The sequence below is a fragment of the Erpetoichthys calabaricus genome, chromosome 11 (assembly GCF_900747795.2).
Source record: "Erpetoichthys calabaricus chromosome 11, fErpCal1.3, whole genome shotgun sequence".
NCBI lineage: Eukaryota > Metazoa > Chordata > Cladistia > Polypteriformes > Polypteridae > Erpetoichthys > Erpetoichthys calabaricus.
Genome location: NC_041404.2, coordinates 121,334,910 through 121,406,998, shown reverse-complemented (window position 1 = coordinate 121,406,998; position 72,089 = coordinate 121,334,910). Strand labels below are relative to the sequence as shown.

Sequence of the window (72,089 nt, the reverse complement as noted above, 5' to 3'; positions counted from 1 at the left end):
GAATTCCTTTCTCACTGTTTTCCGTTCCTATTCTTACACCGCCGTATGCTACGGCGGGTGTCGGCTAGTATAGATATAATATAAAAAGGTGATACCCCTCCCTTAGTGATACAGAGGTAAGAAATCATATACCAGAAATAACTTGGCTTTGTTTAATGACAGTTTACGCTGCATAACAGACGAAGGAAGTCCAATGGCAAGAACCCAGTTCGGGAGTGGGGGCCTGATGTGTAGAGTCTGCTATTTTCGCCATTGCAGTGGAAGGATTTTCAGGATCAGATGACATTATCTCCCATCCGTCCATTGGCTTCAAAGGTGTGTCGGGCAATGTTCCAAGGCTTTATACTCTTTCATCACGTGTAGGCCCCCATTTGAGAATCATGCAATTCCAAACAAGGCAAACGAGGATACAGTTTCATGTTGACTTCGACAGACAAAAAATAGTATACAACAGTCCTCAGTCTGACTGCCCATTTCCCAGTTGTGTCTATCTGTCATGGCTTATAATGCTTGCCTAGCAGTTCTATATGGTGAACCTCTGTGAACCCCTTATTACAAGACTGTTAATAATTTTTATTTATTTTATTTTATTTGTTCTAATGAACCAGGATGCACTGAATTCATAGGACTTTAATTTCAGGTATTGCAAGCATCCTTTCTTGTATATTCTTTTGTACTGTACTGGTAATTTATGTATTTATTCCAGTCAGTTTCTTTCTCAGTTAGTTTTGACCTAGGAATAGGAAATATGTACAGATGCAATGAACCCATTTTAAGTTATTTATAACCCGGGAACGGATGGATGCTGTATGGCTAGAAATTACAAGTTAGTTTACAGCTTGAGAAAGGAAGAAGTATAGAGGTACTTAAAAGATCGAACCCTTCGATCAGAATATTTGTCATCAGTACAATGCATGTGCAATGTGTGAACATAAATATAGCTTGTACAAGAGACAAAAGATGACATTGACAGAAGGGCAACAACACAGGAAGGGATGTCAGACATCAAGAGACGTGAAACCATCTTATTTGGATGATTGAAAACATAACCAATGAAGAACACTGATTGCTAAACCAAAAGCTTCCCAGGACATCATCCACCCCTTGACATTTCCGATTTTCAGTAAGCTTTTCAAAGACTGTTAAGATCCAGATTTTGCTATCTATTTCATTTTCTAATATTTTTTTTCTATTTAGTATTGTCCTATGTTAATAAATGCCATATTGCTTTTATATTTCTATACTTATTTATCTAGATAGACTGAAATGATAGGAGTGTGGCAAGTGTTAGTTAAATTTGCCACTTTTTTGCCCACAGGGTTTATTAAGGCTATTGTGGTCGCTCACTCAATAATTACAGCAACTCCAATAAATATAAGACATTATTTGGTTGGTAAGTGGTTTGTAACCAAAAGAGTTGTGCTCTGATGTGTGTTGCGATGAAACCTGTATAACTGTTTGTGCTGGTAATAGTGAATCCCTATGTAGAGAATATAATTCAGAATATAGCAGATTGACTGTCAATTGGCACAACCAGAGGCTTTGTCTGGACAGGATCTCTGTGTATGTGTATGTATCTGTGTTTGTGTTAATCTTCAAGGTTGGGAGAACATGAATCCAGTAAATGTTCCTGGTAAGTCTCACAAACTTCACAACAATGCAGGTGGAATGGTAATGCAGTGGTTAGTGCTGCCACTTCACAAATATCAGCATCCTTGAATCCTGCATTGCATCTGTCACTGTCTGTGTGGAGTTCTTAAGCTCTAATCATGGCTTTGTGGGTTTTCCTCCTGGTACTCCAATGTCCTTTCCCATCCCCTAAGAAGTGCTGGTTAGGTTAATTGGAGATGCCAAACTGGCCTAAGTATATGTGTCAGTGTGTGTATTAGTGGGTTCAGCAATGACTGATTGCGCCCTAACATCCCAATTGCCACCTATGGAGAGGTGTAAAGTTATGACTCATAAAACTACATCAAAAATATAAAGACTTCTCAATTATAAATTTATTTAAAATCTCTGTTATAGACATTCATATAATTTGGAACATTATCAAAAGAAATGTGCAGCTGCTTCAGGCTTTTGGACTTCAAACCCTGCGGTTGTGGGCTCAGATCCCACCACTGACACTATGTGACAATGAACAAGTCACTTGACCTGCCTGTGCTCCAACAGAAAGACCAAAAGAAAAGTAACCATCATATTTCAAATGTTTTAAATTAGGAAGGAATTCATTACATATTCAGAAAACATTTAACATGATTGGTTACACCTAGTTGCTAACAGGACATGGCAGATATTGATACCTTAGATGACCACAACTTGATTGATAGTCCTGTTTGTTGAGGATGTACATGACTTTTTCAATGTATATTTTTCATTCTTATTTTTATTTTAGGAGATGTATGAACTTCGCCACATACATCTTGTTCTTCAAAAAGTAAAGAACAATGGCCTCGTTAATTTTATGATCCAGCTTTGGTACAAAAAACAGGAAACTTAGTACTATAGAAGATAGTTATGCCATAAATATAACATTTCTCTTAAGAAATTATATAAATAACAAGAAATACATTTTATCATAGTGAATAATAAAATAACAGCGTCAGCTTTTAACCATAAGCTCAGAAGGATATGAGACTCAGACACATGCCAGGTGCACACATAGAGCAGGGTTCAAATGTAACTCTTACAACATGAGCAAATTAAATTATAGGATAATAAAGTTTTCCTTGACTTTGGCTTCAATCTTTGGAATGTTAAACCTGAGTTGGCCCTGATGTCAGTGTGGTTTGCAACTGAATGATAAATCTGATACAAAGCATTTCACCTGTCAGGTTTTTACTTCATGTTTATTGTTTCTCTGTTTCAGTACAGAAGTAGGAAATGGAGGAGATACATGTGGAAAAGAGTAACAAATGATAGATTCTGAGAAAGACAGAAGTGCCAGCAGCCACAGAAAACCAGGAGCCGTCTGTGATGAAAAAAGCAAATGAACACCCTACAAAACATTTTTGTTACACTATAAAGATTTTTCTCTTGTTGAACACTTTATTCTTTTAGGGACTTCAAAGGCAGTTGAATTAATGCCAACAATTACTTTACAAATTCACTAGCATACAAATGCCCATGGTAAAGGATTTAAATATGTTTTAAAAATGCTTGAAAAATAATGCAGTGTGAAACATAACTTCTAACCTTTCCTTTTAGTCACATCTTGATTATTTTCACAATGCTTATTTTTGCTGTTCCAGTTCTCCATTGGGCTCTTTCTCTATTTCCACTAAGTATAATGATGTAAAATGCCTTTTGCATGTCAAGCAGATCCCATGAATGCCTTAGGAAAAGAGAATTAGGCCCTGAACAGACAGCAGCTGTTTCTCTACCGCTGTGCCCTTTCAAACTGGTTTTGCTCCCTTCCTCGGCCCGTAAGACCGCCTTTTTGGGCTGCATTCAGAGGCACCAGATGCAGGACAGATTTGTTTCTGCCCTTTTCGCTCCTGCTGAAATCATTCCTTTCTGCTTAATGAATAGTATGTTGTAACTTCCCCGGAGAGCAAGCAAGTGAGCCCTGAAAAAAGCGCAGTTTGTAGTCTATTTATCAGCAGGCATAGGCGCTGAAAAAGCTCTTCATACTGTAGTGCGATGAAGAGAAATGCAAGTTTGATTTTCTGGAGAACGCAAGTATCCATTTTCGTGGTGTATCATTACACTTGACTAATCTATTTCAGTGGCATGGCATGTTCAACATCTATGAGATGTTAGAGGAAAAGAGAGATCATCGAAGAGAAAGCCACTCATGCATGAGAAGAACGTGGAAATACATACAAACAGCCCCGTGGACACTGGAGATGGGAGGCAGCAGTACTCGCCACTGCGCCACTGTGAGGTGACACTTGTTTACGCAGCATATGCGAGTGCAAATTTTAATCAGCACGAAACACTGAACAGAACTGTGAAGTTTAAGAAGAGGGGAAAAATAATAAGTCTAGTGAATTCAAGAACTGATTTATTGCAATTCATTCGAGTCGAAAATTTCCATTTAATTTTTTTCTAATATCACTAAACGACTCGGAGATCAATTAGCGAATTTGAAAACAAATACTGTATAGCTTAAAATTATACTATACATAATAAACATCAAATATGAATACCGAGCGACACCGAACTGTAAAAAGGATTGTGAACGTTATTGTATGTTAAAATTATGTATAAAATAATGTTTGACTTTCAATGGGTTTTCACTTCCTTTAAGCCTTTATACTTGATAGAAGCGTCTGTCCTTTGTGTCACCGCTTTATACTCCTGGTAGCTATTAAACCAACTGTGCTTTCTTTTTTCACTTCTTACACAAAGTCAACAAGTTCCGTATTACTAGGAAAAATAATAAATAAACAGGGAATATTCAAGATAACAGAATTTAGGAGTTTCAAATACAAATCTCATTACGTGTATAACCAGCAAAGCTCAGTAATTTAATTGAATTTCTTATTACGTACATAACGCAAGCTTTACGATGGACTGGCAGCGGAAAAGATGGGGTTCAGGTCAAGTCAAGTCAAGTCAAGTGGCTTTATTGTCATGCCATACATACACAGCATTGCAGTATACAGTGGCACAAAATAAGTGCAAAACCCAGGTGCAGCATAAATATAAGCACAGGACAAATAAAGTACTGTAATATACTATACTATACTGTACTGTATAGTACTATACTATTCACCTTCATGAAAGGATACATATTTGTGTGTCTGTCTGGGAATCCATCTGGATGCAATGCCTATGTCATTCCAAAAATGGTGCATCACAAACATCATTAGAGATAAAATACAATGCATTTGTCATTCCAACAGATGGCGTATCACAAACATTGACACTGTTTTTATGAATCCCGTACTAAATGGCATATATTAGAGACATATGCATTGCATGGTGCACTGCAAATGTTAATGCTGAGGTCTATATTGATTACTCAGATTTCAACCCATTTTAGATTGGCAAAAATAAATAAGAGGGAAATGAATAGATAGTAATACACTTGAATAGATAGTAATCTATAATAATAAAAGGCAAAGCCCTCACTGACTGACTGACTCACTGACTCACTCATCACTAATTCTCCAACTTCCCGTGTAGGTGGAAGGCTGAAATTTGGCAGGCTCATTCCTTACAGCTTACTTACAAAAGTTAGGCAGGTTTCATTTCGAAATTCAAAGCGTAATGGTCATAACTGGAACATATTTTTTGTCCATACACTGTAATGGAGGAGGCGGAGTCACGTATCGCGTCATCACGCCTCCTACGTAATCACGTGAACTAAAAACAAGGAAGACATTTACAGCACGAGTCACACGCGGGAACGAAGGTAAATTACGTTAATTTTTGACTGTCTTTTAATACTGTGTGAGCATACATATTAACACATGTGCAATTAAACGTGTGCATTTACGGGGTGATTTCTCAGGCTTAAAAGCTCACCTTTTATCAAACGCGGGAAGAAAGGTAACTGACGTTGTTCACTGTCTTTTAATACTGTGTAACCATACATATTAACACATGTCCAATTAAACGTGTGCATTTACGGGGTGATTTCTCAGGCTTAAAAGCTCGCCTTTTACTAAAAAGGTAAATGCAAAACTATTTTCAATCAGTTTATTGAAACGCTCCCGTTAAGGATTGCAATAACATATTCGCGAGATAAAAGAACGAAGTACGGGGAAATGGAGGAACAGCCGCAAACAGCGAAGAGCAAAAAATTAATTAAACAATTGAGAACGGAGCGAGTTAAGCATACAAGCATGTTCATAAGGGAAACAAAGCACGGTGTAAAACGTAACTTTAAATTAAGTTAATAGAAATGCTCCCGCTGCGGATTGCAATAACATATTCGCGAGATAAAAGTTTAATGAGAAGACACGAGGTATAAACGAAGCACACGCCGTGGCGCAACGTTAGGGGCAACAGTTTCAACCATTCTATGATCTGCTTCTCGCAACTGAAAGACGGCACATGGCGGATGTTAGCCGACTTGCTGACCGCAACGTTAGGGGCTTCAACTATGCCGCTGACGCAACATGTCAGTGCCAACACTTTGCAGACTGTACTTAAAAGACACGCCCCTCCTCACTGGACAGTTAAAAACACCAATCAAACTAACGATGACATCAAGTATTACCCAATCAAAAGTAGGAAAGGAGGCATCTTCATAAAATGCGTGTGGGATGATTTGCATGAGACGCTGCTTTAAAAAAAAAATGATAAAAAAAATACGGGATAAATCACGTCCAGTATTGATTCAAAACGGGACGCGCAATTTCATTCTCAAACGCGGCACGATTCCATATTTTAAAGGACGGGTGGCAACCCTACAGTGCCAGGTAACCACCCATACAATCAGATTGTGATTCAGACTAGGAATGCAATGAATGTAATTACCCCGATCTACATACAAGGCGAAAGTCTTGCAACATTCAAAGATGATGGTTTGGGATAATTAGTACTTATTAAGTACAACATTGAACATAAAAGAGCTTATGAAGCCTTGAACCGAAAAAAAGCAAGATCTCAGAGATCGTAAAAAAAAAAAAGGAGGTAATGTCGTTTTACTCGCTGTACATTTTACTCAAACATTACCAGTTATTCCACGAGGGAGACCAGCAGATGAACTCAACGCGTGTTTAAAATCCATGCTTCTCCCACGGTCGGTTATATGTCGCGTGTTCTCGGGTAGGTACACCAAAAAATGTATACATTTAAGCATGTAATGGGCAAAGAAAAAATTAGGTATACCCGAAGGCACTGCAGTAGTACTCAATGTAACTTTACTTCTTAAATGTTAATGTTTTACTGTTTAATAATTTATACGCTTCTTATATATTGTTCAAATTCTTTTATGAAAATACCAGTGACAGCGCAATGCACGATAACATCGAGTGAATACACCATACGCATCTGCCCACGGCCGCCCTGGTGTGCGCAGATAGGAGTTGATTCTAAAATAAAATAAACATAAAAGAGTAATACATTCATCACCCATAAAGCGGATAGCAGACGTGACGTATTATATGTGTACCACATTTCAAGTCAATACGTGAAACGGTTTGCAAGCTACATGTGATTTAAAATCCTGGACAGACCAACGAAAAGCCACGGTAGCAAATTATTGAAGAAGATTTTACTGTTTAATAATTTATATTTATATGAAATGTGCTTCTTATATATTAATTCATATTCTCATATGATAATGATGTTAATGTTGTTTATATTGATTTCTATGTTATTGTAAGTGCATCTATGTGTGTATATGTATGTATGTATGTGTATATATATATATATATATATATATATATATATATATATATATATATATATATAAAAAAATATATATAAAAAATATATGTGTATATGTATATATAATATATCTGTATATGTGTGTATATGTGTGTGTATATGTGTATATGTATATATATATGACAGCAACACTCATAACAATGACAACACAATTACATTGACAATCATGTTACGTTATTTTTAAAATGTTTCCTTTACTTTTTCATTACCTCTTTAATACACTACTTCTCCGCTGCGAAGCGCGGGTATTTTGCTAGTAAATAAATAAATGGCAATTAATAATGAAAACAACAGTAGCAGCATGTGTAACAAATGTACTGTGTAACAGTAGGGGGCGCTAGTGCTCCCTTGAACCCTCAGGTACCACACCAAACACCAGGTAAAAGTATAACTTTTCTTCTTTTTATTATAAATACGTGCACAAAGCACCCTCCACTCCACACTACTCATACAATAAATCAATAATCAATCACCAATACAAAATTCTCTATCCTCCTCTCCCAGACACTTAGCCACCCATCCTCCCAACTCAGCTCAGTGTCTGGGCTTTCCCACAGTCCTTTTATATCCCCTGACCCGGAAGTGATTCCAACTCTGCCATCCATGATTCGCTATCACTTCCGGGTCAGATTAAAAGTCCTTTTCTTCATCCCGGAAGCACATCGTTCCTTCTGGTCATGTGATCATGACATACTTCTGGGTTATAGGGCACGTATAAGTCCTTGAGCCTCTCTGCAGCATCCTCTGGTGGGCCCCACGGTGTCCAGCAGGGTTGGGAATAAAAACTCCATTGTCCATGATTCCCTGCTGGTCTTCAGGGCACTCCCATGCTACAGGGAGGGCTCCATCTAACGGCCTGGGGGTATTGGCCGGGATGAACAGCCGGCCATCTCCCACAACTGCATATACATAAGCTACTAGGAGCAGATCTGAGGGCAGGGGGGTAGCACAGAGTTCAGAGTCTGGATAGCCAGGATGTAGAAGCTGTTAAAGAACCTGGCATAACTGATTTAGATTCTATAGAACCTTCTGCCAGATGGAAAGTGGGAAAAAGGGACGATGGATGCAATGGCTAATGTCTTTAATAGAGAGCAGAGAACACACAGCAGAAAAGATCATTGGGACCTATCTGTTCTAGGACCTTACAGTCAGAGACACTGCAATTCCCAAATCAGACAGTCATATGATCAGAATACTCTTGATGGTGGAACCCAGAATGTCATGAAAATAGGGGGAGGCAGGTTTTCCTCCCTTGGCCACTGAAAAAAAAACTGAGGTGCTTCTTCACCTTCTTGGCTGCCATGTTCACACCAAGGAATTTGTTGCTCTTGACCAATTCCAAATTAAAGCTTATAATGTGTAGTGGATTATGGACCACATGAGCCATGGTGAAGTAACAGTCATCTCTTTAGTCTTGTCTACGTTAAGAGATAGATTGTTGCACCTACACCAGTCTGCCAGTTGTTCCATCTTCATTCTGTTAAGTTGAATCATCACCTTTGTTGATGAGAACCATCAACCTTGTGTCATAAGCAAATTTAAAAATGGTGTTAGAGCTGTACACAATCATACAGTTATGACTCATTAGCGTGAACACAATTGGGCTTAGTACTCAGCCCTGGGGCATGCTAGTGCTTATTATGGCACTGGAGATGGTGTTTACAAAGTGGACTGTCTAGGATCTTTCTGTCAGGAATTTCAGGATCCAGTCATCATGGAGAAGTGTCATAGCCTAGCAGACTCCATTTCTCTACTAGCTTCTGGGGTATGACCATGTTGAATTCTAAACTGAAGTCTATGAACAACATTAAAGTGTAAGTGACTTTTTTGTTCAGATGTGACAGGGCCAGATGAAGAACACATGATGAGGTATCCTCAGTGAAGAAATTTGGTTGGTAGGTTAACTGGAAAGGGTATGTGATATGGGAAGTCCGACTTTCAGTGGGCCCAAAGCTAGCCTCCTGAAGAACTTCATGATAACTGGTTTGAAATCTGTAGGGCGACAGTGATTAAGGTAAGAGACAGAGGACTTCTTCAACACAGGTATGATGGTGGTGGTTATAGATTTCTATAAAGCTGTCTGCAAGCTGGTTTGCACATTTCTTTAGCACTTGGCCAAGTATGTTGTCTGGTCCAACAGTTTTGAGTAAGTTTATATTCAAGAAAGTTCTTCTCACATCAGCAAACCATGACAGAAAGAATAGTGGGAGAGGCAGAATACGCACAGCATTTCTTGGAGTAGTGAAGAAGCAGCACTGACAACAGGATCTTTTCATTTTCACAGATACAATAAATTGCACATATGGCAAGTGTTTTCAGAAGTAGTGGATACTTTTCAGGAATATCAATTTTAAATTAAGTGTACTCTTTACACTTTACAATAATATACCAATAAATCTATAAACTCAACAAAACTGCAAACTAATCACCATTTGCAAACCTGTTTACTCAATTCAGGGTTGTAGGGCTGGGGCCTATCCTGGCAAAAGAGAAAAGGCAGGAAACACCTCTGGGCAGGACGGCAGGTAATTGCAAGGTTTATGCCCACACAATTCAGATCAATTTAGAACATCTGGTTATCTTAACATTTTTGTTGTTAGTAAATTCTTAGAATGCAAGGAGGAGGATCTGCTCAGAAGTGAAGAGAACGTGCAAACTCCACATAGGTAAGAATCCGTCTTAAACACAGGAAGCTGGATCCATGAAGTATGGTGCCACTATGACCTCCCAAACAGAAGCTTTGTACTTGTGTAGCTTTGATATTTGTGTGTAAATACAGTTTATAATGAGCCATAAAAAGTGTTTGGTGGATGAAAATTTGCTTGACGATATGTTTTAGTATGCGTATTTACTAAAATCTGCCAGTTATTATTTTTGGCTTCTAATGTTACAAAAACCAAGCCTTGTTATCTGCATGTGAAAGTATGGTTGGCTTCATGCTCGTGTTTGCCTTTGGGAGCCTCTTGAACCCGCCACCATGGATGGTGTAACCAAGGATGAGCTGGGCAAATGAGGACACACACATAGCAAGGGGTAAGTGCAAAAATAATTAGTGCCTTTATTAAAAATAATTGAAAACAAAGTGTCCAAAACAGGGAATCTTCAAATACAAATAATCCATTAAAAACAGTGAAGGTCCATGAGTTAAAATCAAGAATTAAAACGAGAGTAAAACTAATACAGTCATTGGATCCTTAATGTTCCGTCAGATCCAAGGGGAGCCCAGCACAACTGCCTCTTCGTCTCATCAGATAATCCATTACTTGCTGAGCTGGCAGAGACTCCAGCCACCAAGGTCCTTACCACTCAACCCCTATCTTAGCTGCATCATCCTCAGGGTTGGTGGTCCTCCCGTCATTCTTCATGCTACCCTGTCGCACCTTGGATCCCTGGGGAGGACTCCCACCTCAATTGCACTCACTTCTCTATAAATATCAGTGGGGACAAACTGCCCCTAGAGTGCTAATCTTTCACTCCTTCGTTGGGCCAACACTCACAATGCTTCTCCCACAATGGCTGGTTGGTTCGTCCTGCCTTTCCACCCAATGCTGTCCTCACAGCTCTCTATTTCCAATCTCTCTGTTCTTTTTCTTTTCTTCTTTCTCTATTCTACCCCTCTCTGCCGTGCAGGCTCCTCTTATCTACCCTGTCCAACTTAGTGCAGGTGCAATGAACCACTTCCTCTGAAGCACGATTGAGGTGCCTGACTGATCTGTCCACCTCCGCACATGTATGTGGCACAATCAACCAGTACCTCAATCAAGTACAGAGCGAAACGCACTAGCACACACCCAAGCCAAATTGGAGCCAGCACATTTTGGGGTGCGACTATTATATATATAACATTTGCACAGAGCCACACTCCACTCATCATACACCTCCCTCCACAAGGCTGTCAGTTGCAAGGGAGGGCTCTCCTCTCCTCTCTTAACTCAGTGCAACTGGTGCTCCAGGTCTGTGGCGTGGGCCATCACTGCACTAAAACCAAACCCTTCCATTAAACAAAACCCAAGCCACTTCTAAAAACAGGACATTAAAAGAGTAAGAACTTATAAAGACAATGAAACTTAGCAATGAATAAATGTCCATTAAAAAGCCCAAATTCATAAAATGTCCTCCTCAGGATTGAGTTTGTGGGTTCTTTAAAAGTCTAGCACCATACCCACTTGCTGTTTCTCCTTCACTGTCTCGGCTCATCTCACCGCTACCACCAAATGGGATGAGCCGGGTCAGCTCCACTCTATTTGTTGCATCTGGAAGCCCCTTGAACCCAGATCATCAACAGTCGTAATCAAGATTAGTCGGGCAGATGAGGACACACACAATTACAGCAAGGGGTATGTGCAACAAGTGAACAGTGGTTTTGTTAAAATCCAATAAAGGAAAAACAGTGTCCAAGTGATTCAAAAAGTTCAATAAATAAATAATCCGTAAAAACTAAGGTGATGAAATGGAGGTTAAAAGTCATCCGATCAATATTCCATTAAAATAAAGGTTAAAAATCCCAAAAGACAGATCCTTTTACAAAACACTCATGAGCCCCTATGCTTCCCTTCTAACTTAACGTGTTCTTCACTCATCCTGACCAGACCTTGTAGTAGGAAGAGACGCCCACCAACAGGTTACATCATTTTTTACTGACAGGCCCGGGTCCATGCTGCCTATGTCCCCAGCAGGGTACTGTTAAAAATCTCATACTTCTCCCGCTGCCAGTCCCTCCATATCTGCGGAAACACCTCCAGGTTCAGGTACTTGCTGCCTATGACACCCAGTCGGGTTCCCAGTCCGAGTCCCACACGTCTCCCATTGCTAGTCCCTTGGTAACTGTGGGTGACTGCACGTCAAGCCGCCCCTACTCCCTTGGACATTGCTCAGCAGAAGCGCCCCTTTCTCAGCCTCAGGCTTCCGCAGCCCTGAGGCTCGTTCCTGGCCACCTGTCTCTCTCTCTCTCTCTCTCTCTCTTCCTTCCTTCCTTCTTCTCTGCATTTAATTTCCACTCTCCTTTCTTGTCTTTCTCCACACTTTCTTACTCTTTCCTTTCTCAATCCAATTTCTTTCTTGATTCCCAACTCCCCCTTATATGCCTCCATGGGTGTAGCGCCATGGTCACAAACCACAAAAAGCCAATGAAACAATCAAAACAGACCACACCCTCACATGCAGGTGCACCCCGTCTCAATCACTCCATCAACCTCCAGCAGCCGTTCAAGCATGGACACACATGGAGATCGAGCCGGCTATTTATTATTTATGTATTTAAAAACTGACCACTGATTGCTAAGCCGTACACCCTCTATATCACACTGCCCTGGTATCTACATTGTTAGTTTTTGTCATTGAGATAAAATTAAGAAGCAAACTTCAGAGAAAAAATTGGATGAAAATGACAAAAGAGTTAAGAACTTAAAACTATAGTAAAAATAAAAACATTTCCAAATTTCTTAGAAATGGAAACTGCTCTCTTTCAAATATAGAATAAGAGTAGAAAAGAAAATGACTCACTGATTGTGTAACTATTTAGAACAAAAACCTGCAGCCACTGGGGACCCTGCCACTGGAATCCACCGCTCTACACTTTTAAAAGTTTTGGTTCTTTACTGACACTTTTCTGGTTTGTGTGAATCATTTCATTCCGGGAAGGGTTCTTTGTATATGAAATTTGTTCTTTGGGTGTTGACAAGGTTCCTAATATGTGTACAAAACACAAATCTTTTAATGTGTTGTATACGTAGAAGGATACTAATAGATCAAGAGAACCTGACATCAGCCTGTGTTATTCAAATCAAGATCCCATTGGTATTTCACAAATGTGTTATCATCTATTCATGATTATATATGAAACTTGTAAAGGATCTAAATAAATTTAGGTTTATTTAATACATAATAATAAAGTTTTTTTTCTGAAAATGTAATGTGAAAGGCTCTTTTGAGAATCAAAAATCTTTCCCTTGTGGCATTGCTTTTGAAGAACCACTTTGGCATCTTCTTTAAGAATATAGAGTATCAATATACCTCTCCATACAATCCTGAAACATGCAAACATGGCAGTGACTGCCAACCTTCTGAATTTTTCCTTTGACAAACTCAGACTCATTTTGGCCCATTGTTGCCAGAACAGGTGTTGGTCCCAAGACTATGAGGTGAATTTGATTATAAATGGATAAGGAAAATATGTGGAAAGGTGGATTGTTTTCCCATTTTGTTTCATTTTCTTTTCTGCAGTGCTCGTAATTCTTTTATTTGAAGCCTAAAGTATTTAAAAATATCTTGATGAAAGGAACCTACACTTAGGCATTGTCTGGAGAAACATTAATTGCTGTCACACTGTTCAGAAGGCTGCAGCAGGTCTGATGCAATGCAAGCACAGTCTCTTGGCTCCACACATTGACTTCTATAAAAAGTAGAAATGTCCATAGAGAAAGGCAGGTGACAAGATCACGCATTAGACTGCTTGCTTTTTGTCTCAGATGTACCTAAAGAGAACACTAAAGAACTATGATAGCTGTTATATAAAATACTTACATATTTTAAGATCCTTCTTTCACTCACCCTTTAAATATTCACTTGAATGACTCAAAGAAGGAGATGGCTTTGTCTTAATATGAGCATGTTGCCAATTCACTTGTCAGGACAAATCCTGTAAGCACTGCCATCTTTTACTCTGTTGGCATTGCTAAACATGTTAGCAACTCTCACAAGTGCCGACATTGATCTGTAAGACACAAGTAATGTGTAAAGCAACGGACACAATTCAACCTGTCACTTCCACTGCCACTTTATCTTTGCAGTTAAATTTATTTTAAGTAGCTTGATGCACTAATTAGTGAGTAGGACTGAACATGCAAGCTAATGATGAGAAGACATTCTGTTTTGGCAAACAGCTACATTCAAAATTAATTAAGTGACAGAAATAAATATATACAAGCCAAGAAAAATCAACAAGTCTCTTTCTTTGCACAATGTCTCATTGTTGCAGACAGTGTGAGTACATACACAAACCCAACTGCCTTTGTTCAAAATTATTTTAACAAGATGATTAAAAATCTCTTAAATTAAATCTCAAATAATACATTCTACCAAATGACCCACACATAATGAATGTAATAAATATTTCAGCACACTTTTATATTAGATATCTCTGAAAAACATAAATCAACAATAACAGTTTTAGTGAAAGACACAGAATGATGATATAAAAATCAATCATTGCATACATAACAAAACACTCTTACGTCCTCTTAACTGAATTTAAAATTGAACACAACCTGAAAAGACACAAACATGGCTATTTCAGAACTGCAAATTAACCACATTTGCACATCTTTGGTGTGTGGCTGTAACATTAGAGCACCAAGAAAAAAACCACACAGACACAAAGAGAAAGTGCAAGCCCAGGACGTTGTATCATTGAGGTTGTCCATATTTCATGTAATAAAGGGCAGGTGGTGGGTCTATCTTGTGTGATTGTTCTTGGTACATTAGGTTAGCTTTCCTATTTTATTTCAGTTATGCATCTCTGTAGGTATATTTTCTTCTTTTGCTACAGCAAGAATTACTACAAAAACCAGAAAGTTCAAAAGTTAAATTTAAGCCAATGTCACACTGCACAACTTTTTGTCGTGGAGTATATCAGATTTGCTGATCCCAGTCAATGATCTCATTACTGCACCATGTGAAACTACATGACTAAAAATCTCAGCCCATACCACATTTACCGACTGAGCACTGATCTCTGGTGCCAGTCATGTTCGCCCCTTTTCCTGATAGCTAATAGTGTGCTGCCTGATGGAGCTGGATATGTATGTAGTGTTAACAGATGCAGCGGATTCAGCAGCAATCTCTACCCTTTATTTCCTTTATCCATTCTGTTATCGAGTGTAAAATACAAGACATCAGACAAGCTTCTCTTCTGTTTGCTTTACTGCCTGATAGAGTTGGCACTATGTGAAGGGTTAATAGTTGTGGTGCATTCAGCCACAGTCAAGGCCCCTTTTTTCATTTTGTTTCAGTACATAAAAAAGAGACACACTACTCTTCTGTTTGCAATGTTCAAAACACACGTGTTTCTTATTCCTTGTTGCTACATTTTATGCATTGCACTGCCACTTGGTCTCATCTCTCATACCAAAAGAGCGCATCCCTCTGACTAAAGAGAAAATCAAACCTGTTTGAGATTATCCTAGCCAGCCGCAGACTAGTTGGTCTCAGTCATTAATTATGTCTCATTAAATGACCGGCTTCACTGAAGCGTGTTGCCATAATGAAGGCTACAACTGAAAACCAATGGAAAAGTGGTCTAATGTAATACAGGCTTCAGCGCTGATTTCAAAGTGCCCCTTTTAACATATAAAGCCATTAAATGTTTAAGGCCATGCTGACTTAACTGATTTTTTCATTTTTTACAAAACATTACCCTTCATTAAGTTTGGGATTGTTTATAATTCCAAAAATTAATAAGGTAATAATGGAAGGTTGAACTTTTAGTTACAGGGCCCCTGAAACAGTGGAATGATCTGCCGGCTAATATGAGATCCCCCTTCATCTCAGCTTTTAAATCCAGACTGAAGACTCACTTTAGTCTAGCATACCCTGATTAGAGCTGCTGATTAGTTGTGTATACTGCATTTATGTTTGTTAGTCATTTCTATAAAATGCAAGTAATACAAAAATTGTAAACTATTAGTAACCCTCCTCTACTCTGTTTCTCTTCTCGGAATCTTGACGGTGGTGTCACTGCTCTACTAACAAGCTGCTCTTTTGCCTATGGTAAGGTCATCTCATATAAAGGAGCATTGCCATCATCAGAAGGAAATCATCAGCACAGACTTTACTATAGGATGCCCAGAAGAGGGTGGGAAGCTATTTGGTCAAGGTCTCCAGGACTGTGACTGTGTCTAACTTTTGCCATTTAATTTTTCTCTTACAGTTGACTGTGGACTCTCCAGGGATGCTGCTGACTGGAGTTTTTGTTTTCCTCCCTTCTTTTGTCAACTGGCCATAGTTCAACAATTAATTAATGAACTGATATTGTTGGTTTCCATTTATGTTAAGCAGTTTCCATTAGTTTAATGAATCTGTATCTTTAAGGATTCTAATACTGTATTTAGGAATATGTAAAATCTGTACTTGAAATTTACAAGAAAACTTGCCACAGCACTTTGCATCTGCACTCAGTGGAGGGTGCTATAGAAAACTAAACTGAATTGAATTTAGTGCTGGGCAGCTGTTGACAATTTATCTTTCAATAAACTTATTGATGCACCCATCAGTCATGTGCACGCTGTTAAGATTAAATTAAAAAGATGTTTAGTGCAATCAGATTTTGCTTTTAGGGGCAAAGATTAATTTTCTTATTACTTGACAAAACTGTGCTCTAAAAACAAAGCAGGGGTCATGAACAGAAATTCAAACTGTGCATTGCGGCATCTCTACAAGGAACCTGTTAGGAACTCCAAATCAGAGATTTGCTGGGGTTGGGTCTGAGAATTCAAACAGTAACCCTAACCTTTCAGAATGGCAGGCGGGAGAGATTAAACAGCTACTGACGTTTAGCTAGATGGCCAATGAAGCAAGAACAGAATGATGATTGGCCATCTTCACAAACAAAACAAGACCACAGTTATCTAGTAGTTATTTTGTACTGTTTTATGAGTGCTCACTGAGGTGTTGTTATGGGAAAGCATTTAATTGGGACATGAAAATGAGTTGTATCCCTGGCTAGGAATCTCACAGTTGTGTTTCTTGTCTCCACCAAGGGACTAGTCACACACCTAGTCTAACCCTAAAAAACACACCCGATACATTCTGTCAGAGTCTCAAATGACCCAGGCATTGATCAAAAGGTTGGATAAGCAAAACAGAGACAGAGTCACAGACATACAGACAAAGTGAGACATATAAAGAACTGGAGAAGAGGAACCAGTGGACCTACACTCTTCACTGACATGGCTATATGTCAATCGGAACTTCTGGTGAGATTTACTTGCTCAATAGAGTTCCTGATATTTAATTATTCTTTTGAAATTCATAATAAACTAGGAGGAAAGATGTCTTCTCAAATCTTCAGCAGTCTACAAATAAATTTCTGTCATCCCATAAATTAGACAAAATGTTTCCAATTCCTGTAGTATAAGAAAGTTAAAATTTACAAGCTTGTTATTTTATAACTGTGTAAAGTTAACTTATGTATTTATGATAACACGTTTTAACAATAATTTATTTCAGATAACTAGTGTAGTAACTACTGTCTAATCATAAATCAATAAGCCTTACTTCTATCCCTTAGAAAACTTTACAAACTATAAGTAATAAACTAGAAGATTACTTGTATTTAAATCATATTCTAAAAAACCAACATAAATTTAAAAGAGAAAGATCAGAATAAACCAGTTTGTTGTCTTTTGAACAGAAGCTGTAGGCAAAAGCAAATAATGTGTCATGATTTCCTTACACTTTTAAAATCTAGTACAATTTTGCACCAAAAATTAATTCTGCAGCTGCAGTTTATTGGCATCACAGGTAACGTATGAAACTTGACTCCATGTTTGTTAATTGGATGGGGACACAGTACAGATAAGATGAGAATGGTTCACATGGGTACAGTCATCAGTGCAGTCTCTAAAGGAGACCATTTCTATGCTAGAGAGATACTCTTACTATTTTGTATTAATGACGTTCGTTCTGATATAGTGAATAAATGTGTGAAATTTGCAGTTGATGACAAAAATCAGAAAGATAAGAAATCGGATCAAAATAGATCAAAAATTACCTGAACAATCTTTAAAGCTCAGCAAAGACATGGAAAATGAGAGGTAATGCCGACAAATGAATAGTGCTGTTAAGAGAAGCAGTCCTTCAAATAAAAATACATTGAGGGTGGGTGTTGACCTATAAGAAGCAAACTGTAAGAAATGTTTCAAGGGTAGACAACTATTTCATTACACTTTTTGAACAGTAGATGTCGTTTAAAATCGTTGCTTTAAGAGACAGGAAAGAGAATATTCTGGGACAGTTAAGTTTAAAAGTATATATCAAAAGCACTTCAAAAGTAAGTATGGCGCTTGTTTAACCCACACTAAACAAATTACTTCGTTACGAGTGCTGTACGTAAGCAGGGATGAATTAAAATGACTTTAAAACAGACTTCATAATTCTGAATTATATTAATACCGCTCGCTTTAACCAGTAACAGTTTGGACATCTTATAATTATGTCGTAAATCTGTATATATCACTAGGGATATACATCGTGTCAGTCGTGAAGCGTTTAAATTATGTTACGCATTTTTTTTCCTGGTTTGTGAGAATGAAAATAAATCTGAATTCCAACCAGAAAGTTGGCAGACACTAAAGCTATGCTATCAACAGCGATAAAAAATACGTTACCTTAGTAAGGAAAACAACTGAACTGATCTCTAGGAAATTACTGCAGTTTTTCAACTCGTTTTATTTTCAATGTGATCCTTCACTTACATTCATCGTTAGATTAGACCTTTGTAAATTACTTCAGGCTGGCTTTTAAAGCTGTTTTCTCTATTTAACTGTTCCTGACCCAGGTAACCAAAGGGACAGAGCTTGTAATGAGCATCTTTCAGTATTTATTTGTCTTTCTGTTTCCAATTTTATTATTTACCTTAATGTTCAGTTTTGGCGCCTTCTCGTTTAACTCTTTACTGCATTGTGAAATATGGCCAGGAGGCTTCTATATTAAAGTATAAGACCGCAAATTAGTTGCTGTGCATTACGGAGATAAGTTACTGAACCTGTCAGTGTTGCAGTTATACATGGAAGTGTGTAAATTATTTGATTGTGCACTTGTAAAATATATACCTATAAAAAAAGCCCCTTCATTTCTTAAAATAGTATGACTTATTGTCAATGCAATATCTAACTTTAGCTCTCGTTCAATTCTGATATGCCTTTGTTTAGTGAGAAGGAGTCATTGCTAACTGCTGTTTGTGATCGTTGCTATCATTATGCTGAATGGAAGGCTAACAGTTCCACTTCTTTAGTTATGTAATTTTAGGATTTTTGACTTGAGTTTTATTAAGCTTAAAAATAAAGGTGCCAGTGGTTCTTTAACGCTATTGGGAAACATTTTTGGTTCCCAAAAGACCCATCAACACGAACTTTGTTTAATGAGATCATTAGCAGACTCCATACCGTGAATAACAATCACTGGATAGTAACAGATTTGTGAAACACCAATAACTCATGACTTTAAAAGGACTCTTCCTGCATACAATAACATAGAGTGAACAAAGATAGCTTAATATGTTAGTGTTCTACAGCCTACCATCCATTAAAGATATATCTATATCTATATATATATCTATATCTATCTATATCTATATATCTATATCTATATATATAATCTGTGTGTGTGTGTAGATAGATAGATAGATAGATAGATAGATAGATAGATGCATAGATAGATAGATAGATAGATAGATAGATAGATAGATAGATAGATAGATAGATAGATAGATAGATAGATAGATAGATAGATAGATAGATAGATACTTTATTAATCCCAATGGGAAATTCACAAATAATGTTATTGTTGGTTCTTTATTGGTTTGTGTAGTTCCTCGTAGAGTTATTGCTTAATAAAGCACCATTTTCATTCTAGGAAAGGTCCTAGACATTTGAAGTTGGTTTTTAGCTTTGAAAAGCTGTTATCTATCTATCTATCTATCTATCTATCTATCTATCTATCTATCTATCTATCTATCTATCTATCTATCTATCAATCAAAGGCAATTTCTTCAAAAAGCTCAATAAATATAACAGTAATAAATATTAATACACCCCACCCCACATATAAACCCAACATATTTCTCCAGGTCTTAAAGACTGACTAAATTTTCTCTCTCCATTCATCTTCTCTAATGGCAGTTTTATCTCACCAAGTCTCACCTTCTCTGTTTCCACGTATCCTGGTTCTGTCCCTCCTTCTATACATTACCTGCTCCTTCATTTTCAATTGCACACCTGATGAAGGCTATCAAGCCAAAACCTTCTTTCCTTTTCACTATGGAAATTATTTTTAATCTTTTTTTCCTTTGTTGATTTACCCTGCGCCATTTTCTAAAGTAATGTTAAATGTTAAGTATTAGATATTATATTTGCAGTATCTATGATTATTATCCATTCTTTAAACCAGTCTTCAATCCAGTTTCTGTGCTTCTGTTTCTTCCAGTTCATTCCTCCTTGTGATATGTTTGGCACAGAAATGGAACTGTGATTTTAAAACATAATAGCATTAGTGAACCTCTTAATGAACCTTTCCTCCGTGTTCATTTCTGAATGATTCTGCTTAAATATTTTTCAGCTTCTTCGTAAAGCAGGCCAGAGGAATCTGAGCCCTTGTTTCATGTTGTTTCACAGTTTATTAAATGTAACACAAAAACCGGAGCGAAATGGTGGGTTCCAAAAAATTAATAAAAGACACAAAAATACTCCCAAAGAAGAAATATGAAGAAAAAGAAAATAATGACCAAAAGAATGTGATTCAATTTAAATTCATTAAGCTCACCTCCACTTATGAGCAAAGCTCATTCTGTATTAACTATGTAGATAGTAGGACACAAATGTAACTGAAATATAAATCAATATTGATCCAAAACTGTAAAACTGTCACTTAAGAATGGCTAAGACAAGGTGAATAAAATTAAAAAAAACTGATGAAAAAGTAAAGATAAAATTATAAGTAAAGAGAATCCAAGATAAACAGTGCTTTTAATAAGCTATTATTAGATCAGGTAACTAAATGTACCCTAAGGGATACAGTAAAATGAACACCAATAAAGTTATGCAAAATCACAGAAGTCAACTTAATGTGTGTGATGACAGTAGTCCTCTACAAATACAGAAAATGTTACAATAGTCAAGTAATTGCAAGAAATCAGTATGCTGTATATTTCAACATGAAAGAAACACAATTTCAAAGTGTGATCAGATTACTTCATTATAATCAGTCTTGTTATGACAGTGAGATAATATTAAATATTGCATAAGTAAAAACAGTACGTGGAATGGGAAAGGGTACACATGTAAGCACTTAAGGAAAATCTGCCAACATTTGATGTATTTTAATTCAAAATGTTTTCTCTATACCTTACATACGGCAACGAAACTTTTCGTTCACAAAGAGTTTCAACCATCTTTTTAAAACTGCATATCAAATTATTTTTTGCACTACCTAGAAATAACCAGATACTGTAAACACAGTGTTTGTGCCAAGAAATACTGAAAATGGACGCAGCTGCCTCATTTATTTGTGTAAAACAAACATTGACAATATTAGTCATTTATTCTGATGCTACCACTTCATAATAATTTCCAAGCTGAAAAGTACAATAAAATTATTATTTTTTTAAATTATCAAATTAATTTATGTTTATCATAATGTTAAGCACACATAATTGTCATGGTGTGCTTTGTTAAATTTGTACGATTTTAGGCATTTTCTCGTTTCCGAAAACAATAAGCAAATAGCAATGTATCTGAAAAAGAGAGTGAAAGTTGAGTCTCCAATCAATTGCACATATGGACCTTCATAAAGAGGAAAGAAATCAGGCTGAGATCTAAACATATTGTCCTGCAGATGTAAAGCAGCGGTGTGTACCACTGAGTTATTATAACACTCTCTCGTAAAACACAGAAAAAACAAAAAATCATGTTAATTTAAGTTAGAAGCCCAATAGAAAGTAGCAATTGACCACTGATGGATACATTTGCTAGACCAAAAACCTGCCAACACATTGGAACTCCGGAATCAAATTTTAGAAATTATGGTGCTGATTATGAAATAATAATACTAACAATAATAATAATCATCATCCGAATGAAAAAACATCTTTGAAATAGCATGCCTATAGCCTGTGAATCCACTCTTCATACAGCAGGTGGCAGTAATGCGCGATCGATGACAGTACTGTATATCAGAAGCTCATTCAAACAGCCAACTGCTTCACTTCTGCAGAAATTTGGCAACAGCTTGCCAATGACCCCGGATTCACCCGCACATGACCAAATGATTGTCCTGCTGAATATTCTGTTCCTGTAAAGGTTCCTTACAAAACGTTTCTGATAAACTGTTCTTGTTTACTGGATCATTATAATGTATAAAATGCAAAAGAGTTTGGCAACTTTGTGAGTTTAACTTTTATTGCGAATTTTTTACTCCTAACGTTTTCTACTCTTCAGCCAAAATCTAATATCAGATAAGGTATATCTTTTTACTTATTTGGTCTATCTAATGAACAAAGTCAACCAAATAAAAGCCTGATTAAGTAATATTCCAGTTAAAGGGTTAAATAGAGTTAACTGATTGAACACAGCCAGTCTTGATTACAGCCAGACCTGTTCAATGTAAACCTGACTTATTTTGAGTTGTGCCATCAAAGATAAGTTGCACAAACATTTAACAAGTACCAAATGCCATGATCAAAGGAAATCTATGAAAGAATTAACGGGAAAAAATAGTTGATTTCTATCATTCTTGAAAAGGTTACAAAGCCATTTCTAAGTCTCTGGAACTCCATCAAACCACAGCTAGAGTCATAATCTTCCGACAGAAAACACCGGGAACAGCAGCAAATCTTCCCTGGAGAGGCTGGCTGGCCAAAACTACTCCAAGATTCAGGGGAAAAAAGCATCCAGTAATTCACAGAGAACTAAAAGAAAAAATCTTTGAAACTGCAGTCTTATTTTGCTTGAGCAAAGGTCAGTGTTTCAATTGTGAATCCACAAAATACACAAAATGGAAATACAGCATCTCACAGTAGGAACATCACACAAACCATTGAATATGGCCATAATAATATGGTGGTTAGAGGATACTTTACAGCCTCAGGATCTCTAGTTACTTGTCATTATTGAAGGAACCATTAATCATGTTTTGTATCAGAAAATTCCTAACCAGAATATCTGATTATCCATCCAGGAACTGGAGCCAATGTGTAGATGGATCATGCATCAAAAAATACCAGCCCAGTACAGAATAGCTGAAAAGTGACAAAATGAAAGTTTGGACTTACCTAAAATCCAATAAAGGCCAAAATCCAATAGAGCTTCTCTGTCAAGATTTAAGAATAACAATTCTTGCTTGAAAACCTATCAATATTTATGGATAACAGTAGTTCTGCAAGAAAGAATGGGGTGATATTTGCTCACAGTGTTATGGAAGATTGATACTGAAAGAAGTGTTAGGTTGTAGTTATTCCAGCTAAAGGTGGAGCGAGCCGTTACTAAGCGTAAAAGTTCAGTTATTTCATTTAAATTAGCTAAAGAACAGAAGTGTCATTTGTTCACTTGGGTTCATTTCAGATTTTGGCTAAAGACCAGAATACACTGAGTGTCAAAAATGGGCGGTAACAGAAGACATCAGGAATGGGGCACAGTTCATATTCACATTGACAGGGTCTGCTGACACCATGAGACAGCAGTACTCACTGCTGCACCACTGTGCTGTCCCCTTCTCTCTTTAATCAACAAGATGGACTTCGCAAACAAACACATCATCATATCTTTCCAGATATGGTAACCTGAAGGCAGATTCTTGAAACATTTTCTTACCTTTTCCTATAATCCTTTTGAGAAGAGTTTTGATGTGAGTTAACATTCCACTGTGAAAAGAAATGTAATTGACTATATGAGTAAAAATAAGGATAATAAAATGGAAAGGACTGCAATATGGAATAGTGAAAGAGTCTGAACTTCATTATTAGAGCATTTTGTAATATAAATGTAACATCACACAAGGAAAAAAATAAAATACAACAATGTATTATTGAAATAAGGCGAGTTAAATTTTTGATTCACACAAATGGCACTGTATGTAGGTATTTAGATATAAATTGTTTTATAATTAAAGTGATGTGGAACAAGCAACAAATAAAAACAAAAGAATAACACTTAATATACTAAAATAGAATATGACCCCTGCGGCACATCCTAAATGTTAGAATATAGACATCACCCCCATCCAAGGCCATGATAGACAAGAATGGTCAAAGGCATAAATTAATTTTATTTAAAAGAATACATAAATCAGCTTACCTGACGTTCACTATTCTGGTCTCCATGTGCCCATTTCTTGAAACCTTGTGGGAAACAAACTGAAAAGCTGTACTATTTCTCTCAAATAACAAATAATACCATTTCTACTAATAATAATAAATAAATAACCTTAAAGGTGAATCTATACAGAGTATGACATTTCTGTATTTGTGACAGTTCTCAAAAATTGCAGGCACAGTAACTTCCATTCCTGGTAAATCAAACATGCAGACATGTGAATGTACCAGTAGATTCATTTATGCATTAGAATGTCTTCAAGCTCCACTCTCCCTCTGACATTAACCAGTGCTGTGTGAAATTCACTTCCAAATGGACATCCACTTGAATGGCTGCAAATTTCCTCCAACTCAAATAAAGAAAACTTCATTTTGTTGCATGTTATAATGATAATTATCTACTCTTTCAAGCCACAAGATGGCTTGTTTACTTCCCACCCAGCTCTTTATTTTCTTGTGGCCCAGGATGATTCCACAAGTCTGACCCTTTCTGCCTATAATTAGTTTCTTGACTTCTGTGAATTGCTTGTAAACAGAACTGTCAGTAGCATGGCTTTTGAATTATACATCCCTGTTGCAGTCGAAATTTTATTGTGTCATTGTTGAACAACATTTTTAATTCTATAGCACATTTTCATACAAGGAATGTAGCTCAAAATGTTTATGCAATATAAAAGAAGAATTAAAAGAGAAAAACAAAACAACAAATTAGAAATGGATAATTATACTAAATAAGCAATATATAAAAATAATTCATAATGAATCAATATGTACTTACATAACACAAAAATCCTACATTTCTACAATGGATGCTCAACTGCTGTGCTGTACCTTTATGACCCATTGATTAGACATGTCATTCTAATGAACAGTCTTCCAGCTCAAAGTATCAGCTGGTGGCAACAAATTCAGAACCTACTGCCTGAGTCTCAACCTGAATTGAATGCTGTGACCATTGTGGCCTCCAGGAAGCACACTGAGCCCCAAAACAACAGACACAACTAATATAGACACAGTCCTGGGTTCAAAACCTGTTATTTTATTCATAACAAATGTACCTTTCACAGGTTTCTTCCCCACACTCCCATAAAGGGTTCAAGCACCTGAAAGAACAGCACAGCAATTTCTTCAGTCCTTCCTTTATTTGTTCTGTTCTTCTCTACTCCACTCAGGAGAGTGTTGTGTGTCTCCTCTCTCGACTCCCAGGGCTCTCTTTTAATTTTGAACCTGGAAGTACTTGCGGTGCATAATCTATTGGCTCCAATAAGCACTTCTGGGTCAGAAGTCCTTGTGCCATCAGCATCCAACAGTTCCCCCTGGCAGCCCCCACTGAACCCAAAAGGGCAGACCCTGTAGGTGTTCATACTGGGGCACGCCAGATGGGATGCTGACACCAAGTTTACATGCGGACTCTGTGCTCATAGCAGGCAATTACACTGTCCTGACGTTCCAGATGCCAAAGTCCAACCAGTGTGTCCTAACGTGGTTGCTGGGATAACCACTCCAGTGTAGCATCTTTTTGTGTCTATGTCTTGGTATGGGAGGAAATATTGCCACACCCCTGCCAACCTTTTCTTCCTGTGGCCTCATGGTCAGGTAAGGGAGCAGAATCCACCTTGGCAGGGATTTCCATTGGTCCCTCATACCATATTTCCAGTTTGTTAACATGGCTACATTGACCTCATTTCTGATTTTAAATCATTTTCAGAAATATGCTATTGACTTACAAAAGTGTCTCTTCCACAACTACAGAGCACCAGTCTACAATGCTCACAACATATTAGCCATTCACACATTAGTGACCTTCTGATGATGGGCTTTTTACCATTCCATAACACATTATGCAGTCTTCAGAAAACACACATTATATTCTGGGAATCCAGCTTCATGGAACTTTCTTCCTAATTCATTTCATTCGACTTTGTCTTGACATTGAAATCCAGACTAAAGACTTTTCTGTTCTGTTTATCTTCCTAATTGCCTTTTCATTCACAGGACAATAAGACACTGAGCCTCTCAACTATTCTGCGCAGTGCCTTAAATTTACCAATGTATCCAGTATTGTTATTTTGTCTATCCATTAATACCACTATTGTATATCTTTCTGTTTACTTTTACATTGGTACATTATGTTTGACTTAAATAGTACTTTTTTGAAAAAGTCCTATTTGAAATGACTGTTATCCTTATAGGATCTCCTTCATATTTTTTTTATATTTATAATTGTTGTTGATTATATTATATTAATCAGTTTAAACATTTGTTATTATATTGCAATCTTTTCTACCTTGAATTGTGCAGTTACTTTTTAGGGGTTGGGAGCATGTGCTGAATACAGGTGATGTATTGATTGATTTATTCAGTAATGCCAGGAATGGTTCAAAAAGGTGACAAATGTCAGGCTGTAGTTTTGCAAAAGAGACAAAACATGGGGCATGAACTAAAATTTTAAAAATGTGAAATGATTGGAGTTACACGGCCATATTACACATCCACTGCAAGAGGAGCAAGGGAGCAGGCAGCAGTAATAATGATCATTATTCAGTGCGTCATTTAACAAGCTTTACATTCCAGTAAATAGCTTGGCTATGATATATTCTTTTATTTACAACATACATTATATTATTATTATTATTATATTACTATTACTATGTTACAGTGTTTACTTTTCTGAGTATTATTTAGTATGTCATTCTGGTCTGTGTATTTAATAAGCTTTACATTCATGTAAATAATTAGATTATGAAATATTTAATTTACAATATGCACTATATATTTATATTTCTGATTATTCAAGTTCAAGCACTTTATTGTCATTGTGTAACACAACAAAATTACTTTTTGTGACAGCCCCAAGGTGCATTTAAAGAAAAGTCAAATAATTCCAAATATGTCATATACAGTGTTAAGTGACCCAGTAACCAGAGCAAATTATTATTGCTCAAAGTACAGCAGCATAAATTGTTATTGCACCTGTTAATGAATAGTACATTACGTATTATATATTGTATTACATTAGCATATTGCACATTACCAATATAGCTTATTGCACATGTTCAATTAAAAATGATCTCAGACTGAGGAGATTCAGAGTTCAGAAAGTTTATGGCAGATGGAAAAAAGCTATTTTTTAGTCTGTTTGTGCGTACGTGGATTGGCCTAAAGCGTCTGCCTGACTGGAGGAGCTCAAACAAAGAATTTCTAGGATGAATTTTGTCCTTGAGAATGTTTTTGGCCCTTCTCACACAGCGAATCTTATTATGATTAATCTTATGATTATTACTGTGTTACAGTGTTTGCTTTTCCTTTTTGTTATGAATGTATTGCCTTCGATTTCATTCTTCCACTGCATAAACTCTTGCAAAAGCGTTTCTTGGGGTCAGCTGGGAGAAAGGCTGAAAAAGTTCAGTTTTATTGAAAAAAAGGTTAAAACTCCTAGTTAGTTGGTTTACAATATCAAAACAATATTCTCAAGTTACAAAAGGTGATACCAAACCCTGGAATGTTGATACCCCACAACTGCTGGACACTGCATATGCTGGAGCACCATAGTTGCTGATCTGCGCAGTCCTCAAACTTTTGAATTGTCTCCTCCATAAGCTTCCACACTCCAAACTTCTGAACACTCCAACAACATCTGGAGAAGATAACAGCCAAAGCATTTAGAGCACCTCAGTCGACAGCTGTATTGGGTCTCCCGACAGAACCTGTTTGTGGATTTGTATGCTAGAAGATTCGTTAATAAACTTTCTATTTGTGTCATTTGTGTTGTTGGTGTAGTTATTTTGTCATTGCTGTGGATTTAACTTTACATGGTATGATTCCAAGCACAGAAAATGGTCGGAGGAGCTGGTGCACCCCTCCTGACACAAAGTGTAAAGCTATAATATCACACAAAATTATTAAAAAATGAAATTGTTACTTGTTCTATAAAAATAAATAAATAAACAAACAAAGTTGCCGTAAAAATCATGTTGGAGGAACTGTCATTCCAGAGATCTTTCCAGTTAAGTGTTAATTATAATACTCTCAAAGGCCTAAAATAAAATCAGTTTGGAGGAATGTATTGCACTGGAATACACGTTTGAGAGGACTTTGATACATTTTTCTTTTCGATCTCCAAGCATCACTTTACTAATGGTTGCATGATGAGAGACTCATTAGTTACGTTGTAAAGGTAACACAGATAAGTGCTGTGAAACATAACTGATTAGCACAAATTGCTGCAGAGAGATATAAAATAAATACACAATTTGACTGACCTAGCTAAATGGGTATTGAAAACATTAAATAAAACAAACAAACAAAAAAACTATGCAGTACTAAATAAAATATATGTACTACACAAAAAAATTAAAACTGACAGTTTTTGCAGTTTGGGCTAAGGCTGTTAAATGTGTACAATTCTCAGAAATATAGGTGAAAAAAAAAAACAAAATAAATTATGACACTATACCTATAAATTAGACGTCATTTATTAATTTAGAATATAGTTATACTGTAAGTTTTTATTAATGACCCTGTATCAAGCAATTCCTTCATTTGTTTTGCATTACAGTTGTATAAAGAAACTTTATGGCATACTATAGGGGACAATGTGTTACACAAAGAATTAAAGTGTTCAGATTTATTACAAAGCTCACGGCTCATTTTGATTATCAGAAAATTTGGGATGTTTTTCCTTATTGCAAAATTAGTATCTCCTTTAGCAAGATTCTCTGGCAAGACGTAATTTTACTTTGCATAATTCTTGCTAACAGTGTAACAATGACGTAAGCGGCTCACACATACAGTATATGACTATAGAAAAGGTTAATGTAATACAATCTGAAGGGAGCTTTACAGGCTTTCCCTAAGCAGAATATGTAAATTTTAAAAACTTAAATATAATTTCACCACCCCGGGCTGACTTAAGATTCTCGGATATGTAGTCTTACCATGTTTATGACACAACGGCAAAGATTTCTTCAGATGTTCAGGCCAACTGTAGAAGCAAATGACAGATAAAAAGTGATGCACAATACATTTTACAGGCTGTGACAAAAAGTAAAATAAGATATTGTTTATAACATAGAGTATACAAGTGCCCAGGAGTTACCCTAGAAACGTGAAGTTGACCATTTCATTCTTGCAGCAATACCTCACTTAAAGAAATAAAGTCACAGACCTGAAAATGACAAAGAATTTGACTGTTGGAAAATATGCAACTGTGTTAACTAATATAACTGAAGTTATACATGCAAAATTATCAGCAACATTTATACATTCCCATACAAAAGACAAATAATTAGGGTTACCTTCTGGGAAATCACGTGTATGCTGGCACAACTTGCATGCTTTACGGCGTTTTATATAAACCTGATAACTCTTTAACGCTCTTGTTTACCAGCATTGAGTGATATAATACACTCATCTCATGTGAATGACACACATAAAGTGAAGCAGTGCTGCAACAGAAGCTACCTTATAACAGACGTAAAGGGTTAAATTGTTAGCTGCTCTCGCTGGGGGTAGCGGCCGGACCCCCAGAGATATATAATGCATATAATGAGATTAACCTTGAATCGGGGTGAGTGATACGGTTTGTATCTCACCAGTGTTTTCTCTCCAGCGTTGCCTGCCAAAACCATCTGATAATGCAGCATTTCTCAACCTTGAAGTATTTGCGACCCGAGTTTTCATAACAGTTTTAATCGCGCCCCCCTAACGTTTTTTTTTAAAGGAGCCCACTAATACCAATTTGTTCTTTTTTAATTAATGATATATCATAGATGCATATTTTATTATACCTAATTAACTTTTATCGACATTTATCTAACTCTATATTTATTTTTCTAGTATCATAATGTAGTTTGTTAATTTGTTTTGGTTTCAATAGATGTATTTTTCATATTTTCGATTCTTGTTTTCCTTTTTTTCACATCTTCGCGCCCCTCTTTTTGTTACTTCGCGCCCCCCTAGTGGGGGGTTTGAGAACCACTGTGATAATGAATGACTTAAATCATAGATGTCAGTAACTATAACTTAATCGCCAGCTTCTCGCCCGGTTTCCTTTGGATTCTGTAGAGGGGTCTGGTTTTGATTTTATAACTGAAGAAGTCAGTTTCCGCGGGGTTTTTTTTATCCTCATGGTGTCACAGAAGTGTTCAATATTAATTCAGCACCGAGACCTTGGTTCAAATGCGCACTCGAGCAAAATCTGTGCCGAATGTGCATTTTCTTCCAGAGCATATGATGATTTTGGTTGTGCATTTTGGTTTTCACCAACAGCCCAAAGATGCTCAGGTTAGGATGACTGACAAAACCATATTCGATCCGTGTGTGTGCTACATAGACTTGGCAGCCCATCTAGGGCTGGCTATTGCCGACAACCACCAGCTGACTGAACAGGCTTCTCGACTAAGTCCTCAGTATCCGAGAACCTCCAATCTAATAGGCGGTTCGAATAGGGAATGGATATGACATTTGACAGTATACCTGTCATGCAAATAAGGATCTTTCCGTCTATATTGACTAGAAATGTTGCACTGAATTCTGTTGGGCACAGATTTCAAATGTATATATTGATATACTGTACTTCCTCCTAGCATTTCACAAACTATGCTGATCATTATACACGTAAACATGAATATTAGCATTTACGTTTAAACAGAATTGCTGCACTCTCACCATGTTTTGACTGGAGCGTGTCACTGCCACCTGGCACACCCTCTACGTGACGTTTTTCATATATGCAGAATACCAACTGTTTTTAAGGTACTTTTCAGAGCCAACTCACACGTTACATACTCTGTGCAGCTATCAGTGGCTTTCATTTTGGGCAGAGAAATTCTGCAGACGCCGTTTTTGGATACAGCGTTAAACCAGTTCCGCTTGTACTATAACGAATCTTAATAAATTTTTCTGCTTCCACTTCCATCTCTCCAATTGCGTATTTATGTATACATTAATTTATTTGTTGCGAGACATCAGCAGTGTGTTGCAGATATCAGCGATTTCTTCATATGTTTCATACTTTTTTATTATTTTGCCTTTCTAAGTTTTTAAGTCAGCTTCCTTTGTCGATTGTTCCTACATTTATATTACCAATATTCTAGTCGTTTCTTTCAGGTTTATGCGTTGGAATTCCAACTTTGTCCATTTGCTTCTTTAAGTTATTGCATGAAATAAAAGTAATGTAATAAATGCGGCTTAGTTGTTACTCTTCTCACAAAAACGTTTGGATAGAGATTTACAAAAAAGCCTGCGTGTACGGAAACCCACCCACAGCCCTCATTGAGTGTAGTGAACCACGCATTAAAAAGCCTTTTTCTTAAGGGATTTACGAAGGTTGTGCCTCATATTGCCTGTTCAGGGCAGGCATAGGCTTAAATTTATGGAAACAGGATTAAATGACTTTAGTACATGGATAAATTAATGGTAAGCCATTCAACGAAGGTCTAGATTCAGTTTCTCCATCTCCTTACGCATGTTAAAAGAGCTTGAAAGACTATCACGGGCTTTCACGGAAGGGGTAAAGCAGGCAGTCGTTTGTGCCGGCAGACTAAAATGGTAGGACACCAAAATATTCTTCAACAGCAAAAGAACAAGAAGTGAATTATTGCTGAAAAAATATTGAAAATATACGTTGGCTGAAAAATTGTGGGCAAAATAGTAAAACAAATGTTTTAAAAGGGGGAACTTTCAACTTCAACTCTCCGTTAAAAAGTAAATAACACTACATAGAGCCATGACAAAACAGAGGAAACTCCTGGTTAGAAGATATCCAGATATAGTGGTTCCTGGTCGTTTTGTGAGATGGTTTAGGAATAAGTGCTTCTTCAGCAAACCATTCACTTACTCACCCATCAACGTGCTTTAAAACTATAGGGATCTCCTTTCATGCAAGTCCGGCGTAAGACAAATTAGGCATTCGCTTATGAATCCGAACAAAAGTGGGGGCGGATATGGGGTTTAAAACAAACAGACGGTTTGCGCACTATTACTGTAAGCTTGGCACAAGGCGCAAAATAACCTAGCACCGGCACAGTTGCCATGAACGTACAAATTATCCGTGACAACACGTTCATTATAATAAAAGATGTTGTGGTCAAGTGGCCAGGAGCTACACCAGGTGCTATTATATTGACAATCTGCAGTGCTACACTGTAAACAAAATGTCTGTAACTTAAAGGTAAAATGATTTAGCTGTCAAAAAAACTGTCAGGAGTTGACAGAGTGCGGTTTGTCTCGGTAAAATAAATGTCTTCCACAATTGCAATTCTATCATTAATAGTTAATATTAAATTACACTACAGCATTTCATTCTGGTTTTAAATTGCATCCTACAGTTATATCGAATAAGAACTAACTCATGCTAAATAGTTCAGTGATGTAATTTTTAATTTATAATATACCTCCAATACAAAGTTAGTTTATCTATATGAGAGTAACAACAACCCTTGGTAAAATATAGAAACTGTTAAAAGAGAGTTATTTTTATATCCATCGCTGTTCATGTCCATTGGAGAAGGAAACGTTACTTTTCTGATATAGTGTGCTACAATTTCAACAGTATTTCGGAAATAACTGAGCATAAGTCAGTTTCCATAATCATACAAATTATTCAGAACACACTGAAAATTATTTTTCTTATCATCACTGCGTTTTGTTTCTCACAGTGCAAAACTATAGAAAATGTACAGCTTTGTTTCAAAGGGGCCCTCCCTTAAGTAAATATACTAACTTTATGCAAATCTAAATGTGGTACCATTGTGCGTGTAAGTCATTACAACAATTATTCATAAAATAGTATTGCGCATTAAAACAATAAATTGATATAACACTGCTTAAATGTAAATTTGTGAGTGAGTACCTATTTAATATCAGTATTTTATCCGTTAATTGTATTACTTTTTTTTAGCGTTTAGCAGAAGAAGGTGAGATTCATGGATTGTGGCATTTGAGAGACTGCGGGCAGAGATGGAATGTTTACTCTGAAGACACATCTTTGAGAGTTTTTTTTCCCAGAACGTCGCTTTAGAGCATTGCATCTCTTAGGTGCTGTCCTAAAGTATTCTAACGAGGATAATTATTAGAAGATCCTGAGGATGATCAACCCGACAATACTGAAGTGGGCGAAAAATGGACGAAAATACAACAGGATATTAAATCAGAAACACGCTCATACATAATAAATACAGTTCATTTTACGCACCTCATTTGTTGCGAGTAAATGCACACTTGCTGATCCAATAGTGTGCAACCAGGCGTGACCCCACTATTCGTGTTCACACACTTCATTTTCCATTGTATTTATTGTCTTTAGATGGCAATATACAGTCCGTCCGTCTGTCCTTTGCCAGATGCCAATTAATCAGTTTGCCACCAGTAGTTTCTGGGCTATTTGCACTGACGCCGCCTCTGTGACATCGCCTGAATAACTTTGCCACTCCTCAGCAAGTTCTGGGGCTTTGCAGCTTCCGTCATTATACTCGTTTGCCTTACAGCTGCCTTTGCAACATCTCCCTTCTTCCATACCGGAACTTGTGTATAAGTTGTGTGCTTCAATCACTACAGTTTTTTTCTTCATACTTGCGTCAAAAGATTTGGATTACATTTTCTTGAACATTTTGTGTGTACCTCGTTTATTACAATTCTTCCTATACTATTACTTCGAATCCCCACGTTATTTAATTTGCTTTGCATCGCATTGAATCCCTCTCTCTCTCTCTCGGGTTTGTTTCACCAGTGTGGTTCTTTCTTCTCTATTATTAGCCTTCAAGAAACGGTTGGAAGACTCTTAAGAAACTAGTGAGAGCAGCGGGAGTGAATCTCGAAGTTCTTTATCGATATCCGGGCCTGGTCAAAAACGTAATGACATGGAGTGTGTACATTGAAAAGGAAAACAAGTTAATAGTATGGAATAGAATAGTTCTTCCACTCATTAATACAATCTTTTTTAAGAGGAAGCATAACTTACTCGTTTTTTCTTTGTGTAATGAATATAATAAATAATGATTTACACCCCGTGATCCACAATATGGATTAAATGCGTTAAGAGAATTAAATTAATCGATGGGTAGTTTTGTGATGAAATAACGAGTTTAAGATCAAGTTTTTTTTAAAACCGTCCGTAGTTTTGAAAGAAAGATTATTTAAACATAATTTCGAAAATAGTGTACTTTTACATTTAATATTGTAGTATATCAATTTTTCAAAGACGGTTGTCAGTTGCAGGGTTGCTGGGGAGCTGAAGGCTATTCCATCATCGGGCGAAAGACGAGAACAATCTTTGGACAAGGGGTCCTTACATCGCAAGGGAAAACACACACACACATGCACAAATATAAGGATGCTAATAGCATCGCCTATATATCCATTTGATCGGCAGCGGAGCACCCGCAGGAAACCTCCAGAACAAATGGAAAACGTCTAGACTCCACGCAGGGAGCAATCGGAATTTCTACTTCGGTTTCTATGCTGTCAATGCGCCACTGTGGCGCCCAACACTAAGTTTATTCAAATGAAGAAAAATGCTTGATAATCGGTCTTTTAATATATTACTGTACACATTTTTGCTTTGCGCAACACTAAAACATCCCTATTACAATTCAAATTAAGTGAAATGCTTAGATTACATACATGTAATAATCGGTCCTTTTAAACTTTAATATATTACACAGCTTTGTGAAACCACAGTCTCTTCGCTCTTTTGATGCTTTTGTTTATCCGTATATATGGCAAACCAAGTTAGGCGATGTTTTTAAGAGAGTGAAACATCTGAGTAAACCGACTCACCTACACGAGTGCATAAGTGCATAATACGAATTTGCCTAAAGCGTGACCTAGCAAAAGTTAATCATGTTTTTGTTCTTTTTAGAATGTGGGTTGCCGTTTTTTATTTAGGTACCCTTGCAAAAAGATGTTCACAAGAACTGAAATACGGAGGATAACACAAACGCTGGATTTAACGCTCAAAATAGCTATTTTCACATGTCAGAGATGTAATTGATGCTGAGATAAATAATAACTTTGATTCTAATTTTAACTGGATTTCAAATAGCTTGTGTAAAGGTATTTCATTATCTTTGTGGCAGACACTCAAGACTGTTAAATATTACTTTGACATTAATTAGACCCTGAAAGCAGGATGCTTTTCGAGAAATCAACTGCATGCTGTCTATCGTTTTTTAAAATCCTTCTGGCGTTTTCAAAACTATTGTTAAGTGTCTTCTTGTTCTTCTTATTATTACATATTTCGCAAAGCAACTCAGTGCGATTTAGAAGACCGTGATTACAGTTGATATGGAGCACAAGCAGGCGAGGGAGTTGTCAGGGTGAGTCGAGGGCCGAATGAAGCAGCAGCACTTCGGTTTAAAGCACAGTGCCCACGCTGCTACGCGATTTATCATATGTCACTTACTATCGGTCGTCTAATATTTCCTGGCAGCGTCTCTGCAGTCTAACATGTGTACACAAGATCACACATTCATCTAAAGAAGAATGCTGGCAAAATAGTTCGATTCCTTCATAATTTGTTCTACTACTGTGCGGTGTTATAGGAGTTATAAGGGACTGAACTTCAAACAATCAAGTTACTCCGACTCATATACGTGTCACTGAGGACATCACGTAAATTGTCTGTGCACCTGGAGATGGATGGTTCTCTTGGAAAAAAATAAAGCACTGTAAAACAAAGAATGTTTATCATCTCTGTAATACAATTACAGTAATACAACTACAGAATACAACACGTGCATCTTCGCTTAATCGTGTATTTCTCACACCAAGATGTAGATCGGGAGTACTTAGTTTTTCAAATGTGCCCCACTCCAGGATCTTCTCAATAAATGAAACACAATAAATGTAAATTACTTTGAATATTCACGTAGCACATGCAAATGAAACCATGGACATACGGAAACACACACACACAACCACATCATTATTGGTTTTCCACTGCCCATTGAGATTGTTGAAGACAAAAGAGCCCAAAGCAACATCCCCATCAAAACTAATTTCTTGAAATTAAAAAAGTAGTGTAAATGCAAATCAGGAACTACACAAACATTCGGTTAAGAGATCTATAATATCTATAAAAATGGTACTCCGTCCTTTAGAAAATGTTAAAAAAAAAAAAAAAAATCACCTGATTTGGGGGAGCACATGTTAGCAACATTACACCATGTTCTAAAGTGATTCTATGTTAACATTACTTGTTTGCTTTGTTTAAACAATGGCCGAGGAAAACAAAATGACAGGAAACAAAATTATATTAGAAAAACACACAAATATTACATAAAAATTATTAACTTGAATCAACTTAAATTGGCTGCATTATAGCAAGGTTTCCCCATTAGAAGTCCATTTACGCCGTTTCCACAAATATTCTACTTTTAATTTGGACACCCAAGAAATGAAAATCAGTTGCACTAAGAATTAAAAGCGTACTGTGTAATGCCAATGTAAGTTAGCTGTATAGCAGCAACGTAACCCAAGAATATTGTTGAAGTGTTGAAGTGCTCCTATATGCTGAACTTGTAGTCTGCTTATGCGCTTCCGCTTTATACTGATTTTTCACTCTGCGTAGTTTCAGTACCTACTCCTGTTTACATGTTGCCATGCAATAAAACGACTTGCCTTTTTTCACGTTATAAAACTAGTGACATATCCATTGCCATTTTTATATTGATAAAATTCACTCATTTAAATATGCGTTAGTTACACATAAAATTATTTAACGAACATTCCAATGAACAAAAAAACATACAGCGTTACAAACTAAACATCCATTTGTATTTCTCTAACATATGCCATTAGAGTTTAAAACGATACCCATACAACATCACCCTGAAGAATCTGGCACCTTTCTTTTTAATAGATAGGTGTGGAACTGGTTTGTCAGATTATCGAAGATAAATCAGTCTAAAGCATTCCATATCCAGACAAATCTCTGGAACTTAAACCAGCACTGTTCCGTCTTTGATATTTTCTAACACTGGATGGGGATGCCCTAACTTGTTGCAGCTTTTTCTTAAAAGGCGCGTCCTCTTGGCACACATTAGATACATTTCTGCTAATATATTTATTTCGTTTTATTATCTTGCCAATGCAAAATGTTCCAAAAACAACAGTCTACAAATAGACAGTTTTATGTATTGGAAAAAGTTAAAAAATAACTTTATCCGGGCAAAATTATTTTATCACATTCTGAAGCGTTATCAGCATAAGTGATTAATGCGTTTGCTCCAATGAAATCCGTCTACTTTGTTCAAACATAAATTAACTTAGTTTAAAATGTTATCAAGCGTATGCGCATATGCAAAAGCTTCAAACATATCCGTTTTGAGTTGAATCAGTTTAAAACAGCTATGTAATAGTTTTAATAAAGTCAACTGAAAAAATATACGCCAAGTTGGGTGGGTGCGTAAAGCCTTTAACGTACTTTATTTTAGGTAAGGCCACATTAAATGTTCAGTATGTCATGTGATTTCTGTGAAAGGTGAGGGTCTGAAACAACGGTTCAACGAGAGAGAGAGAGAGAGAGAGAGAGAGAAGGACAGCACTTGACAGACTGACGCCAGGGTGCAACTATAGCATGTTTTTGTTCATAGATTAGAAGATTTTATTTATTCCAGCTAAATGCTAAGTTGAATTTGAATACTGGTGCATATAACACTGTCTTCACTGTCTCAACAATTAACTTTATTTTTCTTTGTGTGCTTTACAGTAACCCCCCCCCCCCTAAACCACCCCCCCCCCCCAGTACTGGGACGAAAAAATTTTCGATGTCTATAATAATCAAGAGCAATCAATAACTTTTCATTTTCATCCATCACTTGTTAAAAACAATGGAATGCCAAGAAGAATTTACTCCAGATTATGTAATTAACTATAATGGAGCAATGTATATGAAAATACGGTTTTAGCAAGTAGTGCTCCTTCCTGCAGAAAAAAAGTAAAAGTAAACAGCTTGATAGGAATCAAACTGTACTTAAAAGTTAAAGGCCAAAGGAAATTAAAGCTAAGACGTATAGGCAGACTTCACAACTTGTTGCGTGTTGATTAGCACATGCAAGTAAAAAAACGTAAACCTGTAAACGTTATTTTCAGGACGAAGGTCATAACTTTTTGATGTCTGAATTGAACTTTATGATGATGCCGACTATTCATTAATTAACTTTATGAGCGTGAGACTCCTAGGCTCTGAGGCTAGGGATATGCCCTGGCAATCGGAAGGTTGCTGGTTCGAATCCCGTAAATGCCAAAAGGTACTCTGCTCTGTTGGGCCCTTCAGCAAGGCCCTTAACCTGCAATTGCTGAGCGCTATATAAATGCAAAGTATTATTATTTAAAAACAATTATAAACATGTGCATAATACTTCACTTTACTGCTATTATGTGATTTAATTTATTCATTATTTAGCTGAACTTACACTGCTGTGTTTCCACACCTCTGGAAAAATATATACAGATATTTAGAATAGTATAAAACATTTGAGAAAGAGACCGTTCCCATATTACCAAAGCAGGTTATGAACCTGATTCTGAAAGGGTTAGTGACCATGAGCCTATTTTAACCACAAACGGCACAAATTAGGAACCAAACCTGCAAAATCAATTTGTTTATTTTTTCTCTTTGGAGTTTGCATGTCTTACCCCCATACTCATGTGTGTTTCTTCTTGCGACGTCATCTTCTTTATGTAATCAACTTATTTGTTGTGAAGTTTGTTAATTAGAACTAAGTGAGCAAGTAAATAAGAATATAAGAAGTCTGAGAGTTGAGGAGAGATATTCAGTCCTTCAGACTTATTTGGTTAGATTCTAGCTTAGCCATCTCAACATCTAATTCAAATTTCTCAAGACTTGGTAATTTGTTCCATTTCCAAAATGCACTTTGTGAAACAGTGTTTCAGGACTTCTGTTTTAAATGAACATCCCCTTAATTTCTATTGATGCCCTAGAGCACTTGATTTATAATTTAATTGAAATAATTATAGATAGATAGATAGATAGATAGATAGATAGATAGATAGATAGATAGATAGATAGATAGATAGATAGATAGATACTTTATTAATCCCAATGGGAAATATACTTGTTCTTAGGTGCAGCAACCTGTATGTGTTGCTAGCATGTGCCCTCCAAGTGCTATCAGGCACGGAAATTTGATATATACAGACAAATGTAATTACTTTCAGAACCTTCAATGTCACAGATTGCTAAACTTTGTACAGGAAACATCAAGCACAAGTTAAGAACCATACCTGGACTGGATGCTTTTCCATCAAAGGGCAAACTCATACACACCCACTTTCAACTATAAAAAGCCAAATAAGAGTCACTGTTTAAAATATCATGAATATATTTGAGATGTAATTGAAATCCAGAACGCCATAGAGACAAGCCATTGGGCCACACAGTTAACATGCAAAGTATATGATGACAAAGTAAAGATTTGAACCAAGGTCCCTGCTGCTGTGAGGAAACAATACATATATCAGCCACAGAACTTTTCTCAATTGAAAATATTTTTACTCACCTCTCTAACATTTGAAATTTCTCCAATACTGCTGTGAGAAGTTTAGATTGGAAAGACAGATGTAAGCAAAACACTAAATGACATTACCTATGCGGAGAAAGTGCTTTCCTCAATAAAAGTTCACTCTAAAGTACACCTAAATTATTCACTGTGGTGTAAGAGGTTATTTACTTTTGGGGAAAAATTAGTTTACATGCTGAACTAAGATAATATTATCCTGATATTCCAATACAAGCTTTAAAAATTGAAGAGCTTTAACGGTAGAAAGAGTTTCATAGGAGATTATCAGAACCTAAACACATGGAAACTAGGCGTTGTGTTACTAAACTCGCATAACATTGTTGTGAAAATTCTGTGAAATAGTAAGAACTAGCATTTCATAAGTAAAGGCATTTATCCTCTTGATTACAATTTATTCCCATTGATGTTTTTGAATTCCATTAAAAAAAATATCCCACGCTAATCTTTAAATATTCATTTAATTTTCCATCTTCAAACCCACTAAACACACTGGGGCCAGAGTCCATTGGGTATAGTACAGGAAAAAAAACAAACTAATGGACAATCACACATGCCACAACAATCAGATAATCTTTAATGTTTATGGAAAAAAATGCCTCCTAAAATATTACTTCTTATAATGTAAAACCATTCTGTTGTTGTATTGAAAAATGAATGTGAGTAAATGTTTTATACAAATTTTGAAATAAAATTTGACTATGGAAAGTGTATGGGTGTTTGACTGGCGTGGATTACACAAATATTGCTGGTGTAGCTAAATTATTTAAATGAAAGTATATGTATAACAAAAAGTATTTTAACTTGTTGAATCATATGCATTTCCTTTTTAAATTACATTGTTATATTAATTTGAACAATAGTACAAATGTTAATAATTAGATTTGTATCATCTACTCATGGTCTATTCGTATTCGTATTTATTTACCTATTTTTGTACTCCACACAAATTCGCCAGAGCCATATTACAGTGGTAACAAAAGCCTTACAAAGTGTGAGTGTATATATATATATATATATATATATATATATATAAATAAATAAATTTACCAATAGCAATTTTACCCTTCATTATCGGTGTAATTAATGTACCGCTAGGCAGAGTGACCGGATGTTACTTCACCCCTGTATTATACTGTATGTTGCACTTTTCTAATTATCCTCTGACGTGCAGTTAAATTATCAGCACATTACCCACATACTCTTGTTAACCTATTGAACACACCAAAACTTTTGTTTTTTAACTAACATAAGTGCAATCAGCTTCGGGATGAAATTTGCATCTTGCAGGGCTGTAATGTTCCCCTACATTACATCAATGCACTGAATTACCAACCACCTTAATGGGAATTACCTCTAAATAAGAAATGAGAAACGTTACCTTCTTGGGGCACATTGTGAGTATTTTCTTCTCTAACTGCCACTGTGACAGAAATATACAGAATAAGAAGACATTTAAGGACTGGAGTCGATGCCAGTATCTATCTTCGTCTACAGATTTCCATATTGACGTTCAAGTTCAGGAAGAACCCAGTAGTGCATGTATTCGTGTTTTTGAATCCTCTAATCCTCGGTCTACGAGATGCCAGAGCCTATTTTTGAGTCTTGCGCCATAAGAGAGAAACTTAACTTGGCGAAGTCCATCGTTGGCTACAATCGCGCACGCACTCAGGCTCTTACATACTAGACCACTTTTGAATCGGCAAATCACCCACTCTACCGCTTCGGGTACTGAGAAAGAAATGGGTTTAAAAAACACATAGTGACAGAAATTTGAATCCAATCACCAGAGGCTATGAGACAGCCCGACTAAACAATATTCAACATGCCGCCATTCAGCACGAGTTTTAGTCGTTAGTATGAAAGGTATTGGCTCCGGCGCACCGAGACTGCGCTGGATACAGTGCTGTGAGAAAATGGCCGAGCTGACAATTACATCACCGCGCGCAAGAGCCACTTACAGTTAACAATGTTACAGTTATTTATGCGGGTTATACTTATAAAGCGCGTTATATTTCCGCATTATCATGGTGCCAAACGTCTAAAACAGGGTAGAAATTATGGATATTTATTACATTTCGTAAGGTGGATGGGTTCTTACGCGCAATGCCACTACGCTTACCCATCTGGATATACCTCTATTAGACTTCCAGCATGCATTTGGAAATAGACTTCAGTATTTCGGCGCAACGCCCTGGCTGGCACTATAATATTTGGGTTTAGTCCTCCGGCTCTGCTCCGTGCAAAGGCGACCAGGGCAAGGCTCGGGCGACTTCTTTCTCTTCCTGGCTGCGTCAGCCCGGCGTAATTGTGTACGCTGCCTTCATCGATCTCTCCTTTGCTTGTATATTAAAAACTGCGTTAGACACAACAAAAGCTGCCTTCGTTTTCTCGTCTAAAGCTTTTTCATCTGCAACTACTGGCTGCTGCCCACATGAAGCCATAGCCGCAGGACTGACAAGAAACCCCTGTGAATGGAACGCGGTGACGTCGGGAGACCTCACGCACAGCGCAGTATTTTCTCTCTTCCTTGCGTGCGGCCGTCGTGATGCCACGACTCGCTGTTTCTTTCCATCTCCAAGAGCGGAGGAACCTCTAGACTGTGTGCTAGCGGCAGTCTGGGATCGGGCCTTCTCACAGCTGCATTACTTCTTCCTTCGTCTGTGCTCGCGTCTACAGAAGCTAGAGCCACTGCTGAACCTGCCTCAGCCTACAAACCGAAATTCAGCAGGGTAAGGTTTTTCAGTTCCACGCATTCGCTTATTTCAATTAGACACTCACCAAGAACATCAGACGTTTATAACACTATGTGTTTAAATACAAATGTATGAGTAGTGCTGGGTCAAGTTAGGACAACAGGATGTAAATGCATTGCATGATCACAGAAGTAGCTGTTATCAATCTGCTTGATGCTTTCAGGCTGGGTTAAATGAGTGATATGAACATTTTGGTAAGAAGTGTTAAAGAAAAACTATACATCTGACGAAATTAAACATTTTTTTAATATTAGTACATGGTTTGCAAATTACCCAGCAAACACCATCTTGGAAGTTATTTTTATTAGGAAAATGCATAAATATGTTATTTGCTTCAGAAAAAAACTTCAGTATACAGTACAAATTAAAGATATGTAACTCGCACTAAGCAACTACTACCATATAGATAAACAGGTGCCAAGCTATGGTGTTGCTAATGATTAAACAGTGCTATAAAGTTTGGTTTACTGATAGGATGTAAAAAATGTGAAAAGGGGGGCAAACCTTTACTGAAATATTTAGTATTTTATACAGCTGTTTTCTGTAGCAAACACTTTTTTTCTTGGTACTTAACAGCTACAGTTACATATTTAAACTGTTTCTACATTTAGCACAGGTGGATTAAGTGACTTACTGGGGGTCACACTGAGTTGACCCAGGGAATTGTTATGTCAATTTCAAGGTTTATAGTTTTTGTACTAGTTTTTGTAACATACTGCCACGTGACTGCAACAGCAGGAATTTTGCCCAGCAGGTTATAGTATCTATGTTATCAAGTTAACATAAGCCCAAGAGTAAATTAGAAGCAATCTCAATTTATTACATTTTTAAATGCAATATCTGAAAAAAGCTGTTTAACTTAATATACTAGTTGTAGTATTCTGTAGATTGTAATTCTTTATGAATTGAATCATATGTCTATATTAAATGTAATTTAGCTGAATATCTTATAATGCTGGTATATGAAACAAATGAAAGTAATCTAATAAGAAACTTAACTTTTTAAAGAATATAATTAAGCCTTCTCTTTTCTGGGTTTCTAGGAACACTTTATTAACAGTTAGCCTGAATGTCTGTTGCATCCATATAATCAATGACTATATAATGCATACAATGCATTATACAAATTGCACCGTCACAGGTCATTTGGGAAGACAAACTGAAATATACATCATTCACATACACAATAAGTTATCAGAAAATTACTAACAAACTTTATAACTTAGAAGTGTTTATAGAACTGTTTATGTTAAGTGAGTGTTCATTTGCAGGGATGCAGGGTTTTGTTTCTAAAATGTCTTAATTGGTGACCATTTTTGTTGCTAGTGTACTTCTTTTGTCTTAATTGTAATTGACTTGCGATTTAAGAATCAGACTGTTCAATTACTTCTATTTTCCTTAATTAATAGCCAAACAATAATGAGGTTAAAAAAAAAACAAGCCAATACATGACCAGCTAACCTGTCAATCACACAATATCTGAAAATAAAAAGGTGAACCTCTTAGTAATGTTGGTCCACTCAAATCCATAATACATTTTGACAGTGATCTTAGAAAAAAGAAAATCAACAGTTTTGTAAATACCGGCTGTGGCAGAACGAGAGCAGCAACAAGCCATGGAATTATATAACAAGTTTCATTGACAAAAATAATCACCTAAGAAGCTTGTTGGAGTGAAATTGATTGTGATCTGAGGCACCGGGTATAAGTGATCATCTGTTTGCTCACTTCACATTTCACTTTTGTTTGGCTGCCATTTAAGGAAAAAATAATCACTTCAGAGGATGAGTCTTAAAAAATATGTCAATTAAAATGAAGAGAAAATAATTGCATTAACAGCAGAAATAAGTCACTGATGAAGAAAGTGGCAGGAATGAAAACCAACAGCCATAATAGCCCTCCAGGATCTGAATTGAACACCCCTGATTTATTTGTAGAAATAACATTTTTAAACAGAAATTACATTACAGATATCTGCAGGCAGGGAATGAATGATTTAATAATATTATTTTCACATTTGAAGATTGAAATTTGCTAGTAAAGTTATAAATGTATTCTGTTACCATTTTAGCATAAGAACGTATAAACACATTTTCTTATGTAGTTGAAAGCAAAAATATGCACATGAAAAAACTGTCACATAAGTGGCACATTTAAGCCTAAAACTGTTCCTTTGCCTTTCCGATGTTGATCTCGTGCAGCATAAAAGAAACCTGTTTGCAATCGAAGTGTTGTATATACAACATGTGTACATTTTGTTTAACAAAAGAAATGAATAGCATGCAATACAGTTTATTTCATTGCGATTTTAACCTAGATAGATAGATAGATAGATAGATAGATAGATAGATAGATAGATAGATAGATAGATAGATAGATAGATAGATAGATAGATAGATAGATAGATAGTGACAAATTCCTTTCATCTTTTTTTCTTTAGCCCCCTTGCCTTTGGCACAAGTATTCTATATGCCTTCATGGGATTGGTGCAAGCTTGAATGTGTTTAGTGTCCTTACTTCTTCTATACCTATAACAATATACATTTTTAATTTTTGTTATAGTATGTTAGGCATGTTTCAACAATGCATTACCACTGTTCAGGAAGGACATATATACTGCTGAGAAGCTTTCTGTAAAACTCAATTTGCATTCTACTTAGCGCCAAACCCATAGTAACTTTTCTCCAACTCTGGAGAAGATAAGATGCGTTGGCATGACTGTATTTTGTGGCTCTTATTCCGACTACAACTACACAGCACGATATTAAAATTAAATGACTGTCAGAAAGCAAAGCAAAGAAAAGTAGAAAATAAGAAGGAATAGGAACATTATTTAACATACATACATTGTAAAACAATAGGTGTGTGTCGATTAGAATAGCTTCCTGCCTTAAACACACAATATTATTTATTTACTCTGCTTATATTGACTGATTACTGGGTAAAATGTATTAAGAAAGCATGTAGATGTTAACTACATCATTATTTTCACCCCATAGGATGGCAGTTTGAGTCTATAATAAGTGTTTCTGATCTTCCGCATCCAGAGATATATGATTGTGCACTTAAAAAACATTAATAAAAACAGAGCTTTTCACATTTGTAGGCTCTTTATGTATTTTTTGTTTTCAATTAAAACACCAACATAACAGTGAATGCAATAAAGGGGCGCTGCAGAATATTTTTAATGGGTTTACCAGGTAAGGCCAGTGAACATCATGGGGTGCCAAATTTATAGACTACAGTATATGCAAATTACAAGTTATTATAAAAGTATGATTATGTAATAGCAATATTATATTAAAAAATAACGATATCAGATGTTTCATTGGCCTATTACAGTGCTTCCCAGACTTGGTCCTGGTGACCCACTGTGGCTGCAAGTTGTTGTTCAACCCAGATTCATAATCAGTGGCAACACCAATAACACTGATCTCATTTAATTAGCTGGTATTTTATTCTCTTATCCTACATAAGGCGTACACACTCACTGCACCCCCTCTTGGGGACTGAACTTTGGACATCAGCGGCGAAGCCTCTTTATGTTGCGCCACGGCGTGTGGTTCATTTATTTGACAGCATGTAGATCGGGGTAATTACATTCATGACATTCATAGTCCGTGGATGTTTGCTGACTTGAAGACCAACCACAAGCGTTACCTGGTAGGTAGCAACCCATACAATCAGATTGTAATTCAGACTATGAATGTCATGAATATATATATATATATATATATATATATATATATATATATATATATATATATATATATATATATATATATATATATATATATATAAAATATATAATAACATAATATAATAATAATATAATGTTGCTGTTTATTATTGCTCACTACGCACGTCTGTTTTGAGGCTAAACTGCTATTTAGTAGGGCGGCATGGTGGCGCAGTGGGTAGCGCTGCTGCCTCACAGTTGGGAGACCTGGGGACCTGGTTTCGCTTCTCGGGTCCTCCCTGCATGGAGTTTGCATGTTCTCCCCGTGTCTGTGTGGGTATCCTCCGGGCGCTCCGGTTTCCTCCCACAGTCCAAAGACATGCAGGTTAGGTGGATTGGTGATTCTAAATTGGCCCTAGTGTGTGCTTGGTGTGTGTGTCCTGCGGTGGGTTGGCACCCTGCCAAGGATTGGTTCCTGCCTTGTGCCCTGTGTTGGCTGGGATTGGCTCCAGCAGGCCCCCATGACCCTGTGTTCGGATTCAGCGGGTTGGAAGATGGATGGATGGATGGATATACAGTATATATATATATATATATATATATATATATATATATATATATATATATATATATATATATATATATATATATATAAATATATATTCATGTTCCCAAAACACAGAACGTGGGGAATAACAATTCACTTAATTAGAGTCCAATTAAAAACAGAAGCTGGTTGGAATAAAAAGCTTCAGCCACAGTGGGACCCCAGGACTGAGTTTGGTAAGCACTGGTCTATATCAGCTTGCCAAATTCCTTTCTGATGGAATCATCTGTAATAGCCTACTTCTGATGAATATTGAACTTAATAATTATAAACTGATACTGATATGTAATATAAATAAGAGTGAATTGTGGTGTGGTGTAACTATAGGCACCACAAATCAGATTTTATTTTCAATTCATTCCACAGTAGATTAATCACATGCAGTAAAAATATATCAAATATTTGCACATACTGTAACTGGTATATATTAACACACAACCATACTTTTATATACATATATTTATGTGATCTGTACATCTTCCTGAAAAAACATATAGTTGTCAATATATATCTGCAAGTAACCTCTACCCCACATTATACTGTTGTTGTTTAAATCAAAGGGATCCATAAATAGACCTGTGTTTTCACTCTGTCTGGATGCCTTGCTGCTCAGTGACAGCAGACCCCTTCTACGAAAACAGGAATTTACTAACATACCGACTTACTTTTATTTACACACATTTATATTCTCTTTACATCTCCCTGGCCTGTCAGTCAGGCAGTCATCCATTTACAGTCACTCACGAACACTTTAGAGCACGAATCTTATGTAATAAAGCAAAACTTAGCTTGCCAGTTATAATAATGTTAGTTATTCAGCTAAATCAACATTATGTTATACTGTCTCTTCTGTAGCTGTAGTTATAGTCATAAGTAGCCACCATTCAAACAAAAGTCTGCACACCGTTCACATAAAAGAATCGTTCCGTGTTTTCAGCAACTGCTCTTGCAGCCTGGATTGCCAGGAATTCCCAGAACAATTGATGTTCAAAAACCGATTTTCCGTTTTGACCAAAATACACAAAATGAATTTGGAGAGCGAGTTTGATCTCCCCCTTGCACCTTGGTGTTTTGAGCGCAATGATTTATATATATGCCAACGAAGAGCTTCCTCCTTGGTCTTTCTGCAGCAATTTTATACCATCGACCATTGACCCCCGGTGCGTGGTGGGGTGGATGCTGTTTTAGAGCGTGAGGTGTATGACGATGGGTTTGATAATGCATTTGCAAAATTGCCCCCACCCCCGAAAGAAGAAACTCACTCCGCCAAATCAATATTTTTACCCGCGGAACCGTTTTAAATATGGTTGAAAACCCGCACATCAGACAACCCTGCTTGGAGCACTGTGAAACAAGTACTGGGAAGAAGGCTCGAGATAAAAATAAACTTGCACTTTTGAAATGTAACTGTTGTAATGTAAATACCGCGGCCAATACCTCGAAAGTTCACCCATTCATAGTTTATCAGACTTTTTAAAGGGTGCAAACTGGTCCGCAAGGTCGCCAGTATTTGTTATAGGGTGGCCGCAGCCACCCTATGCCAGCTATTGGAGGCGCCATTGAGCACAAAACACTGCAATATGCGCACAGAAATCCATATGCTTACAGATTACAACCAGGCTTTATTCTGTGTAGTCAGTCTGTTTAGTAAAATACCATCCCAAGGGAATGTACGTAGTATACTTAAAAATTATGTCTCTTTACCGGGCTGTGTGGTTCATCATAGAACCACTGCTTGTCAAAGAACTATTTCATTATGGGATGGGTTCTTTACATTTAAAGATGTTTATTTGAGTTTGGAGCAACTTCCTATTATATAGAAAAAAATGAAATCTTTAATATATGGTAGGCTACAGAACCATAATAGATTAAGAAAACCTGGACTTAGCCTGTGTTACTGGAGGTAAAATCATGAGCCATTGGTATTTCAGGAACCTTCAAATAGATAGGTCTCTTGGGAATCAAAAATGGTCCCCCTTTAGCACTTTGGCATCTTTATTTTTAAGGCAACAACCAGCTCCTCTGAGGCACGCTCATTGGCACAACAACATTTACTCAAAGAGATCAATTTATTTTTGTCCTTAAAACCAGATGAATTTACTATAATAACTTCTTTCGAACTTAATTACTGATATTTACACATATTTACTGTGGCTCCCCAGGACCCTGAATTAGAATGAGTGGGATCAGTTAAATGATGGATGACTATAGTAATAATATAACTTATTGTAAGTTGTGTGGTGTAGTAATTAAAATCCTGCATTCTAAATAGCAAAAGTTTGGGTTCATTCTTCCCCTGTGGCCTATAGTGGTATTAACCAAATCACTTAACATGCTTGTGTTTCTGGAAAATAAATCTAAGCAATTGTACCAAAATGTATTGGGATGGTGTTCAACTATACAAAGACATTACATAAAATGAAGCTTAGTAATTTGTAACATTTAGATTTATAAAGATGCATTTGTTTCTTCTGTGTACTAGATATGTTAGAAAATTGATGGATGTATAGTTTCAAAAGAATATTAAAGGTGCCTTAGAACTTGTTTATAACTGACCCTGTCACATTAAATTAGAACATGCTGCAGTTTAAAACATTTTCTTCATCAAGCACAGTTCACTCATCCATTTATATATAATGTTTATACTCAGTTTTGTGTTCCTGTTTTGTTGCTTTACACGTGTATTGTTTTCAGCTCTACTCAGTCTGTGTAAATGCAGGCAGCATTCTGGATTTGTCGTAGAACAATAATTAAAAGCCTTTAGGGGGTGAGATGTCAGTAGCAGTATATGTGGATTGAAATAATAATGCATGTGAGTAACAGAGAAAAAAGTTAATTACTTTACTTACATAGTTTACTTTACATAGTTTACTTAATTTAAATATCTACCATTGTTCTTAAACCGTTTTATCCTATTCTTGGTCGAGGGGAGCTGAAAATATAATGGGCTTAATGGGGTGGACTGCCCCAAGCTTTAAAGATTGGATTTTTTTCCATTACATATACTTTACTGATTTCTTGTAACTATATTTTTGGCATATATATCTTTTTCAATGTTGTTTTCTGTATATGCAGCATAGACGCTTTAAGGTTTTTATCTGACTCTAAACAAATCTGAAGCTTTACACTCTTAAAATTAATGGGTTTAAAATGGCACTTTAATGGGCTGTGTGGAACCATTGATTGACAAGCAACCATTTCATTTTGCATGTAAAATTGTTTTTTGAGCTTTAATGTGTCCTATACACTAACAGATCCAGAAAACCTGAACTAGACTGATATTTATTATATTTAAATTTTAAAATTTAAAACAAGGAACCCAGTGATATCTCACAAATCATTATGCATGGTTATTTATAAGGCCTGTTGCGCATCTAAATAAATAAAGGTTCTTTCAGGAAACTTCACGTTGATAGTTATTTTGGAAACCAAAAGTATTCCCCTATGACATTGCTCTAAAGCACCACTCTGGCTCTTCTAGTGAGTGTACAGTCTCAACTGTACAAACTTGTTCTCACTACAGATTCACTTGCTTAAGGCAGCCTGCATGCGAATTGATTAAATGGAAAGCTACAAAGGTTTTTGCAAGCTCTTTTCACCTTTGTAAGTTAATTCTCAAAGGTGTAACTCTTTAGAGAAGTACTCTGTGTATCCCTGAACTACAATCTATATCTGCATCTAGTATTCGCAGAATTTACATAGCTTTTGGGAATACATTTTGACTCACACCCGATGATGGACTGGCACCTTGTCTAGGTGTTGTTCCTGCCTTGCACACTATGGTTGCATAGGATAGGCCCCAGATGCCCTGCGAATCTGCCCAGCATAAATAGGTTAGGAAAACAGGTGGATGAATGGATAGATTTTGACACTCTTACACTAAGATGCTGCCTTCAAAAAACATGCTGCTTACTTAAGTGCTTAAACGGGAATACTTTACTATACTTACAAGTCCACGCACGGTCTTCTTTTTATACTGCCTTTTATATATTTGCTGTTGTGGAGCATTTACTTCAGTGACGAATCTGAAATTGTGAAACCGGCTCTTGGTCGTATTATTTGGTATTTGTTAACAACGTCGAAAATGTTCAGCAGTCCTGTAACGATTAAACTCAAGGAGAATGAAGTTCACTTTTTATCCATACATAAAGAATTCATCTATAGCAAATTATGCTTAGTGATCCGTTATAAATAACAGTGTGGCCGAAATTTTACTTTTTAAAGTAAAACCATCTCGAGAAAGATTTAAATTGTGAATTTGTTCGGTATACGAGTAGCTTTGATTTTAATATGAGCATAACACTACGTTTATTTTATGAGACATGAGTGAGATACAGCGCACGAAGTATCAAGGTATCGTCCGACTCCCTGTCTTCTCTTCTCTGAAGGCCAGGTTTAGGAAGGAAATTCCTGTCGAGGTTACAATGTCTGGATGGGCGTGGTTTGCATGTTTCTCTTTTTTCTTTGTCGTGTGCGCCTTGGGGGTGGTGAGTCTATGATTAAGTTAACAATGCAGAATGGATTTCTATGCTTTAATTCGCATTCGAGAGCACGGGGGGGATCTGGATGCTTCACACTTACAAGGACCTTTTTTCAGTCGCTACTTTACTTTTCCTCTATTGTGTTCGGTGTAGTTTTGCAACATCTTCGGGTGGTTGAGTAAAAACGGTGGTAATCATGTCTGCAGTTTACAGGATATCCAAAAACCCTTGCTCCAGCCTCAAATATACGCATTAAAACGAAATGACCGATGACAATGAGAATATGTTGAACAATCGAAATTACAATAAAAGTGAAACATGCTGGATTTTTTGCGAATATATACAAACAATTAAATATAAATAGATGAATAAATAAATAAATACATAAATAGACGACGTTTAAGAAAATAGATGCCGGATAAACTTAAAGAAATGTGTACACTTGACATGTTCCTCTCTGTCCCTCTTGACATTTCCACCTGAAATTAAGTTGATCTCACATACTGAAAAGACTTCATTTAGCAAAGCAAGAGCGCTGCAGGCTTTTGCAAATGCAATGTAAAACATACAAAATGCAGCAAAAGGCAAATACATTCCTGACAACACCACAAAATATGTTCATAGAAATGAAACATTTACATACTTTTAAATACTTTGTAGTGCTTTTCTATACTTGATTGGCTGATGCCTTTATCCAATTTGTTTAATTTGTCCAATTTAATTACATTTATCTTGTTTTTTCAAGTTCGACCATTAGGCAGGTGCAGTGCCTGGCTCATATCGCTACAAGTGCTAGCAGCGGGATTTGGATCCACAACCTTGACGTTTAAAGTCGAAATCCTTAACCACTGCGCCTTTATACAGTGAAATGCCACACCAAGACACATTACAAGCACAGAGCTACAGTACGTTTTTAATTTGCACACGAGAGATAAGAGACTTGCTCGAGGTCAGAGGAGAGGATTGAACCTGTAATGCCTTGTAAAGTTCAGTGCTTTGTGACTGTGATACCGCCTGTATTAAATTATGCATGATATTCATTTAGAACTGAAATCGGTTATTTCAGCTCAAGATCAATAATTCCAAAATAAAATAAATGTAGAGTATGACAGTAATAATAAAAAAGAGCCTAGTAACAGAAAACACGAAAGCGAACTTAACTTTTTCAATGACTATTTTGTAGAAGAGAATCGTTTTGTGTAAATGAACGTGGTCCGTAAAGAACTGGCATCTCTGTCTAGTGACAGGCCTGACTCATGGCGACACTATAATGCTTTAATGTAAGAAGCTGTTTCAGACAATAGATTGAATGTATGAATGACATTCCAAACGAATTGAACATGTTTTCTGGCCACAATATAACACTTGAAATGTTATTCGGAATGTCTTCAGGCGTCAATGCGCCCTTCAACATTAATGTTATTTATATTTTTGCCAATTTACTGCTGGATAAATATTGTTTAGTTTAACTGTTGTTATTTACGTATTTACATACAGAGACATTTATGTTGTTTCTGTTTAAGACACTGAAAGTGGGACAGAAAATGAATGGGTAGATGTTTTCAAAAATATATGGACTGATTTATATTTCTGAGAATGTAGAAAAACTGTTTCCGTTTGAATTTGACAAGTACGAGCAGCTTAAAATACATTTCTCAATCTTTATATATATATAGTCTATAAAAATCTTCTGAAAGTGTTGAAAAAAAAGTGGTGAAACATTTGAATGAGAAGAGCCTGCATGTTTCTTTGAATACGCTCTGTGGGAAGCTGTTCCTTTTGATACGTTTGTCTTGGATATTTATGAGACTTCCAGTCATAAGTCACGAAAATACTGAATGTTTAAGTGAAACTATTTACAGCTAACTTCGATTGAAGGAAAGTTATAGGGTTACCTTTGCTTTTAAAGTGCTTTTGACAGAAAGGATCAAAATGCGTTCACTTCGATTTATTTTTCACCAAATAAAATCTCGTACACAGAATGCTTGTTTGCAGTAATGAAGTTTTATTGCCCGTTTGCCCCATTATATTTTTTTATAATTTGTCTGGTTAAGCCTTGGTCAGTTTTTGACAGGTCGCAGTTGTTTTCTCATTCGACAATGCGATTTCATTGAAAACGATACTCCGTATCACTGTCATCGAGCAACATGGTGTTGAAGAATGCTGAAAGCCTTAAGGAACTTTTGTATTTTACACTTCAGCTTCAGTTATGTGCTATCATTATTACTATTATTAGCAGTAATAGCAGTATGATTATAAATATCGTTACATAATTATAGATGTTGCTCCTTGGTAAAGGTTTATGTTCTCAATGATGTGCAGGAGCCCCTAAAACGGAGTATGCAAAATTGTAGCTATTACCAACATCTATATGCTTATAATTGAAAGAAGTAGAGTATTTATATAGCTGAAATTCATTGTGTTTAAAACAAGACGATATTGGTTCCTTATTGGGTATTTCAGTCAATTTTTCTGTTGCTGGATATTTGAAGGACTTACACTAAATGATAATGTACACCACTCGGTGCTTACATATATAAAAGTTATTTTTTAAAGTCATTAAACGAAAGCTAACATCTCATCAACAGCTTTGCTAACTACCACATGAAATAATGTACATAATAAGTTGAAATCCATATGCTAGAGAAGCACGTTGCTTTTACTATACTATTTACAAGTGTTTTGTAAAGTGCTGATGTTCAAAATGAGATTCACCTAATTGAAGTATCCAAACTCCCCTTATGATTGAGTGTTATCTTTTTTGACAATATTTTCTGCAGATAATGTTTTATACACACACACACACATACACACACACACACACACACACACACACACACACACATTTGCAGTGCTTCCCGCATCATGTGAGCTGCAGCAGCACACATTGTGTAAGGGCATTTACTAGCAACACATGAAAAGAAAAGCTATTAATTGTACAGGTATTTTCACAGAAAAAGTACTTAAGCACGTTTTTTTAAAATCTTGTAGCTAGTTTTTTAATCTTTACATGGGCTTGCTCCTGCCTATTTATCTGAATTGTGCACTTTACACCAGTCATCCAGAGTACTTAGATCTTCTGGTCAGTTGCCTCTTGTTGTCTCTCGTACCAAGTGTAAAACTAAGGGGGACTGTGGAACTCTTTACCTCATTACATAAAGGAGTCGTCTACAATTGAACTGTTCAAAACAAGATTAAAGACTCATTTCTATTCACTTGCTTTCCGTGACCTTCAGTAATACTGATAGTTTCCTCATTGTGATTATGTAATCTTACTTCTATTTATTATTTATTTTATTTATGTTCATTTCTTTTATTTCTATTTATGTTATTTATGTTATTTATGTTAATTGTAAGTTTTTTTCTTCTTTTATTGTAAAGCACTTTGGCCACATCATTCCTATGTTGTTTTAAATGTACTATATAAATACATTGACATTGACATTGACATGTTTAAATTACCGTACTGGGTTAGAAATGCTGGGTTTCCTGGAGGTCGAATTTTTAGCTGAAAATAAACTATTTGGAATGAAACCTATCGCACACCCTGCATCGCAAAGGCAACCTTTCCTTCTCACGGGGACAAAAAGACTTATTTTTTAACCCTTGAGTTTAGTTTTGACTACGTTCACATTTGTATTGATACAACTTTAAAAAATTAACTTTCACCCCATGGACCTGAAGATAACTAGGTCTGCGTAGGTTTCCATATACAGTATTATGTAATTAATCTTGGTAGAGAATTCTGTTATTGCAAAAAGATTAGTAATTTGTATACGCGAACGCCTCCTTTGGGTTAAAATTGCAAATGGTTTCTGATGATCCCCACAACTTTTGGTCTGTGGGAAAGAAACTTAATGTTAGTTAACAAACATGTTTTCTCGACTACTGCAAGTTTTACACTGTGAGAGATTTTTAAATGTTTATTTTACAATAAATTACTGGGGTTTGCATCACTCTTTTGAAAGCATCAAAATTACAATACATTGAAGTTGTAAAGATTGAAAAGATATAATATGTAATAGCGTATAAGAAACTATAGGGGTCAATTTTGGTTCATCTTGTGAATGTACAGGAAAGCATGAATTAAGAAGTAAAATGTATCAATTAAGGGTGTGTAAAACTTCTAAGTGCACGACATACTGCTTTCTGAATTCTGCTACATAACACACCCTTTAAAAGAGCAAAGAATGTGTTGTTGAAGAAAAGCGATTAAGAATAAGAATATGAAAAAAAAGATTGTGAAAATAGTTGTGTAATAGATTTCGAATGTAAATAATACAATATAATGGAAGGTACAAGGGATCTCTTGAATTTGCTAATACGGGAGACTGAATTTGCCAAAAAAAAAAATCCTATTGTATTGTTAAGGCAGCAAAAATGGGAATATGACCTCTTATCTAATTATTAGTTAATAATAATAATGTCCAGTAATGATTATATAGTTTACATCGCCTTATATAGTGCATAACAATTGAACTGCTTATCACCTGAAATGTAATAAACACCATTTCAAAGTGTTGAGGCAATACCTTTTGTAATTAAATTTTATCAATTAATGCAACTCATTTCAAGTTGGCCATCACTGCAGCATTTTTTTCAGAACACCTATGTATTACTATAGTTAATGACCTTCAATTTAAGATTAATTTGAAACAAAAAAGGACAATATGTGTCAAGTTATCCGTTAATTCAGTTGGGTGCATATAAAAGAAGCCGATTTCATCCGCTTTGAGGGAGGGGGGTTAATATTTGTTTATTGAACACCATTTTGTCTTAAAAGATCAACAGATTACTTATAGAAATATTAATTTGAGTTTATTGTGAATGACGTTTACTAACTCTAAAGAAAATGGTGCGGGAACTTGATTCATTATTTGTTTTACATATTGTTAGATGTAGTCAGCTTTTTTCTTTTCTTAACAGTTCTTTATACAAACGATTATTGTGAATGAACATACTAGAAATATGCAAATTTAGATAGGCATCTCATAGTGGTATAAAAATTAGTTTCTATCTTTCTGTAACTAAATTATTACCACCTATTGAATTATCGTATGTTTTTGATGAGAAGAGGTTGTAATCAGGGTATGTTTACTGTTTTGCCTCAAAAGTGTTTCTCGGGATAATATTTGCATAAAAACTTCTGTCAGGTTATTTATTCATGTATTTGTTTATTTATTTATGTATGTCTTTATGGGACTTCAGCTGACTGGTAATTTATTGAAATCGAATACTTTAGACAAATCAAACAATATGTTCGCTAAAATTATCATTTTTTTGTTAACCTTTGTTCGTTAGTAATATACAGAATCGAATGTATTTCAGTCCTGTTTAGGCAAACACCACGAATTCATTTTTGAACACGAAAAAAAGTCAGTTCTTTTGTACTTTATCTTAACTTTTTATATACAGATTATGACAGCATCCTTTGAACTGCATATGCAAAGTTAAAAACGATCTTGATACACATTCTGTCTGAACTTTTATAAATATAATTAATAGTAGCTATTTTGTGTTTTCTTCATTTCATGTGTGTCTTTCTTTTTTGTGGCTTGAAACAAACTGATAAGTGTACATTATTTTATTTGAAAACAAGTGGTAATAACTACTAAAACAATACTTTTTTCAATAAAATAATACAAATGTGTGGAGTTTAAAACATTTAAGACTATCTCTGATTCAACAAACTTTTATTTGAAAATAAAGCTTTTTTTTGGCTATACTTCATAGGAATTGCATAACATCACGACCTTGAATCAACATACCTTTAACACATTTAGATGTAATATTATTTACATGTGTAAACAAATATATAGGAAACTGACTGACAAGTATAACATTCTAGAGCATGATCAGAAGAGTTTATTTTTTATTGCAGCAGGCTAATTCAAAAATACACTAAGAAAAATGTTATCTAACAGATTGTTCTTTGAATCTGAGTAACTTTGTGTACGATAGTCCAGTTAAGTGCATTTGTTGTATACTTTTATTCAATTCTGAATATTTCTTCTATATATTCAGTTTAGATAACTATTAATATTTAATACTTATAAATTACTAGTTTAGTCGGAGTAATTAGCTATCTGTTCATTGAGTTCTGTGAAGGTTTTACGGTAACATATTTTAAAAGATTAACCGGTAGAGGTTTTTTTTCTTTGTTTTCTTTTTCATTTAATATCTAAGGTAAATATGAACTGGTATTTAAAAAAAAAGATGGGTCATTCTAAAACCAGGCTTTAGAATTTTACTATGTATTAACGGCAAACTGAGTTTTCAGATGTGTTGTAGTGTCTTCTGTTTTCACGATTTTTACGGTAATTTTATCAGTAATTATTTATTATGGGCGATTATAAAAATAAAAATCGAGCAATGCATTATTTAAATTAGGACGTTGAACGATAATAAACGTTATTCTGAGAAAGAATAATCATATAAAACGTTATTTATTGTAACGATTAAATACACTTAATAATAAAATGTTTTATTTAATCTACCCCAGTTTTATACATATTTGACGTTCTCAAGAGCTTTATTTATCGTTGGAGAGTTAGTGTTCTTAACAGTATTTAATACATTGTGTAGATTCAAAATATCCGTAACATTTTGCGAGTTAACAAATTATTAATTTGTATTAAATGAAAGAAAACGTATTGTTAAAAACGATTTACACTTTTTTTAGATGCTATACATTTACATTTTACATTTAACGAGACAAATTATACACACTCCATTGTCTAAAGAAACTGTTTAGGGTTTACGTATTAATGCGGTTTTGATTTTAGTTTACATTTAAAGTAATGCTCTTACTTTTCATTTATATGTTTTAAAATAAAAGTATAAGTTATTAGAAACGGAATGAAAGTTAAAATAAGTAACACAACAGACTCGAGTCTGTAATCGTCGTCAGTAAAGTAATTCTGCAATGTGAAATATTTTGCTCAAGGAAACGTGGCACTTCTTCATAGCTTTGCGGGACCACTTCCTTCTCATGAGGTTATTTCACAAAGAAAGCTTTTAAAAATACATTACTTTCGCCTATTGATGTAATATTAGAAATATTAATGACATAACCAAAGTATATACGAAGTCATCCATCCCTCCGTTTTCATACCAATCCAGTTCACCGTCGGAGAAGCAGCAGCACGGTATGGTTATTCGGTATAGAACAACAACGAAATAATACTTGGCAAACTTTTTTGTTTATCGATGTTTTTATGACGAAGAAATTGAGGAAGTTTGGTTCCTCCATTGCGTTTGGTGCTGGTGGGATAAGTTCCGAACTCATAAAACCTTGATCAATCGTGTCTGAGAATATTATGTAAGATTTTAGTATTGATATGAGGTGGATTTCTCAAACGAGTTACCCTAGGATAAGAACTTTGACAGATTCCCATTGCACTTTCTTGTACTCTGTTAGTCTGAATCAAAACGCAGTGAATCACATCCTCAAGTGTGTGGAGAAGTTTTTGAGTGCCCCGCCCACAAATTAATTCAGAAGTTATCGCATTGGTCCAAACGTATTTATTTGACAAGCGCTACATTTTCTTTTGTGATTGGCATATTAGAGTTGCTCCGGTGTTCCGATTTCGTCCGTTTCTCTCTCACTTATTTTCATGGTCATATTTCATATCTGAGACATATAACATTTTAAAATGGTCATATTTTAATTTTCGAGCAACGGACTGATTTGCGCTCGATACCACATGATCGGTGTCCTAAAGTAGAGTAAGTGGATTTGAGAAAATGAATGAATGGATATATTGATGAATGACTGAATCAAAGAAAATAAGATGGATGGCAATGTTATGTTTTGTTTTATGTGGAATTACATAATTATAATCACAATATATTAAATAGGTTTAACGATATTGCAGTTTTAGGTTTGTTGGATTAATACCGAATATTTTTTGTGGTTGTGTTCTTCTAATTAACCTAATGAGTTTCCCCAATGTATTTTTACAATTTATTAACGTATTAAATCATAAAGCAATGTAGTGATGCGTTCTTGACATCCATTTAATAATAGCAAAGGCAATAGCTACGCAAGTGTTTTGATATATATATATATATATATATATATATATATATATATATATATATATATATATATATATATAATTTAAATTGTTGTACATTCCTTTAAATTTATTAAAAATGTATGTTTTTATCCTTCTAGTTTTTGACAGCATTACCAAATAAGTGCACGATCACAAACCCGGAACCCTCCAAATCCACACCCAGAACTGTCTACGCAATCTATGTATATATCTACACTGTTACATTTAGGTCTTTTTCTCAGTAACTTGGATCTTGAGGGAATGGGTTTTAAAGCTTACACAGGTAGAAAGCTTTTCTTTTTCCATAAATGAGGACAACATCATATACCTATTTTACGGCACTTTTTAATTTAGCAAGTTGCAGAATGCGGTACTGGGTTATTAAGCTAAACAAACGGCAGTATGGTCATCAATAGTTTAGCTGTAAGTAAACGGATATAATGATGTTATTCCGAGAGGCTAAGGTGAGAATAATTTGGCATGCGTTAAGTTTGTAAAAGCCAATAAAGCTTATCAAACCCCTCTTCACTACCTATCCATCAGTCTATCCAGTTTCTGAATTATGGGGATGGGGGAATCATGGGGACAGCAGCATCAGGCACAACGCATAGACCAACTCTACTCTGGGCAGGGCATTAATTTGTCATAGGGCTCACATACGTATACATCAGCCCTCACCAGTATGGACAATGCATAATCTTTTTCCCCTCTTACACAAGTGTAAAATAGATAAAAACATTATGTAGCATGCAATGTCTGTATTTCGCAAGATCTTGGACATTCATCTTATTTCGAATATAACATAGGCCTATTTGATAGACTGATCTACTGATAACGATTTCAGAATACTGAAATAAATTTATAATTTCAATCTATTATTGAGAGCTTTGACTTTACCTTCTAATACTTCTTAAGGTAAATGGATGCAATGTTGTGCAAAATGGTAGATTAAGTAATGATTCTGAGCAGTAACTTTTTAAAGGGTGCCCCCATTTGATATAATAACACTTATCAAGACCGTTTATAACCGCTAGCTTCTTGTGGCCCTCAAAGGGTGGAATATTCACCATCGCAAACTTTCTAGCGAGGAAGGCAAGTGCTATATACCTGGATGCCAACTGAGATGTGTATCTAGATAAAGTGTATGTGTACTTTATCGATTCATTGCAGACTACTGATAAATGTCACAGGAGGCAAATACAAGATATATCCTTATTTGTTGGTAACATGGGGGAGCTATTATCAGTTTTAATGATGTCTGATGTTTTCATTTCTGACGAGATTTCAGATTAAATTATGAATAATCATGATATTGGTTGAATTTATTTTAAACTTAATAACAAGAGTTCAATTTTAAGTAAGAACATCTCACAGATTATAAACGAAGTAATAGATACAGTATAGTTAATGAAGAACATTCATGTTTATAAAGCACAAGCGATAATTTGTGAATAACTCTGTATTTATTTATTTATTTTGCCCAGTGAGAGGACTTTCAATGTAAACGGGAAAAGAGCAAGGGGATTGTTGAAGTTGTCCGAGCTGATTTGTGTGCCCCGAATGTCCCTAATGTAATACCTTGTCTGTGTTGTATGTGTCTGTCTCCAGATCTCGCGAGAACGACGGCGTGGCTGGCTGGCGGTGGGGTTGCAGCAGGCAGGCAGAGGGAGAGAAGGCAGGCAGGCAGCATCATGGCGGACAGAGACAGTGGAAGCGAGCAAGGAGGAGCAGCTACGGGCCCGGGCGCCGGCTCCTTACACCCGGGGGCGGGAGGGGTGGGCTCGGCTTCCGGACTGCAGCACGAGACACAGGAGCTTGCTTCCAAGCGGGTCGACATCCAGAACAAGCGCTTCTATTTGGACGTGAAGCAGAATGCAAAGGGCCGCTTCCTGAAGATTGCCGAGGTCGGGGCCGGGGGCAACAAGAGCCGCCTCACACTCTCCATGTCAGTAGCCGTAGAGTTTCGCGACTACCTGGGGGACTTTATCGAGCACTATGCCCAGCTCGGGCCTAGCAACCCGGACATGGCCCAGGACGAGCCCAGACGGGCGCTAAAGAGTGAGTTTCTGGTGCGGGAGAACCGAAAATACTATATGGATCTCAAGGAAAACCAGAGAGGTCGGTTTCTGAGGATTCGCCAGACCGTAAACCGGGGGCCCGGCTTAGGCTCCACGCAGGGCCAAACTATCGCCCTCCCTGCACAGGGACTCATTGAGTTTCGTGACGCCTTGGCAAAGCTGATCGACGATTATGGGGTGGAGGAGGAGCCCGCTGAGTTGCCCGAGGGCACCTCCTTGACTGTGGATAACAAGCGGTTCTTCTTCGATGTGGGCTCCAATAAGTATGGGGTGTTCATGAGAGTGAGCGAGGTGAAACCCACCTATCGCAATTCCATCACTGTCCCCTATAAAGTATGGGCCAAATTTGGGAACACTTTCTGTAAATACTCCGAGGAGATGAAGAAAATCCAGGAGAAACAGAAGGAGAAAAGGGCATCTGAGCTCCAACAACAGCAAGAAGTCCATGGGGATGATGGGGACGAAGATTGATAACTGTAGAAGAGCAAAAATACAAAAAATAACAAAAAGAGGAAAATACAAAAAATAAACGTTACTGTAAAAAAGAGAGAATAAACTGTAACTGTTTAACTCCAAGGGAGCACCACCCACCAATCCTCCACAAACTGACAGTTAAGACTTGCTAGCACCCATCGCTGGATGTTGTCCACTTATCCACCATTTAAACAGTAAGCAGCTGCTAAAAACAAAGTAATAACATTATATATGAACTGTGTTTCCTACTTGATTAAATGATAAAAACTGAGTGTTTATTTCCCTAATTAACCGAGAACTTTTGTACACATTCAAGCTATTATTAAAAAAGTGTTTGCAATGGTCAGATAATATTGCAGAAATATATGAAAAATGAGTCCTTTACATGTGAGCTAACATTTGACTTTAGCACAAAAAGATATTTTAAAAAATATAAAAATAATATTTTCATTTTTTTCATTTTCTTACCAAATTTCAAACCATAAGGAGGTTATTATAGTATATTTGACACCCTCTATACCTGTGATTAGAGATGTGTGTATATATATATATATATATATATGAGGGCTAGGCATGCTGTGTGTCTGAGCTTTGTTTAAATGTTATGCAGAAGTCTGTAGAGTAAGGTACATAGGTTAATTCATGCAAGGAAAAAAGTGCTCTCTTTTTATACAATATGCATTGCATCTGGTCCTTAAACTTATTTAAAAAAAAATCCGGAAAAAAGTACTGGTCAGTGGAACTTCTGTGAACATGAAGAAAATTATTAAAAAGGCATTTAAATGAATGTTGCTAAGTTGTTTGATTTTTACACTTAAGCAAAACAAACAAAAAAAAAAAACAGTAAATAGTAAACAAAAGCAAAACTTGTCTAAGCTTGTTGTTACGCCTTGTGTATGAAAATGTACCTGTAAGACCCTAAATGTTTCTGATGTCTGAATAGCAAGTTCAGTGTTGGCACGCAGCAGTTTCCTAGGCAAGTGCATTCATAGAAACGTTTATGAAAACCTGTACCTATTTTGTGTTTGTATATGTGTATGTATATACATATATATAACAAACCATGGTAATCAGTTGCAAAAATGGCTAACTGAAAAGTTTAATAATAATGATTTTGTGAATCACATGTATTTAATGTATAAATATTCCCACGTTTTTTGTGGGTTTAATAAATTGACATTCACACAGAAATAAACCATTTCTTATTGTCGTATCACGTGTGAGAAAACTGCTGCATGCGTACTGTACATGAGCATCCTCCGAACATTTAGACAACCTGGTGCCTTATAATCTGTACATGTTTATATGCTGGTTCAGTTCTTTGGAATGCTCTGTTTTGGGTATCTGGTTGTTTTTTTGTAGCACAAATGATGGCAGTAGCAGGATAATTACTAACCAGAAAAGGGAGAGAGAGAGAGACACACACACAGAGACAGCGATATAAAAATAAACCCAAAGAATGATTAGCTTTTGCAATCACTTGAGTGAATATATGTGAATTTTCCATAGGCTTTCAAGGAATCCACCTTCATGTAAACATGGGAAATGTCACCTGGAAGGCAAGGAAATATGCGCTGCTTAGCTGAGGTACAACAAGATAAAATTGGCTAGTCTGACTCAAAGTAGACTACAAATGGAAATATGAACAGATGTCTATTAAGCCCTTTGTACTGCTTTATTGAATATTTCTGTAATGGTTGCTTGGGCGGTATGTGAACTTTTTGAGTTGCTAAAGATCTTGGGGGGGGGGGGGGGGAGTTAGTTAGCATGCCCCTTTTTTAAAAGTGATCCTCTACACTGGTTTTGACCATTTTACTCTTAAGAGATTTTGATGAAACTTTGACTAATGCTACATTTCATTACTGTGTGCAATATTTGTGTATGTCTGCCAGTGCTGGCAAAACCTGTATTAAGTAAAGTATGAGAAATATTTGAAAAGAAAAATACAATAACACTTACAAAGTATTACAACATTTTTGTTGTCCATTTAAGTGACCCAGAATTTGAATGTGAAGCAAGAGCATTTGTAAAACTGTTTTAATAAGCACTTGTTTTTGATAATGTCAGACTTTTTCTTTTCTTTTTTTTTTTTTTTTTTGCAATCAGATTGAGTTTATTCATTTTTAAGTCCAAACAGGGTTGCCATATACAGATGTAGTCCCTTCTGCTCCCCACCAACCCAGCATAATGTGACTAAGACAAGATTGTCAGTAACTGGCCATAAATGAAGTTTACTACTTACCCACTTTCCGTCTGTAAACATCAGCTGATATTGCGCTAACATTTAGAATTATTTAATTCAAACCATGTTAGAGTATTAATTATTTTCCATTGCTTGTTATCATTAAGTATATTCTTCATGTTAGCATGTTATTCAGTCTAACTGCCGGTGGTTTTGTGTCATTAATATTAAAAAAAAATGTTCAGCTGCTTTAATTTTTAGTGTTTTATTTTGTTTAAAATATTGAAACAGTTGAGGAAAATGTTTTGTAAAAATGGCACACAAGGTTTACAGCATGCAGTATTAAGTGTTCTTGTATAATGTATGTTAGCTGGAAATGTATCCTAAAACAATCCCATTTAAGTTTGTATATTAATTGTTTTACACATGTTATGTGGTCATTTAGAGTGAATCATTGTTTCAGTTGTTCTTTCATTATGTGTTGATGTTTCTATGTGTTTTTTACATATCTATATGCATTATATATATATATAAATATATTATTTTTTTAATGGGCTGACTGTCACTAAATGATAATTTTAAGAAAAGATATGACATCCAAGTGTTGCAAAATTGTACAATGATCTGGGAGATCTTATTTATTTGTTTTCTGTCCCTTTAAAATTATGTCTCCTCTCACTTGTGAATATGCAAAGCCATTAATTTTGTTGGCCATATACAGTACATTATTTATTTTTCTGTTGAAGCTTTTCACGCTGTAAATTCTGAGCTGAAACATCTGTTAACTCTTTGTTAAGGGTCAAAGGGGGAGGTGTTTGATGTCAAGTTGGCTGTTTGTATCATTTGAAATGACTGAACAGTCTTGCCATGGAAACAGAATGTGTTAATTAGCCAATATAAGATGACCTGTCCAGTGTTGCCATTGTAATGTTGCTGTTTTTATACTGTCATCCAAATGAATAAGAAATTTGATTTGTCAAAGATTTTCTGTATCTGTTTGAGATTGCAAGCTTTTGGTACCATATGTCATCCCTGTTACTACTGACTGTTCAGTTTATTCATCTCCTGTTAGCTGAAATTTACATGTCTAGTGTAGATCATTCCTGAAATCACAGTAAAGGGCTGCTTCTGTTCTTTTTTTTTTCCCTAGTACATGTCTAGATTTCTAGATGAATCTTTTGTGTGTTACTTTTTTCCCCACGAGGGGAGGGGAGGGGTTTTGTGTTGGAGGGGCACTTAGTCTTGGATTGGTGCTTGTCATTTTCTTGTTTATACTTGGCATTTCATGTATCAGTTTGTGCTAATGTTGGGTTTGCTCTAATTATTTGATCTCTACAGTGTTGACATATCCTGGACAATAGAAAGGAAACTGATGTACGAATGTAACTTTTTTGTTATTTTTTTTATTTCTATACATCATTTTGAGTTCTATATATCCATTGTATTATTTAATTATGTTAAAATATTTTATTAAATTGCTATATTGTAATTTTGTTTTACATTTGAACTCCCTCCCTCTCTCTCTCTCTCTCTCTCTCTCTTTCTTTCTCTCTCTCTCTCTCTCTCTCTCACACACACACACACACACCCACCCACCCCTAAGCAACATCATTATAAAAGCTAGAACTATTGGAAAAGATTTTTCCAGGCCCTCTACCTGAAATAATCATAAGTGGTATAAAAATGTTACATAAGTGGTCCCTGCTATAACAATAAATTTGCACTAGCTAGTATTAGAAATGGCATGATACAGAGTTTGAATCTATAAATTCAAGTGTGATAATACTACAACACGGAGGAAGAAAATCTTGCTTTTCTTACAGTATGTATAGAAAAGCATCCTTTAGTTCATACGATTTTTCTTTAAACTACATTTGTAAGCACAATATGGTACATTATGTGGAATTCTTGGATGCTGTTGAGGCCTACTTAGTAAGGTTAGCTGAAACTTGCCCATCCTTTACCCTTGCAGTGCTGTACTTCCAGTCTGCTTGCTGATCTGCCATGAGCTGAGCAATGCACTATTTAAATGCAGACCACGATTGAAATGTGTTCTATACTCTGATGCTGTAGTCTTCAGCACGGATAGTTCATTTGTTGGATTGTGATGGCAAAGACAGACAATGAAGTACTGTAAATAAATATATCCATGTAAAAGCCTCATTGATCACATTCCCAATTGCTCTTCTGAAGGAGCAATGAAATCTTTGATTAAAGACATTTTCAACTGTGGAAGATGCATCTCTTTTGAAAATAAGCCAAACAATGAAAAGCTATATTGGCCCAGACATTTGCATGTGCTACTGGGCAAAGAACATAATGATATATAGAAAAATATTCTAATACCAAGGTGCTGCATATCCCATTGGTGCTGTGTTGCAGGCAGTGGTGCACTAAACAACAGTAGTAAGCCAAGTCTTTTAGAAGTTTAAGTTAGCTTCTGTAATTCTTTGAAATGTGTATGTAAACTTGTTGTGCCAGCTATACAGCTGAACAGTAGTGTTTTTTTTTTTTTTTTAATCTGCAATTGCACTTTTAATTTAAGGCCAGACAAAATATTTTGCTTATTTTACCAGCTAGTTATTAGTGAACATTTCAATTGATATTATACAAGTATGTGCATAGCATTTTATACAAAATGTTTTAGGCCCATTTGAAGAAAGAATGTTAAGGTGGTCTTAAGCAAAATCCTAGTCTTTCAATATTTTGCTCATCTTTTTGTAGTTTATTTCTCATTTTATATATAAATATATGTTAAATGAGAGTGATCCAGTCATCTGCTTACAAGTAACGGAATGCATTAGAGATCCTTCAAATGTTTCTTTATCTTAGCTGGACCATTTATACCATAGTGGTAAAATGTGAACTATAACAAAGATTTAATATGTTGCTGGTACTTATTTTGCCTGGCCTAAATGGTATGGTACAGTATCTTTTGTCAAAAAAGATGCTATGCAGTTTGAATTTGTTTGTGTGCATCTTTTGAAGATGATGTGATAGTCATTATTACTGTAATAAAGGTTGCTTGGGTGGCATTTGTGATAGCACTCACAATGCAAAGCACTCTTTATGATAAACATTAAATGAATTTACAGCCTTTCTTGCAATTAATATATTTCAGTTGAATTTACTTATTAATGATCACTGCATAGCGTCTTTGACAGTTTCCGGATTCTGTACTACGAGAAAATCATTTTTATCCTGTTAACTCATAGTTGATAGGAACATTTTTTTAATGTGTTTTAAAAGCATTATGTGTTTTATGTTCTTCAGTCAGTTCAATTAAACTGCATGGTAGTAAACTATTAGTGATCTAACATTTATTGATTTTTAGTTGGCAACTTATTTACTTGTCACAAAATTAAGACTGTGCAATCTATACCTATAGATAATTCAATCATTTTTGTAGAGTATTTATTACTGGTATATTGCCTTTCATGAACTAAATATGGTGCTTAAATTGGTTTTAGAAAATCATTAAGAAAACTAATTTTTTTATTTTTGTTTTACTTTTCTGGCTTTTGTGTATATTCACAGCCTTAATAAATATCTTTTAACATGTCAATGGTACCTTGTGTTTGTTTGCAAACGGTTTAATAGAGTATTTTCAAGGTTTTTTTTATGGTTGTAATAAACTTTATGCAAACTTTCAAGTATCTTTTGTTCAAAAGCATCTGTTTTAAGAAAGTTTGATTGATTTACCTTATTATTGATTATCCTAATTAGAATCTTAAATGGTGAAAATGTGTTAGAGTATCATTCAACACAATGGGGATCAGTATCTGAATATGGTTAATGATGAACTTGAATTGTCAGGATAAGCATTTTCTTGCATTTTTCAAATAAATTTTAAAATGTATGGAGGGACATTAACTTTTTAATAGACCTACTACATGTGAGTTTTAGCTTAGTGTAGGTGTCACCATTATCAAGTAAGCTGTTTTTGACTATTGCAGTTATGACAGACAGTGCAGTTTGAAGGACTGTAGTATTGGCTAGAAAAGAACTACTGGAAAATGATTTGTATATTTTGATAAAGATTCCTTATACTTGGTGAAGCACAGTATCCTTGACAAATGCTGTTAGCCTATTGAACAACGAAATCACATATTACTGTCCTCTTGACACTTTACATCTTTTTGATGTTCAAGTTAATAAAATGAGATACTTTACATATTTAAATACTATAGTTTAGCTATGTTTTGGCAGATCAATTTTCAGAACTCCAATAATAAATACTGTAATAAAACACAGTAATAAGTCATTATTATTCAAATGGTATGAACTATTGAAGTTTAGAAGTTTGAGTTGCTTTACTTATGGTTATTCAACGTTGTTTAATCTGACGTGAAAGAGGACATTTACGTTCTTAACGTTGACTGAACTGTGCCTTTATCGACGTTCTTAAACTGTGTATTTTATTTCAGTCATTGAAGCGGATCAGATAGATGCTGAATGGGTTTTGGAACTTTTATGAGAGGAAGATACTGAAAGTGGCCTTTGGGTAATATGTTAAAATTCTTGTTTGCAACATGAATGTATCTTCACTTTTCAGTTTATTTTGCTTCTTGCATTGTAGGGTAAAAATTGCATTTACTGTATCGCATTTACGTGTATGCTTGTATTTGTACCTGCAGATAATAGAATCTCATATCAAGGGGGATTCGTCTCAAGGGAAAATAAATCGCACTTGTCTTTAAGGTTGTTATTATAGTTTTCCTTTATTGTACTGTTACGATATTTTAAAGTAGTGCCATTTTTATCTCAGCTCATAAGAATGTTTACCCGTTTTCCTTGAATTACCCACAATCCAACTAACTGAACTCTTAAGTGTAATCATCTGTTATATATATGCAATTGCTAATTTATGCATTGGATTTCTAAAGTCATTTCAGATAGCTGCTTTATTTTTCATGTTCTTGTCCAAAGCAGTGGCGGTAGACATCATAAAAAGCGTTTTGTATTACGCTGAGCCTCAACACCCTCCAGGTTCCCTGTTAGATCCGTCAGAGGAGATTCTAGTCACCTGATGCTGTTGCTATGGTTGCTGCAGAGCTTCCTTAGTCTGCTAACTGCTGATCGGTCGCGGGGTTTCCCTTACGCGTACATGTTAGCCAGTCAGTGTTTAGCAAAAAGCAATGCGGCTTTGGGAGGCTGTGCTTTCATGTTAGTGCTTCGCGAAGATGTGCTGAATGGAAGAGCTCTTTCCCGATGCGCTAAACTAATCTTAAGTGTCGATTTGAAATTCTGCATTTTAATTTTCGGCCGATTTCTTATTCCAAGATAAACAGGTACATTAGTCTTCATCTACTCAGCATCTTTTAGTGTTTGCTTATACTCCTGGTCATTAATGGCGTTATAACGAATACCATTAAGAAATAAGTGAGACCATTCTGCAGCATGAAAGGTACCCATCCATATTAAAATATCGTTGCCGTGTATATGCCGCATTTGGACGGGTTTGGCATTATAGCTGAAGAGCTTTGAGATACGATCAGCTTTTTGAATCAGCCTTTTGGCTTGTCTGCTGCAGTACAAATAAAGATTTTAAGTTAAAACAAACATTGTTTTAGCGACTCTATTGCATTTTTTTCAATAATGCTGCATGTATAAAAATGCCTACACCCTGCATGTTATATCTTAATTGCAGCTGTTTTATTGTATTTTATAATGAAATACATACTAAAGAAAAGTGGAAATGTAGTATGGTCAAGGCTAATATAATCGTATCAAGAAACGTTTTATTACTTTAGTATCTCCCATCATTGTCACTGCAGTATACTGTAACGTCAGGTCTGCCTTGTTCCTATGGTTACTTGCTCTTCTGCTTAAGTGATTACGCCCATAGTATGTAAAGCCACCTCACACACTTTTTTCCGAGTCTACACTTCAGCCACTGATTCTAATATAATATAACCTTAGTAACTCGAAGGGTTTGTGAACAATTTACTGTATTTATCCAAGTATCTGTACTTTTCCAACAGAGCCTAATTTGGTTGTTTTATCCAGTGTTTTTTTCAAGTACATCTGAAAGCTTACGTTGTATTCAGACCTACGATTAAAGCGAGAATGTTGTCTTCAGAAAACTACTTTTGATTTCTGAGTGTAGTGTTTTGCACACTGTCTGACACCCGTCCGTTTCCCAATTAGCATACAGCTAATATAAACTGAGATGTGTTGATCTTGCTAATGCTGATTATTTATACAATTGCATGCTACGTTTCTCCTAATGCCGCTTCATAATCTGAGTCATTCTGTATCCTCGATTGAATTCACGGTTGCATTTCGTGTCATTGTGGTGACAAAGGCTGTGCCGTTTGCTCAGCGTTTCTATCCGACTCATTAATTATTGGATAGTTAATATCTGCGTTGCCTTTAGAAATGACAGGATTCGGATCTCAGCAATGAAATGAGGTATTATATCTGGAGCAGGTTTATAGAATATAAAATCCATTTTATTGCGTCTATTCCAAAGTGATGTAAGCCATCTTAGCTTTGTGGGCATTTGTGTCATTCAATGAATGTATGATCCATTCCATCGGTTTATCGTCATTCCCCTGAGTGTTATCTTTGATTGCCAATATCATTCATTAACACTTGCTTATTTAATAAATTCAGGCAAAGAAACATCTCAATGGACATGATCATTCTCATCAGTCATTAAATGTGCGATAATTTTATAAACTTACTGCTTTGTAGTTTCTTACAGACCGACTGCCATTATTAGTCTGTGAAGAACTGATAACACTAATGTAGACTTCGAACGCATATTTGGTGACTGATCGTAACCGACAACTCCGGTATACAGTTACTGTTTCCATAAAGATAACTGTACTGTAGTTAACGAGAGGAGTTCAGAAGTATGCAGTGAGAGACATTGTATTTCATAAGGACTCTGCAGTGAGTATTTTAAAGGCCCATGTTCAGAGAATAGACGGTGACGCCTTTGTGCCATGGTATCAGTTCCGGAACACAAAAAATTATGCCTTTTATTTCTAGCTAAATGTGTACAGAAGCGTATTTGTACACGCCACTCATCCCTTTGCTTATGTTATGCTGTATATTTATAGTATCTGGCATTATAACTATATCTGGCGCTATATATATATATATATATATATATATATATATATATGTGTATGTATATGTGTGTATGTATATATGTGTATGTATATGTATATATATGTATATATATGTATATGTATGTGTATATATATATATATGTATGTGTATGTGTGTATATATATATATATATATATATATGTGTATATGTATGTATATATATGTGTATATGTATGTATGTGTATATATATATATATATATATATATATATATATATATATGTATATGTATATATGTATGGTCTAATTTACTTAACAAATAAGAGGCTTCATAAATACACGCACAATTTCTTGCATTTATAGTCAGATTTTCAGAGTGAACTTCCATAAAGAATCTTTCTAATTGGATGAGAATGGCTAGTTTGAAAATCAATTGTGTCCCATGGAACAGGTAGTGCAAGGTCACCAACATACTCTTTCGATATGGCACCTATTAAGTTATTTTTTGTATTTAAACCATCACGAAAACAAGCTTGTCATTCATTTATTATGACTTTTAAAGAAACGTCGAAAACTGTTTTGGGTTTTAGAAATCAAAAACTGAAGGCTGTTAACGTATACTTTGTGAAATATAAGATGACGTGTAATTTCGTTTAAACCAAAGATTTAAAAATAAAATTTTAAAACATGTTACCTAAGCAGAATATTTTATCAAGCTCAATATATAGAGAATTACATGTAT

At 35.8% G+C, this 72,089-nt stretch overlaps 1 protein-coding gene across 1 annotated transcript; it reads left to right on the top strand.

Moving 5' to 3' along the window:
* The first annotated feature begins 42,449 nt into the window (after window positions 1-42,449).
* puraa (purine-rich element binding protein Aa) lies at window positions 42,450-65,775 on the top strand. The gene is made up of 2 exons (XM_028813738.2): window positions 42,450-42,701; window positions 61,161-65,775. Exon 2 carries the CDS (start codon window positions 61,244-61,246, stop codon window positions 62,099-62,101), a length of 858 nt encoding a protein of 285 aa, XP_028669571.1. The 5' UTR covers window positions 42,450-42,701; window positions 61,161-61,243; the 3' UTR covers window positions 62,102-65,775.
* The last annotated feature ends 6,314 nt before the right edge of the window (window positions 65,776-72,089 follow it).

Coding starts and splice junctions, on each gene's coding strand:
- puraa (XM_028813738.2), top strand. CDS start 61,244: ATGGCGGACAGAGACAGTGGAAGCGAGCAAGGAGGAGCAGCTACGGGC.